The following is a 69,336-nucleotide window of genomic DNA, read 5'->3' as shown; positions in this document are numbered from 1 at the left end:
GTGGTCACCAACCAGTAGATCCTGATCTACTAGTAGATCTTGGAACCTTTGACAGGTGATCCTGACAGGTTTGGCCGACAGGTTTGGCCGGGAGGCTGTCAAGTGCCGGCACTTCATCCACCCCTCTCTGCACTGCCACGCTGCCCCTGCCCTCCACCTTGGAGGTTCCCCTCATCCCTGGGAGCCTCCTGCTTGCTGTGCAGGGCACGGGAAGAAGAGGAAGGGAGTGATGATTTTGTCAGGATGCTCCCTCCCTCTACCCTGTACCTCATCTCCACAGAGTAGAGGGGGGCAGGGATGGAGGGAGTTTGCTGGCTGCTTTTGGGAGTGATGTAGGGTCAGGGTGAGCCTGCCTCAGCCCCACTGCACCACCACCCAGAAACCACCTGTGGTAAGCGGTGCCCAGCTGGAGCCAGCATTCCAAACCCCAATCCCAGTCCTGAACCCCCTCCTACACTCCAACCCCAAGTCCCCCTGCACCCAGCCTGATAAAAGTGAAGTGGGAGGACGGTGTGAACAGGAGCGGGGCAAGGGCATTTGAGTGTGCGGTAGATCCAGGATTGCACTTAAATAAGTGATCACACGCTTAAAAAGTCTGGAGACCCCTGGCTTACAGGGAGCACTGGAAGGCACCCCACGGCAGCCCTCTCCAGCCCTGAAGAGCTGTAGGAGAGGGGCACAGAGGTGGAGGCTGAGCAGCATATCCCCCCCCCCCCCACATCCCTTTTTATAGGTGTTCACTTTGGGGGGGGGGGTTAATCTCTTTGGTATATATGGTTGTGACATTTTCTTCCACTATTTGATCTGAGGAAGTGGGTCTGGCCCACGAAAGCTCATCCCCCAATAAACCATCTTGTTGGTCTTTAAAGTGCTGCATAGTCCTGTGTTTTGTTACCCCAGGCCCTGCCCGAAGCCCTGTCATCCCCCCTCACCTCGATGTGCTGCTTGACGGCCTGCATGCGCTCCAGCTGCATCTCCTCCTTGATGCCGATCTGCTGCCAGATGTCCAGCAGCTCCCCCAGCGCGTGGTTCACGCTGCTCACCAGGGAGGCGGCCAGGGCCTCGCTGAGGGGAAACACCCGGTCAGGGCCAGGCGGGCCAGCGCCCCCACAGCAGCGCCCCCCCCCCCCCCAGGCCACCTCCGGCCCCGCACACGCCGCCCTTCTGCCCCCCCTTCTGCGCCTCCCAGGCGCCCCCCCCAGCCCCACACGCACCCCCTCCCCTGCCCAGACCCTCCCCACTTTCCCGACCGGACGGACCGGTCGCCATTCATGGCCGCGGCAGCCGGGCCGGCGGAAGACGCCGGGCCCCGCCCTCACCTGTGGCGCGGCATGCTGAGTGGCGGTTGAGCGGGCGGCTAACGAACTTCTAACGGCCACCCCCCGGTCAGATTCAAACCGGCCGCGCCGCGCGCTAAGGAGCCCGCTGATTGGGCGAGCGTCCTCTTCGCCGGCTCCGCCCCCCTCCCCCCGGGGCGCGGCGCGTGACGTCGGGAGCGGAGTGCCTGAGGCCGGCGGCTTTGGCCACGCCCACCGCCAAGCGCGCGGAGGCGCCGACGTGACGTCAGGCAGGAAGGCGGGGCGCTCGGGGCAGGGCCCAATGGGAAGAGAGCTCCTTTGTTTTCCTTCGCCCAGGGAGCCACGCGGAGTTGGGTAGCAGGTCATGTGACCAGGGGAGGGGGGGGGCGCGACAGGTTGGCAAACCCTGCGAACCGCAGCGCAGGGCAGGGCTGGTTGCATAGTGGGTGTCTATAGCAGGGGACATGGGGACTCTGCAGAGTACAAGGGACATCTGTAGGGGGCATGGGGACTACAGTGGGTGTCTATAGGGGATATACGGTCTGCCTGTGTCTACACTGGCCACTTATTCTGGAAAATCAGCCGCTTTTCTGCAATAACTTGCCAGCTGTCTGCACTGGCCCCTTGAATTTCCGGAAAAGCACTGACGATCTAATGTAAAATCATCAGTGCTTTTCCGGAAAAACTATGCTGCTCCCGTTCGGGCAAAAGTCCTTTTCCGGAAAACTGTTCCGGAAAAGGGCCAGTGTAGACAGCAGAGATTTCTTTTCCGCAAAAAAGCCCCAATTGTGAAAATGACGATTGGGTTTTTTTTGTGGAAAAGTGCATCTAGATTGGCACAGATGTTTTTCTGCAAAAAGTGCTTTTCCGGAAAAGCATCCTGCCAATCTAGACGCACTTTTTCCGAAAATACTTTTAACGGAAAACTTATCCGTTATAAGCATTTCCGGAAAATCATGCCAGTGTAGACGTAGCCTCTGTGAGAAGGGGTTCTGTAGGGTGTCTAAGAAACATTGGGGATATATGTAAGCTATAGGATCTCAGGGAGTAGGAGTATAGTGTCTGTGGGGTATGTAATGGTTGTGGGGTGTGTGGGAGTATGCTTATGGTGACTCGAGCGGGTTTGTAGGGGTTATAGGGATTCTGTGGGATACAGCGGGTGTATTTAAGGATACAGAGTTTGGGGGCATGTAAAAAGGTGGGTGCCTGGGAGCAGAGATTGTGCATAGGGCCTTTAGTGGGAGTGTAGCGATTATAGGATAGACGATCTCAATGGGGAATGTATAGGGAGTCTGCAGGGAGAATGTGGGGCGTTTTGGGAGGGTAGGGAAAGGAGTTGTATGTGGAGATATGTACAATGATATAAATAGCTGGAGTTCCCTCCAGAGCCATTTGACTGCCAATCTGCACCTCTAAGATGCATTTATATACAGCACCTGTACCACAATGCCATATGCTTATTGGGTAGTCAAGTCGACTACTTACTCCCCCCCCCCTTGCTGCCTCTGTGTCAACTATATTTAAAATGAAGAGCTACAGCAGGGGTAGTGAGCTTATTAAATTTAAAATGCAGAGCTGCAACAGGGTTAGCTCCTGGGGCCAGTGTGAGCCCAGACTGCTTAGTCCTGGCTCACATTGGCCCAGGGAAGTTAACCCTGCTGTGACTCTATAGTTTAAATGTAGCAGGAGCCAAGCTGCAGTGCCCAACTCCCGATACATTTAAACTTCAGAACCACGGGGAGATGGGGGAGGGTAGTGAGCACACCCTATTATCAGCTCCTCAGTTAAGGTTGTGCTGGAATTTTCATTGAAATAAAAACTTAAACCTAATTTTTAAAAAATGAAAATAAAGTTTACCTGGCTACAATTAGGGTTAGTATATAGTTTGGGAGTGAAAATGATTTACAATTAAGTCTATTATTTACCTTATTAATAATTCTTCTGATACAGTCAAGCATGGTGCCTAGATTTCAGTTTTGCCCTGTAAAGACAGACTGTATTGAATAGACCTCAACATGGAATTTGGCCCAGTGAGTGCCCAACTGTGTATTATTTTACTACCTTCTTGGCTTCTGTGGATGGAAGCATGGGGGACCTGTTAAAGTAGTGCTTGTGCATGTAAGAAACGTGTACATGTTGTTTAGAGGAAGTAGTGGTATTCATACCTTCTTCATAGCATAGCAATAGCTTGTTAGCAGCTGTGAAATGCTTGGCAAATCCAATTCTAACTTTTTTGCACAATCCTCAAGAGAACTGCTTTAAATTGAAATATGCAAATTAAAATATGCAGATTGCGTAACTGCAAACCACATGTTCTACTCAATTATAAAACCTGACATCCAAGAAAAAAAAGTGTTCATTTTGTCACAAAAATTAAAATGCTTTTAGAGAGGAAGGTCCTTTGTATAAATTCATATAACCCAGGAGAACAAAGCAATCCACATTTGGTAAGTGGTATGACAAGAATAGCTACAGTCCTCCTAAAGGTTTTTTTTTTAATTAAATAATCATTTTGGTGGGGAAGAGAAGTTGCATGATCGTATAGAGTATTTTATAACATTAGATTAAGTGCTATATAACAATGAGATTATTTAAAAATAATGTAATACAAAAATAAATATGGGCTACGCCTACACTGGCACCCTTTTCCGGAAATGCTTAAAATGGAACAGTTTTCCGTGATAAGTATTTCCGGAAAAAGAGCATCTACATTGGAAGGAAAAGCCCTTTTTCTGGAAAAGCGTCCGTGGCCAATGTAGACGCGCTTTTCCAGAAAAAAGCCCCGATCATCATTTTCGCGATTGGGGCTTTTTTCCGGAAAAGACTACTGTGCTGTCTACACTGGCCCTTTTCCAGACCAGTTTTCCGGAAAAAGGACTTTTGCCTGAGCAGGAGCAGCATAGTATTTCTGGAAAAGCAGCTGATTTCTTACAGTAGATTGTCAGTGCTTTTCCGGAAATTCAAGGGGCCAGTGTAGACAGCTGGCAAGTTATTCCGGAAAAGCGGTTTCTTTTCCGGAATAAGTGGCCAGTGTAGACACAGCCTTGGTGAGAATTGCGGATGTATAAGCGGGACACAGTCAATGCCACTCCTGGATGTTTGGAGAGTAGGGTCCTGTAGCATCGGGGTGTTTACTCTCAAAGTCAAGTACAAGCAGTCCCGGCAGCCTCTCTTTTCCCTCTTCTCTCGAGCAGTTCTTAGGGCTTCTAGTTCTAGCCGTCTCACTTCCAAAGCTCTCTCATGAGCGACTTTTCAAGCTCTTCTCTGTGTATTTCAAGTCGTATTAGTTTTAGGGTTTTCTCATGGGCAGCTATCTCAAGCCTCTTTAGCTCCATTTGGCTCTTATGTTCTGCCTCACTGTTTGCTGCTTGGATTCTGTACAGCTCCATTTCCTTCTGAACCTCACTCTCACTCATTTTCCTGCCTCTGTTTCCCTGACCCGAAATCAGCAAACAGAAAATAACAAACTAGTAACCAGACTATTTGTTGTTTTTTAAATGTTTCCTGTAAAACAGTGTTTCTCAACCTGTACCTAAGGGCTGTATCTAGACTGGCCAGTTATTCCGGAAAATCAGCCGCTTTTCTGGAATAACTTGCCAGCTGTCTACACTGGCCGCTTGAATTTCTGGAAAAGCACTGATGAGCTAATGTAAAATCATCAGTGCTTTTCTGGGAAAACTATGCTGCTCCCATTCGGGCAAAAGTCTTTTTCCGGAAAACTGTTCCAGAAAAGGGCCAGTGCAGACAGCAGAGATTTCTTTTCCGCAAAAAAGCCCTGATCGTGAAAATTACGATCAGGGCTTTTTTGCGGAAAAGCGCGTCTAGATTGGCACGGATGCTTTTCTGCAAAAAGTGCTTTTCCGGAAAAGCATCCTGCCAATCTAGACACGCTTTTCCGGAAATACTTTTAACGGAAAAACTTTTCCGTTAAAAGCATTTCCAGAAAATCATACCAGTGTAGACGTAGCATAGGGGTATGTGACAGAAGTCTGGAGGGGGGGCGGTACTTCAACACAAGTGCCTGTAAAATTGAATGTTCAAGCCCGAACATTAACGGCTGCTCTGCGCAGCACCTGGAGGGAGAAGTGCATGGCTGCAGAAGCGGCAGCTCTGGTGAGACCCAGGCATTGTGTTGGGGGGATGCTGGGGGTGCCTGACTCTGCAGCAGTGGCGTAGCAAGGGCGGTCGGGGGGGCAGTTGCCCTCGGGCGCCACGCTAGGGGGGTGCCAGGCTGGGGTGGGAGTGTACAGCCCCACATGGCGAGCTCAGCATTAGCGGGCCACTTGCTCCTTCAGGCCGGGCAGTAGGAGTGGGCACTTCAAAGGCCTGCCGGAAGCCTAGTGCCCCTGGCTTGGAAGCTGCTGCTGCCCCTATTGCGCAGTTCGGTGCCCGGACTGGACAGGACCGGGACTGAAAGCCGGTGGAGCAGATACCGGAACATGCTCTCCACCTTGGTCCCAATGGGTGGAGGGCAGAGAGGAGGCTGGCTGGCTGCTGCCCCACGAGGTGCCAATGGCACCCCCAGCGGGCTCCCCATGCTCCTCTGTCACCCGTGTGCTTTGGGACAGGCCCCAGCTGCCAGCCCCAGCCCACTACACCCAGATGCTGCCCTTGTTGCTCTTGGAGCGGGGCTGAGCGGCTCCGTGGAACAGCAGGCGCAGGCCCGGGCCAGGGACCCCAGCTCTGGCCGGCATGGGAGGAACAGCCCACAAAGCACTGCCCGCCCCCTGAGACTAGTTTCTCCAGGACCCGGAGCCCCCGCCAGTCTGCTGAGCTCCTCTATGTGCCCAACTGCTGCGCTCCTTCCCGCAGGTGGCTCTGGGGGTGCTTATAATTTTTTTTTTTAAAACAAAGGAGTACTTTATAAAACAAGGTTGAGAAACACTGCTTTAAAAAACACACCTAAAATCACTACTAGCATCCAGAGCAACCCGCTGTGTACATTTACTCTGCTTGCTGCTCCACTGTGACAGGGTGCTGGCACAGACCCTTTTGGGGATGCTTCCCAGGTTGCTGACAAGGCCACTGCCAGTCACCTTCTTGCTCTCTGGGGCTCCTCACCACCCTATTCTGCTGGGTCAGCTTCCTGGTCTCCCCCATCCAAGACATAGAGTTGAGATCACTGCCCCTCCTTCCTCCGAGTAGCAATGCAGCTAATGAAATACTTCGGCTGCGTCTAGACTGGCAAGTTTTTCTGCAAAAGCAGCTGCTTTTGCGGAAAAACTTGCCAGCTGTCTACACTATCTACACTTGCCAGCTGTCTACACTGGCCACTTGAATTTCCGCCAGAACACTGACGATCTCATGTAAGATTGTCAGTGTTCTTGAGGAAATACTATGCTGCTCCCATTCGGGCAAAAGCCCTCTTGCGCAAATGCTTTTGCGCAAGAGGGCCAGTGTAGTGTGGAAGAAATTGCCTTATTCCCTTTTCCTGCCTCCACACTAGACAACACGGTATTGTTTTGCGCAAAAAAGCCCCGATGGTGAAAATGGCGATCGGGGCTTTCTTGTGCAAAAGCACGTCTAGATTGACACGGACACTCTTCCACAAAAAGTGCCAATCTAGACGCTCTTTTCTGCAAATGCTTTTAACGGAAAAACTTTTCCGTTAAAAGCATTTGTGGAAAATCATGCCAGTCTAGACGTAGCCTTCAGGTCCAAGGAAAATGCAGTTTTGGGTCCAGCTTCCTGGGATTAGGGTTGCGCAAGAACCTGCCAGTGTAGACATAGCCAAGGAGTCCTCGAGGCGTCCCTCCATGTGGTCCCCAAGATTGTCCCCCTAATTCAATCTTTCCTTCCCTATTTATCCATTAGTATTACAATAACATGTCACTCAAAAACTTGTCAGGCAAGCACTTTTTAAAGGTTAGGCAAGAGCTTTTCTTCTGATCATCACTTTAACCAGATGCGTTTTTTTCTTTTTCAGTCTCCATGCCTAGGGGCCCTGATAGATATATGTCTTAGGGCATTTAGACAAACTTCCTGTTTTCCTAAATGTCTAGCTCAGCGATTTCACTAGAGAGTTGGGCCTCAGGAAGGAGGTGGGATCAAATTGCCCTCTCTGTGGCACTCAAACCCTCTTTTTTCCCCCTCCCTGACTGTGGACATGCGGAAGCTGCAGTCTAGGTCTAATTTGGGCCTGTTAGGTTGGTTGCTAGAATTTAAGCAGTAAGCAATAGTGGTTCAGGCGCATTACTGGATTTGCTGAAATCTCCCTGCACAGTGACCTCACGGAGGGTATGTCTACACTACAGAGTTAGTTCGAACTAACAGAGGTTAGTTCGAACTAACTTTGATAGGCGCTACACTAGCGCTCCGCTAGTTCAAACTTAATTCGAACTAGCGGAGCGCTTAGTTCGAACTAGGTAAACCTCATTTTACGAGGATTAAGCCTAGTTCGAACTAGCTAGTTCGAATTAAGGGCTGTGTAGACCCTTAATTCGAACTAGTGGAGGCTAGCCCTCCCCAGGTTTCCCTGGTGGCCACGCTGGCCAACACCAGGGAAACTCTATGCCCCCCTCCCGGCCCCGGACCCCTTAAAGGGGCACGGGCTGGCTACGGTGCCCGTGCCAGGTGCAAGCCTGCCAGCACCCAGCCAGCAGACCCTGCACCTGGCACGGATCGAGCCAGCCACCCGATGCCCCCCAGCCCTCCCCCTCTTCCCGGGACCAGGCTGGCGGCTCCCGGGAGCTTGCCCGGGACCGGAAGAGGCGGGCACCTGCCTGGGCTAGTGCAGACATCGTGGACCTTGTCCACGATCTCCGCAGTAGGCACAGGAAAGTGGCCGGCTTGGGCAGGAGAGCTGCCAGCTTGGCCACCCAGGAGCAGGTGTGCATGAAAATCAAGGGGGTCCACTGAGACCCCCGACCCTGAGCCCTGAGCTTACAATGGCCGTCGTGGGTCAGACCAAAGGTCCATCTAGCCCAGTAGCCTGTCTGCCGACAGCGGCCAACCCTAGGGACCCTGGAGGGGATGGACCGAAGACAGTGACCAAGCCATTTGTCTCGTGCCATCCCTCTCCAGCCTTCCACAAACCTTGGGCAGGGACACCACTCCTACCCCCTGGCTAATACCACTCCATGGACCCAACCTCCATGACTTGATCTCACTTCCCTTTAAACTCTGTTCTAGTTCTAGCCGTTACAGCCTCCTGCAGCAAGGAGTTCCACAGGTTGACTCTTTGCTTTGTGAAGAACAACTTTCTGTTACTAGTTTGAAGCCTGCTACCCATTCCTTTCCTTTAGTGTCCTCTAGTCCTTCTTTATGGGAACTAATGAAGAACTTTTCTGTATGCACCCTTTCCACCCCACTCCTGCTTTTAGAGACCTCTAGCCTGTCCCCCCTCCGTCTCCTCTTTTCTAAGCTGAGAAGTCCCAGTCTCTTTAGCCTCTCTTCATATGGGACCTGTTCCCAACCCCTGATCATTGTAGTTGCCCTCCCCTCTCCCACCCTTTTCCCAGTCTCCCCCAGTTTTGTTCAATAAAGACAGATTCCATTTTTGACCACAATTGTCCTTTATTTTGTACATCGAGAAAAGGGGCTAGGGAAGGGTAAGTGGAAGGAGGTGAGGGAGGAATGGGGTACGAGCCCCCGATGGGGAGGACTGGGCTGGCTCTGCGGGCTTCTGGGGGTGGAAGCTCTCCTGCAGCCCCCCAATTGCCCCCTCTCCCCAGATGGCAGCCTGCGGCAAGTGCAGCCGGGCTGATGGCCGAGTGGTGTGATGTGCCCAGTGTGGGTACTCCGGGCACTCCAAGCCAGGACTGGTTTTCAAGCGGGGCACCCCTGAGAACTGTTTGTCTGGAGTGGGGGTCAGGTCCCTTTAAGCGCAGCCCTCGGCTAGCCTGAGACAGCATCTCCACGCTCTAAGTCCTCCTCTGATGCCCTGCCGGCACTGCTTCTGGCCATCCTTAAGCCCTGTTCAGGGTCCACTTAATGTGGACATTTTAGTTCAAATTAGCAAAAAGCTAATTCGAACTAGTTTTTAGTTCTAGACGCGTTAGTTCGAATTAGCTTAGTTCGAATTAACTAATTCGAACTAACTTAGTAGTGTAGACTCTGTAGTGTAGACATACCCAGAGAGACCATGGCAACAGCTAGGTAGGAGAGGCTGCAGGGCAGGGTCAAACTCAGAGCAACCCCCTCCTCTCCCACAATGCACACACCCTGTGGCACTGCAGCAGGGAGTCTCCTTCTTGAGCTGTGACCTCGAGGCCCGAGAAAGAATTGAGGATCACGCACGTCGGCACGAGGAGGAGCTTCTTCTAGATGAGTGACGTTCCCGTGGAGAAGGTAAGAATCTCCTAGAGGTCTGGTACCGATGCAGCCTGATCCACCCAATGCTGGCCAAATTCAAGGCATGGTAAATAGGAGCTGAAGGTGGATGATTTCTTTTTCTCCTCCTAGGTCTTTGCCTCTTAGAATCACAGGGGATATTGGAGTTTGTCTTTTTGGTTTCCCGTTTCCCAGCTTCCCTCCTTCCACTGATGGGAGGGAGGCTGCTCCCGAGCCCTCACGGTGGGAAGTCCTGACAAAGAGAAGGGACAGGCAGATGCCCTGAGAGTGATTCCCACTGGTGACCTGATCCATCCCTGGGCCATCTGGGGGAACCCACAGATTCCTGCCCTGAGGAGACTCAGGATTTGGTGGTTCTCTTTAAGGCCCAGCAATAGAGCCAGAACCAATCGTCTGCTTGGGGTGTTGTTCTGCTTCTTCCCGGTGGTTGTCTTGGAGCAGTTCCTGAGTCTCTCTAGTGTTTCAGTGCTCCTAGAATGTTGGGGCTGGTGGTGCGGTGACTGTCACTCCCAACCCCCGGGTGTCAAGCAGAGGAAATCACCACGGTTACCACAACCCCCACATGGCCGCCGAGTTACAGGCTTCTCTGCTGTAGTTCTCATCACATATAGATTGAGGGGAAGTCCTGGCCAGGGCCATGCTAGACATTCTACGCATTAAGCCCCAGCACATTAAATACTTCATCTGGTTCTTGTGCTGTTAATGCCATCTGGCCCAACAAGGTATCTGTGGCTCATTTGTTCCCCTGGAGCTGTTAACAGCCTTATTGCACTCGCGTTCTGGGTCCACAGCAGCCTGTCACTTGCTCCCTGGTACCTGCTGCCGCACAAATGCCCCTTAATCAGTGGACTTCTTTTGCAGACAATTCCTCCCTTGCCTATGGCATCCAGGCAGACAGACTCCCTTTGGAAAAATTCTCCCTTGTGAGGGGTCTCAGCCATTTCCCCACATCAATCTATAGTTGATGTGTACAGCAGAGAAACCCTAAGGCAGGGGTGAGGGACCTGAGGCTTGGGAGTCAGATGTGGCCCTTGGCTTGCCTGGATCCGGCCCCTGAGGCTCAGGGCTGCACTTCCAACCCTAGTATTGGGGCTGGAGCACACAAAATCTACTAGCCTGGCCCCCCTAGGCTCTGCTGTGTGAGGGGAATATGGGGAGCGTCTTTCTGCTTCTCAGTTGTCAGTGAGAGTTTGTTAGTTTGTCTGTTTTGCCTCTCGCTTATGTGTGGTCCCCAACTAACTTTTCTGTGGGGCCTTCTTCTGCGACCTCTGACGCAAAAAAGGTTCCCCACCCATGGTCTAAGGGATGGTACCGTCTCTACACTCCCATCCTATAATAATAAAATGGGGGTAAGGGCGGATGCCCCTTCATCCCCCCCACTCAACTACAAGAACTAAGAGGTATAATCCAGCAAATAACCCTCCATACTGAGCGTTTGCCCCATATAAAAAGGGAAAAGGCTGCTTTTGTAGTGGCACTAGAACCTGTCACATACACCAATGAGCGCAGGAGAAAAGGAACATCTGGTCCCTGGGGTGGGATTACTAGATCTGTCAGTGTTTCTCAACCTTTTTTTTATAAAGTACTCCTTTAAAATATATGTATATATATGTACCGCCAGTACCTACAGTTTTCAGACACACCATTTTTTTTTCTACATTTCCAACACATTTGTTTAAACCACTTAATCGTAGCTGGGCGGGCAATGACATTTTTGGGTTTAAAAAGAAAAAAAATAATGAAATGCTGTAAAACTTAAAACAAAAATTCAGTTTTCTCCAAATTTCAGTTGTGTTAACATACCCCCCAGACTTCCTTTGAGTATACCTAAGGGTACACATACGATGGGTTGAGAAACACTGGGCTAGCTAACCTGCTCTTAAATATCTCCAGAGATCGGGATTTCACAACGTCCCTAGGCAATTTATTCTAGTATTTAACCACCCTGACAGCTAGGAAGTTTTTTCCTAATGTTCAGCCTAAACCTCCTTTACTGCAGTTTAACTCCATTACTTCTTCTCCTATCCTAAGAGGCCAAGGAGAAATATTTGTCTCCCCCTCCATGTGACATTCTTTTAGATACTTAAAAACCACTATCATGGCCCCTCTCAGTCTTCTCCTTTCCAGACTAAACAAGCCCATTTACTTTAGTCTTCCCTCACAGCTGGGCTGCATCTAGACTGGCATGATTTTGTGGACATACTTTTAACGGAAAAGCTTTTTCTATTAAAATTATTCCCGCAAAAGAGCATCTAGATTGGCACAGATGCTTTTGCGCAAAAGCATCCGTGCCCAGTCTAGACGTGCTTTTGTGCAAGAAAGCTCCGATGGCCATTTTAGCCATCGTGCTTTCTTGCGCAAAAAATTAAAGCGCCTGTCTACACTGGCCCTGAGCAGGAGCATCAAGGTATTTGCACAAGAAGCACTGAATTCTTACATTAGAACGTCAGTGCTCTTGCGCAAATTCAAGTGGCCAGTGTAGACAGCTGGCAAGTTTTTGTGCAGCAGCAGCTGCTTTTGCGCAAAATCTTGCCAGTCTAGACGCACCCCTCATGTTTTCTAGACCTGTAATCATTCTTGTTACTCTTCCCTGGACTATCTCCAGATTTTCCACTTATTTCTTAAAATTTGCACATGTATGTAATTCTCACCTTCCTCCCTTCCTTTCTTCCTTTCATTCTTGTAAACAACCCCTGAGGGTATGTCTACACTACCCCGCTAGTTCGAACTAGCGGGGTAATGTATGCATACCGCACTTGCTAATGAAGCCCGGGATTTGAATTTCCCGGGCTTCATTAGCATAAGCGGGGAGCCGCCATTTTTAAATCCCCGCTGCTTCGAACCCCGTGTAGCGCGGCTACACGGGTCTCGAACTAGGTAGTTCGGACTAGGGTCCTATTCCGAACTACCGTTACTCCTCGTGAAACGAGGAGTACCGGTAGTTCGGAATAGGACCCTAGTCCGAACTACCTAGTTCGAGCCCCGTGTAGCCGCGCTACACGGGGTTCGAAGCAGCGGGGATTTAAAAATGGCGGCTCCCCGCTTATGCTAATGAAGCCCGGGAAATTCAAATCCCGGGCTTCATTAGCAAGTGCGGTATGCATACATTACCCTCCTAGTTCGAACTAGGAGGGTAGTGTAGACATACCCTGAGATACTAACGTATTGCTAACAGGCTGCTAATTGGGTAAGATCTGAGTCGTAGATCAACCTGGAGGTATGGCTGGTCTTTCAAGATCAGAAGAATGCTTTAGTTGGGTCCCATTGGTCTGAACTAAGTACTCGGCAGTAAGTTCAATGTTTCGGGGGCGAGACAAGGAGTGAAAGGACTAAGGACTGGACGAAGGAGTCTGCACGTCTGAGCTGCTGCTTGCCAGTGAGGGAGGGGAAGGAATGTGATCTTTCTCGCTGGCTTGGTATGTCTTAGAAGAGAATCACCTCAGCTCTTGAGGGCATGGCTGCCCAGGGGCCGAGCTCAGGGGCCATGTGGGTGACCTGCCCTAGGGCTGCGATGGCATCAGGTACCACCCACCAGTCTGCTCAGTCACTCAGTGCATCCCAGGGAGCCGAGCGATTGTGCCCGTGAGTGGCACTCTCTGCTAGCCAATCACCTTAGGTCAGCAAGAGAGCGGCCAATGGCTCAGCTCAAAAGAGGGGCCTGAAGACCACGTGAGGCAAGCCCGCTCCCTCGGAAATGTGTCGCAGGCACTTTCTCATTGGGGCAAGTCTGTCAGCCTGGAGCCTGTCTCCACCGCTTCTGTGCCTACCAGGGAAAGGAAGGCTGAGGCTCTGCAGCTTTCTGCCCCATGGTGGCTGGCTTTCAGGGAGAGCAGGTAGGAAGAGGGAGGGGGCCACTGGAGGCTTTAGCGGTCTGAGTGGCTCCACCTGTGAAAGGAAAAGGCCAACCCACCCGTGTGTGGAGAATGTGGGCATCAATCCCATGGCCTCTTGCATGCATAGCAAGTGCTCTGCCACCTGAGCTAATTCCCCTACCCTTGGGGAAGCTTTGTGACCCACCCACCTAGTTTCAGAGGCCACAATGTCCCCGCAGGTGCGCCAGGCTGCTTTCTGAAAGGCTCACACGTGACCCCACTGCTTGTGGGCCGGCTAGCTCAGCTGGTTAGAGCGTGGTGCTAATAACACCAAGGTCGTGGGTTCAAGCCCCATGCTGGCCACTTGCCAAGGGCAGGGTGGTGGACTGTCTTCCTTTAGCTGCCTGCTATGAACAGGGAGGCAAAAACTTGAGGGCTAGGCCCAAAGCAGGCCAGTAGAGCTGCTAACCGGAGACTCCAGCATGCACAAAGCCTGCTGGGAGGAGGCTCTGACCACTGCTCTTCTCTCTCAGCTCCCTCCTTCACCCAGGGCCCGAAAGGGACTCGGCCTGGCCTGCTTCCCCCAATGGTACGGAAGACTCTTCTCTTGCCTCCATTATCCCCACTGGGGTGACCTCATGGCCCAAATTGCTGCTGCTGCAGCATCTCCCCCAAGGCACCCTACCGGGGGCAGGCTCTCTGGCCCAAGCCGCAGACGGAGGCTCAAGAGTCAGCAGCTCAGGCTAAGAGAGAGTTGGCTTAAGAGTGGGCCTGGGCCAGGTCAGGCTGGGCCTTCCCTGGACACCAGCCACCCAGTGCACAGAGCCAGCCCCTCTCCCGTCCCAGACACCTCACAGGGGAAGGAGCAGCAGGACAACGCTCCCCAAGGACATCAGCCCTCCCCCACAGCTTCATTTGCTTTCTCCTTCTGGCCTCAGAGGATCCCTCTCTGGGAAGCAGCTTAGACAGAGGCACGGCTCTCTAGTAGGCCAGCACACTCACACAGAAGCACAGGCTATTGTGGCACCCGAGAAAGCCCATTCAGCCCTGCCTAAGTTTGACATCAGAAGGCTCGACGTGCAGGAGAGGCCCCCCTCGTATGGAAACCCTCTGCTTTCGGCTAAGCCGCCACATTCTCGGTCACCCGCACGGCGTCATGGGACCCTTCCAGTGGAATGGCTCCTGGAGGAAGACGTCATTCTCAATGGGCACCATTGATGCTCAAGGGACTTTCCTGTGAACTTTCCTTCTGGAGTCTAGAGAATGGCTTCTGCGGGGAAGACGGGAAATCCTGCCTGAAGGTGTGACTTGCGCACGGGACTCCCAACTCCCTCTGGTCACCTGGAATTTTCCACTCTCACTGCTGACAGATTGTTGTTTGCAAGATCCGGGATTGCTTCCTGCATGACAGCAGCCCTAAAAGGCCCCTGGAAACAGCTCCACTTGGCTGCTTTCCTGGTCAAACCTCTTGACTATGAATGTAGATTAAGAAGAGCACTCCAACCAAAAGATGAAGGATTTTCCAATCATTTGGAAGCACCGAGAGACTAAATAAGCCAACAGTTTTTTCCATCACTGCTACTATTCAGAGCCCAAAACTTTGCAATTATTGTATGTTCCCACAGGCTTTAAAAGTACAGGCAGAAGGGAAACAGCTTGTGGCAGCACACCTGCTGTGCCACGCAGCTACAGATCTGGCCTCAGCTGGGGCCAACGGAAGCAGTCGCCTGTAATGTGGTGTGGCTCTGGCCCAGGATAGTATGTGGCCCTTAGTTCCAGGCCTGGGGAATGGATGAAGCTAGTCCCAAGGCCCCATGATGGCTTCCCAGCTGCTCCTGGGGTAGAGCAACTGCCTGCTATATGGTTCCACCCCAGAAAAGCTGAGCAGTGACTGCGCGGCTCTGCTGAGAAAGGCAGGCCTCAAATTCTTGGGCTATGTCTAGACTGGCATGATTTTCCAGAAATGCTTTTAACGGAAAAGTTTTCTGTTAAAAGCATTTTCGGAAAAGCGTGTCTAGATCGGCAGGATGCTTTTCTGCAAAAGCACTTTTTGCGGAAAAGCGTCCATGGCCAATCTAGATGCGCTTTTCCGCAAAAAAGCCCCGATAGCCATTTTCGCGATCGGGGCTTTTTTGCGGAAAACAAATCTCTGCTGTCTACACTGGCCCTTTTGCACAAAAGTTTTTCAGAAAAATACTTTTGCCCAAACGGGAGCAGCATAGTATTTCCGCAAAAGCACTGACAATCTTACGTGAGATCGTCAGTGCTTTTGCAGAAATTCAAGCGGCCAGTGTAGACAGCTGGCAAGTTTTTCCGGAAAAGCAGATGATTTTGCAGAAAAACTTGCCAGTCTAGACACAGCCTTGGTGTGCATCCACGCAGGGATACACCTTAGAGAGAACCCTGGACACAGCAGGCTGCCACCACCTGGGAGATGTTCCAGTTGCCAAGGTCCAGGCAGGTGAGGAGACACCAGAATCTCCCTTTGAGGCAGCCAATGGTGTCCTCCACCATGATGTGGCACCTGCTGAGTATGGCGTTGAACCATTTTTCCATGAGGTCAGGTTTCCTGTGTAGGGCTTCATCAGCCAGGGGTGCAAGATGTAGACTGCGTTACCCACGATGCACATAGCTATGTCTACCTCCTGAAGCCTGATGATGCGGTTGAGGAAGAAAGTGCTGGTGTGCGTTCTCTGGAAGAGGCTGGAGTTCCTGAACATGCGTGCGATGTCCTTCTGCATGCGGAAGTTATGGATTCACTGCTTGTCATCCCCCTGCTCCGTGATGATTTGGTCCCACCAGTCGGAGTTGTTCTCCCTGTGCCAGAAGTGATTGTGTACGATGTCCAGAGGAGACTGTAGTACATGAGAAGCACCTGGTCTGAGGGTGAGGAGATGCCCCAGAATGACCTGCTGCTCCTGTTTTTGCAGTGCCATCAGGGCAGCCGGCATTAACTGCCCCAGGAGGTGCAGCAGGAGCTCTAAGAGCTGGTAACTGTTTTGTAGCAGGTCCAGCTCCATGGCAGAAGTCCTGTGGCATCCACAAGAGCAACCAGAGCAGGCAGTGAGAAGAGTTTGCTGTCCCTCAAGGAGACAGGCAATGGAGAGGAGACTGAGACATGGCTATAGAGGGGAGCCCCTTTAAGCACGAGCCTCAGATAACCTGAGGCAGAAGCTACAGGAAGCGACTGCTGTCCTGATGCCCTGACCAAAAGGCTTCCAGAGAGTTTAAATGCGATTCAGGTTCCAACAAGTGTGGACGTGCTACTTTGATATAATTCTGCCCTATTTCAATGGGGATTTGTAGTGTGGATGTGTTATTTTGAAACAGCTATTTGGAGAGTTATTAATTCTGAAATAGGTGATTTTGAAATAATCTGGTAATGCAGATTAATAATCTGGTAGTGCAGTCCCTTAATGTGGATGTGCTACTTTTACTCAGATCCCCAGGAAGCACTGGGGAGTAATTACATTGACTCTGGGGAGTAGTTATTTCGAAATAGCAGCAGTGACGCATCCACACTACTGCTATTTATTTCAAAATAACCATCATTCTTCATGGAAAGCAGCAGTCATTACTTTGAAAGAACCAGTTTATTTTGAAATAATGGGCTTGATCGGGTTCGTTATTCTGAAATAACAAAGAACATGTCTACACAGCAATTCTGTTATTTTGAAATACTATCAAGCTGGAGGACTTCTTACTTCGACTCCCGTAACCCTCGTGTCATGAGGAGAATGGGAAGTCAATGGAAGAGTGTTCTTCCTTTGTCTTCCTGTTGTGTAGAACACACCAAAGCCAAATTAAGCTATTTTAACTTCAGCTACATTAATTGCATATCTTAAGTTGCATAGCTTAATTTGACTTTTGCCCTGCAGTGTAGACAGATGTGCTCATAGTGTGGACACTCCACTTGTTACTTCGAAATAAGGGCTTGTAGACTAGGACTTAAAGCAATCCAGCCCACGGCACCCATCCAGACAGCCACGTCAAATACAATGAGGATTAATGAAAATCTTGTTCATCATGCATAATGTTCTATTGAGCCCAAAGGGTAAGACATTACTTACCAGGTCAATGAATATCTCAGATCTCCCCCACATACAAGCTTACAGCCAATTCTTATTCACTAAACTAAAATTTATGAAGAAAGATCACATACAGAAAGTGATGCGGTTAAAGTCATGTATAGAAAGGGATGACATCCTTAGGACAACTTCATAGTAGAGATGGTGAGCTGCAAAAAAGTTATGTCCAGAATCAGTTCCCTAGGTTACAGTCCAAGCAGGCAGCCGATAGACAGAGTTTGTTCCAGTTCTTCCATAAGGATTAGCAGCATAATCCAGACTGGAGTCTTCAGTCTTGCAATTCAAGCTTCTTTTGACCAAGCGTAAGCAGAACTGAGATGACAAGTTCACGCCTTGCACTATGTCTATACTGCCTCTTTTTTGCAAAAAGGCACTGCTAATGAAGCGCTCATTAGCAACTTCTCACACTTTGTTTGCATATTCTCTTCCGATGGTTTTTGCAGAAGAGGTTTTTGTGCAAAAAAAAAAAAAAAAAGCCGTGTAGATGGGTCCGTTTTGCGCAAAAAAACCCCTTTTGCACAAGAACCCTTATTCCTCAAAAAATGAGGTTTACAGGTTCTTGTGCAAATGGATTTTTTTTGCGCAAAATGGACCCGTGTACACTGCTTTTTTTGGGCAAAAACCTCTTCTGCAAAAAGCATCAGAAGAGACTATGCAAATGAAGCGAGTGAAGTTGCTAATGAGTGCTTCATTTGCATTGTCCCTTCTGCAAAAAAGAGGCAGTGTAGACGTGCCCCTAGAGAACTCTGATAGATTTCTAGCAGGTGGTGGCAGCCTCTTGCCAGCATGACAATGCACCAGGCATTCCTTTGGCAAAGAACAGGCAATGCACTTGGTGCTTTGACATAAAAATCCCTGTTTCCTATGTACACCCAGGTAAACTACAGAACATAACGGAACATCCATTCCAACTATCAGGGCATTGCAGTCTGGCACAGGCACCTGAAACCGAAGACGATGTAAGTCATACAACTTCCTGCAAAATCTTACATCTTTGATCTTCAGCTTAACTGAATCATCCACAATATAATGCAATTAAGACACAAAAGGGAATTAACAGCCACAGGTTACACTATTAACATCCAACATGCTATATCCAAATATAATTAGCATTTACATTGAATTCTCTAATAAAGGTTTTATTTCATAGCCCTAGTCTATATAACATGGCTGTGTTCAATTTTTATAGGGAATGGCCTTAATTAACATTTGTGTACTTTTCAATTTGGATCACTTAGCCTGCTAGTTGCTTCACCTTTTCTGGCTCAGTGTCACACACAGACATACAGTATGGACAGCACCACAAATTCAAAGGACATAAATAAAAAAAAAAATGATTTTTTTAAAAAAAGATATATATTTTGGATTCCTTTTGTTTGCCTTTTTTTTCTGAGCTGGTACAGAGAATTGCCTCTTGGCTTTCAGTACCCTGAAGTTTATATGTTCATGAATATGCCAACTATTGCCAGAATCATGCCCAAATCAGAAGAGCTGGTGATACTTGCGATATGTATTTCACACCTGGACAAACATGGCCTTTGTATCTCTGGGAATATCTGCACTGCAGAAAGTTATGGAATTGTTTAATATACTTTCTGGATCCAGGCCAAGTGGACTTAGGGGCAGAATATAAGGTGGAATGGAAGTTGAGTGCTCAAAAGGATTAATGTGTGATTGATTACCTGCCTTACGGACAAGTGGGGTATGTATGCATTTGGTGCAAGGAGCTCCTGACCCTCAGGGACTGTGTACAGCCTTTGGAGACCAGAGTTGCTGAACTGGAGGAGCTGAGAGAGGCAGAGAGGTACACAGATGAGACAAAGCAGAATGGTTCTACTCTCTGATCAGACAGCCTTTGTGCTGTTGAGGAGGGTGAAAGTCTCAGGCTATGTCTACACTGCAGGCTTTTTGCGCAAGAATGGTTGTTCTTGTGCAAAAACTTGCAAAGCGTCTACACTGCACGTGCGTTCTTGTGCAAGTAAATTTACAGTACAGTGTCAGAAAACAAGGCTTCTTCTAGAACAGTTATTCTTCTCCCCACGAGGAATAAGCCTTCTTGCACAAAAGCTCTTCCACAAGAAGACAGTGTAGACAGGCAACATGAATTTCTTGCGCAAGAAACCCCTATGGCTAAAATGGCCATCAGAGCTTTCTTGCGCAAGAGAGCGTCCACACTGCCATGGATGCTCTTGCACAAAAGCACATCTCTTCTGCAAAAGCACATGGCAGTGTGGACTCACTCTTGTGAATGACCTTTGCACAAGAACTCTTGTACAAAACATTTTGGCTACGTCTATATTGGCAAGATTTTGCGCAAATACTTTTAACGCAAGAGTTTTTGCGTTAAAGTATTTGCGCAAGAGAGTGTCTACACTGGCATGTGCTTTTGTGCAAGAGATGTGCTTTTGCGCAAAAGCATCCATGCCAGTGTAGACGCTCTCTTGCGCAAGAAAGCTCCGATGGCCATTTTAGCCATCAGGCTTTCTTGAACAAGAAATTCATGTTGCCTGTCTACGCTGGCCTCTTGCGCAAGAACAGTTACGCAAGAGGGCTTATTCCTGAGCAAGAGCATCATAGTTCTTGCGCAAGAAGCACTGATTTCACACATTAGAACATCAGTGTTCTTGCGCAAGAACACCCCGCCATTGTAGACAGGCAGCATGTTTTTGCGCAAAAGCGGGCACTTTTGCGCAAAATCATGCTAATGTAGACACAGCCTTCTTGAGCAAGAAGCCTGCAGTGTAGATGTAGCCTCAGGGAAGGAGATTGGAGCAGAGGGAAATGATCCCATAGTTGGGACCCTCCTTCCGGATGAGATTGTGGTATCCTCTGGCACTTCCTGGGGAGAGAGCTTCAGTTATTAGGAAAAGACAGGTGTTAGTAATAGGGGATTCGATCATTAGAAACATAGACATCTGGGGGTGTGGGGCCAGGGGCCCAGCTCTGAAGGCAGAACTCCACCAGAAGCAGCACAGAAGTAGGGGTAGCAGTACTGTGACTCCCCCTCCTCCCTCATTTCCTTTTTTGGTCAGGACCTCTACAATTATACCACCACGAGATTTCAAATTAAAATAGCTGAAATATTTAGATTAGACACTAGGAAAAACTTCCTAACTCACAAAATAGTTAAACACTGCAATATATTGGTAGGAAGGCTGTGGAATCTCTGGAGATACTTAAGAGCACATTAGATAGGCATCTATTAGGGATGATCTAGATCAACGGTGGGGAACCGTTTTTTGTTCGGGGGTCAATGACCCACAGAAAAATCAGTCAAGGGCCACATGCAAAGGAGGCAAAGAAAAAAAAAACCTTCATTGACATGGCCCCCCAACTGAGAATGAGAAAGATACTTCCTTCACATAACAAAGTGTAGGCAGCCCAGGCTAGTAGATTGTATATGTTCCAAACCCACGGTCAGATGGTGAGCTGAGGTTCCTCACCCCAATCTAGATGGTACTTGGTCCTGCCGCGAGGGCAGGGGATGGGACATGATGACCTCTAGAAGTCCCTTCCAATTCTAGTATTCTATGAGTCTATGAAATAATTAAATTTATGATTTTTTAAATCATGTGTCCACAACAGTAATAAAAACGGACCATGAATTTGATAGGGCACTAACTATAACCGATTCAAGTTTCGGTTTTATGAGAATTTTCTGCTATCTCAGTCAGTTTTAAGGCTGTATCTACTTCTACTATTTGTAGCATAATTATTTCGTTTTGTACCCTGTGACACTAGGATCTTTTCATAGTGGGATGGAAGTTGTTGAGTTTATATGACTTGAAGTTATGAATACTGGCTATGTACTTGTATTTCACATGTTTGATTCTGGGAAATTTTCTGTTAACAGCAGCTACCAGCCCAACAATCTAGTTCTAGGGAGCAGAACTGAACTCCAACGGGGTCAGTGTTCTATGAAAGCAAGAATTAACCTCTCTTAGGTGAAATTCCAACTTCCCTGAAGCACAGAGATTCCCTATGGCATTTTAGTAATAACAGTTGATTTTCTATACCTTCATTTTAGCACTGGAATTTCTGGAATCTTCTTCATGGTTTCGGTGTATGCCAACACACTTAAATGAACTGACTGAACACAAAACGTTCAGATTTCCCAAGAAGTCTTTATCAAGTCCTGTCATAATGTGGGAATCTTATCTCAGCCTCTCGCTCTGCATGGCTCTGTTCTCGGAAGGACATTTCATTCCCTCTTTGAATAATGCTGCATGTCTTCACTCACCACATGGCAAGGTAGACTCTTGAGATTTGAACATAAGAACGGCCGTACTGGGTCAGACCAAAGGTCCATCTAGCCCAGTAGCCTGTCTGCTGACAGTGGCCAGCACCAGGTGCCCCAGAGAGGGTGGACTGAAAACAATGATCAAGCAATTTGTCTCCTGCCATCCCTCTCTAGCCTCTGACAAACAGAGGCCAAGGACACCATTTTATCCCCTGGCTAATAGACTTTTATGGACCTAATCTCCATGAAATTATCTAGTTTCTCTTTAAACTCTACTATGGTCCTAGCCTTCACAGCCTCCTCTGGCAAGGAGTTCCACAGGTTAACTACACGCTGTATGAAGAAGAACTTTCTTTTATTTGTTTTAAACCTGCTACCCATTAACTTCATTTGGTGTCCTCTAGTTCGTCTATTTAGGGAACTAATAAATAACTTTTCTTTATCGGCCCTCTCCACACCACTTATGATTTTATATACCTCTATCATATCCCCCCTCAGTCTCCTCTTTTCTAAACTGAAAAGTCCCAGATGCTTTAACTTCTCCTCATATGGCACCCGTTCCAAACCCCTAATCATTTTAGTTGCCCTTTTCTGAATCCTTTCCAAGGCCAAAGTATCTTTTTTGAGGTGAGGAGACCACATCTGTACACAGTATTCAAGATGTGGGTGTACCATAGTTTTATACAGGGGCAGTAAGATATTCAAGGTCTTATTTTCTATCCCTTTCTTAATAATTCCTAGCATCCTATTTGCCTTTTTGACCACCGCTGCACACTGTGTGGAAGTTTTCAGAGAACTGTCCACGATAACTCCAAGATCTCTTTCCTAATTTGTCATAGCCAAATTAGCCCCCATCATACTGTACGTATAGTTGGGGTTATTTTTCCCAATGTGCATTACTTTACACTTATCCACATTAAATTTCATTTGCCATTTAGTTGCCCAATCACTCAGTTTGGTGAGATCTTCTTGGAGTCCCTCACAGTCTGCTTCTGTCTTGACTATCCTAAACAGTTTGGTATCATCCACAAACTTTACCACCTCACTGCTTACCCCTTTCTCCAGATCATTTATGAATAAAGTTGAACAGGATTGGTCCTAGGACTGACCCTTGGGGGACATCACTAGTTACCCCTCTCCATTCTGAAAATTTACCATTTATTCCTACGCTTTGTTTCCTGTTTTTTAACCAGTTCTCAATCCAAGAAAGGACTTTTCCTCTTATCCCATGCCCATGTAATTTACACAAGAGCCTTTGGTGAGGGACCTTGTCAAAGGCTTTCTGAAAATCCAAGTGTACTATATCTACTGGATCCCCCTTGTCCGCATGTTTGTTAACCCCTTCAAAGAACTCTAATAGATTAATAAGACAGGATTTCCCTTTACAGAAACCATGTTGACTTTTGTCCAACAAATTATGTTCTTCTACATGCTTCACAATTTTATTCTTTACTATTGTTTTGACTAATTTGCCCGGTACTGAAGTTAGACTTACCAGTCTGTAATTGCCCGGACCACCTCTAGAGCCCTTTTTAAATATTGGTGTCACATTGGCTACCTTCCAGTCATTAGGTACGGAAGCCGATTTAAGGGATAGGTTATAAACCACAGATAATAGTTCAGCAATTTCCCATTTGAGTTCTTTTAGAATCCTTGGATGAATGCCATCCGGTCCCAGAGATTTGTTAACATTCAGTTTTTCTATTTGTTCCAAAACCTCCTCTAATGACACTTCAATCCGGGACAGTTCCTCAGATTCATCACCCACAAAGGACGGTGCAGATTTGGGAATCTCCCCAACGTCCTCAGCCGTGAAGACTGAAGCAAAGAAATCATTTAGTTTCTCTGCAATGACTTTATCATCCTTGATTGCTCCTTTTATAGTTCGATCATCTAGGGGACCCACAGTTTTTTAGCAGGCTTCCTGCTTCTAATGTACTTAAAAAACATTTTGTTATTTCTTTTTGAGTTTTTGGTTAGCTGTTCCTCAAAACCTTTTTTTGCTTTTCTTATTACATTTTTACACTTGATTTGACAGTGTTTATGTTCCTTTCTATTTATTTCACTAGGATTGTAGGAATAAAGAAAAATTTTATTCTCTTGGCCCATCCCTAGTCAGCACACTTTTATGGTGTGTGTCCTGGGTGGATGCACTTACATCTCATGAGGGATGAGATGTACTAGAAGGCCTTCCTGCACTTGGGGCACTCTTCTCCAGAGCTTCCCTGAGGTTTGTTAATGACTGAGCTCTCTCTGACATTTTCCCAAATATAGGGCATTTTAAAGGTTTCTTCCCTGTGTGGATTCTCTGGTGAACAACAAGGACTGACCTCCAACAGAGGCTTTTCCTGCCCTTGGCAGTTCATAGTTGTGACATTATGTATATACATAACATTGTTGCAACCACTGTCATATGCTTGCATCAAATCTTGTGCAAAATGGACCAGGTGAGATGCCTACAGAAAACTTATGATTCGCTGATTCTACTTATACCACTCATATCATGTATCATTTCTGTACTTGAAATTATAAAGACTTTGCTGTGTAACTTCAGACCAGTATGTAAGCTATGGCTGCTTGCATAAAAAGGACTGAGTCATGCATGGACAGGTGACTTGCTCATGTGACAAACTCCATTTTGGGAGGTACTTTCACAGTGTGAACAATGGAATTCCCGCCACGTGGGCAAGGATATAAAGATGGCCCTAGAGTTCCTCCATCTTGTCTGTCTTCATTTCAACTCATCATTTCAGGAGCATCTTTGCTACAACTTGAGCCCAAAAGAACTGATGACCCATCCTAACAAAGGATGTATTCCAGAGATGTTTAAGACAGCAGTTTATTCCATCTCTGCTACAAGCCTGCACAGCCTGTAAATTGTTGTCATTAACAATTTTACTTTCAACCTTTTCTTTCTTTATTAATAAAACATTCAATTTTAGATTTTGTATAAGATCTAAGGTGTACATTAATCTGGAAATGTGACTGTTCCTTGAGGATTGAGAGAACCTCTTCAGATTTGGTGAAACTGGTTTTCATAACCTCTCACCTGTGTAAGATGTGATACTGGCTGTGGCACTGGAGAAGCTGATGTGTCTGAGAGGATTGCTTGTGTGTCTTCTTGCTGACCAGTGCATCAAACAGAAGTGCTTTTTATGACTGATTTGGTGTGCTTTATAGTGGAGGACCGCCAGTCTTGGGCTGTAAAGCAACCTCTTCTGACAGATGATCAATGAGCTATCCACTCAGATCAAAACTTTGCCTGCAGTCAGAGCATTTATAATGGTTTGGTCTTGTGAGAACTATCTGATGTTCAATAGGGTGTGAGTATTTGCTGAAACTTTTCTCTCAGTCAGAGCAGTTGAAGGGTTTCTCTCCTGTGTGGATTCTCCGTCTAACAAAGTCTGACCGCTCACTGAAAATTTTCTCAGTCAGAGCAATTATACACAGTGTTCCATCCATTTTTTTCCACATGTATGCAGAATGAATTTTGTTAGGGGTACCAATATGTAGGGAATGTGCAACACATCATCTCCATACTGGTGCACAGAACAAAGTTCATGTGGTAGGAGTAGGGCTGGGACTCAGGGGTTTGGATTGTGGGAAGGGGGCTCAGGGCTATGGCAAAGAGCTATGGAGCTGGGGTGTGAAGGCTGGCTCTGGGATGGGGCTGATGGGCTCAGGGCTGAGATAGAAGTTTGAGGTGTGGAAGGGTAAGGGCTTCAGCTGGGGGAAGGGTGGGATTTCTGAGGTGGGTGAAGGATGGAGGGGTTTGAAAGGCAGGCCAGTGAAAGGCTACATTGAGAAGAGAAGAGTCCCACCAGCTCTCTCCCTCAGCTCAGGTGCTGCTGTGAGGAGTGAGGAAATAGAGACACCTCTCTCTGACATGGCAGTTATAGGGCTGAGGGCTGTAGATAGCCAACTGTTTGCCTGCCATGGCAAGTCTGGGCTGGGGCTGAGAACAATGGGTAGAGACATCTCTCCCCACCATAGCCCTAAGTGCTTGCACGGCACTTAATAGGCTGCTGCACAGCCACATAGCCTCACAACTTAAAGGGAACTTAGGTTATTGGGTTTCTGTCTGGTGTGGATTGTACGATGATTATTAAGATTTCTGCACCGACTGAAGCTTTCCCCACATTCAGAGCAGACAAAGGGTTTCTCCCTTGTGTGGATTCTCCTATGTCTAACAAGGTGTGAGCTACTACTGAAGTTTTTCCCACAGTCAGAGCAGTAAAAGGGTTTCTCCCCTGTATGGATTTTGCAGTGCCTAATGAGGTGTGTGCTGGTACGGAAGCTTTTCCCACAGTCAGAGCAGTTGAAGGGTTTCTCTCCTGTGTGGGTTCTCTGATGTCTAATGAGATTTGAGTGCACAGTAAAGCTTTTCCCACAATCAGAGCAGTAAAAAGGTTTCTCCCCTGTGTGAATGCGCCTATGTCTAACAAGGTGTGACCTCTCACTGAAGTTTTTCCCACAATCAGAGCAGCTGAAAGGTTTCTCTCCAGTGTGGATTCTCTCATGACTAATAAGATTTGAATGCATAGTGAACTTTTTCCCACAGTCTGAGCAATGGAAAGGTTTATCTCCTGTATTGGTTCGCTGATGTCTAATAAGACTTGAGTGTCCACTGAATTTTTTCCCACAGTCAGAGCAGCTGAAGGGTTTTTCTCCTGTGTGGATCCTCCTGTGTGTAATAAGGTGTGAGATCCTACTGAAGCTTTTCTCACAGTCAGAGCAGTTGAATGGTTTCTCTCCTGTGTGAATTCTCCTATGTCTAACAAGGTCTGAGCTCTCACTGAAGCTTTTCCCACAGTCAAAGCAGTTGAAAGGTTTCTCTCCTGTATGGGTTCTCTGATGTCTAATAAGATTTGAGTGAGCACTGAAGCTTTTCCCACAGTCCTCACAGTAAAAGGGTTTCTCCCCTGTGTGGATTCTCTGATGTGTAATGAGGTGTGAGATCCTACTGAAGCTTTTCTCACAGTCAGAGCAGTTGAAGCGTTTCTCTCTTCTGTGGATTCTATGATGTTCAATTAGGTCTGAGCTCTGAATGAAGCTTTTCCCATAGTCAGAGCAGTTATTGGGTGTCTCTCCTCTATGTATTATCTGACTGCTACTAAGGCATGAACGTCGACTGAAGCATTTCCCAGAGTCAGAGCATTTGAAGGACTTCTCTCCTGTGTGGGTGCTTTGATGTTCAATAAGAGATGCACACTCACTGTAAGTAGGGGGTGCTTGTTGATGGGGTATTTTCTGTTGAACAGTTTCTGTGGGTTTTTTCACACCTCTGCTTCTGTGACTGGATTTACCCTGTCCCTCCACTGGATGGTTTCCCTGCTGCCTTTCTGGGCTACTCTGACTCTCACAAGTCTCTCCCTGTTCACATATCTGGGAATCACGCCCTTCAGATCTCTTAAATAACATTCCATGTGGAGCCATTCGCTCTGGTCTTTCCTGCTGAAATCTCTTCTCATTGTTCTCACACAGTGATCCATCACCTGTTGGGATAGAGAGAAAATTCAGAAAACATTCTCTGTGCTGAGCTGAAAGGAAAACTCTGGAAGTGGAATAGAAAAGGGAACACACCCAAATAACGGCTGGAAAGGTTGAATAATCATGAACCGAATTCATTCTCCCTCCTCATAGCCCTTTCCCAAAGGAGAGAACCCAACCTTGCCCCCCCCCATCTTCTGACTGGAGTTGAAGACAGGCTGAAGGGTCAGTGAGACTTGATGAAAATGCACCTGCTGTAAGGAGACAGAAATTGGTTTCTGAGTCAGTGTAGCTGATTGCTTACCTGTGTGGGTGTCGCTGATGATCTCCCCTTCTTCACAGACTTGGAGATCTGGGATCCACCGCTTCTCCCCTCGCTCCACCCAGGAGATCACATAAGCTTTGGAGACTGGAAATCCTGCTTGGGGAACAATTACCCAAGTGTTTATCTTGTTCATTAAGGTCCATGCCATTACTACTTCCAGAGCCAGGGTCTGATTTGTCCACCCAGAAAGGCTCCTTCCCTACCTTGCAGAGGCTGAGCTCTGGATGGTACAAGATCCCACATCACGCTTACCTTCAGTAAAGGTGCATTCTCCCTGCCCGAGGCCCACTGGATTCCCTAGGGGAGCTGAGTGCTCTGCTGCATTCTCTAGGGTACAATTAAGTCTCCCTCATGTCCTGTTCCATCCCCCCCATCCGAGGACATGACAGGAACACAATGCTCAGAAGTTGAGCTCTAGTGAGGGCTTGCAGATCTGACACCGAGGGCCACAGGCAGGGCTTAAACTGCAGCTAACACATGGCAGGTCACTAAAACTTCTTAGAATCTTATAATTACAGGTTTGGAAAAGGCCTCAGGAGGTCATTGAGTCCAACAACTCCCTGCCCAAGGCAGGACCAACCCCAACTAAAACATCCCAGCCAGGGCTTTGTCAAGCCGGGACTTAAAAACCTCTAGGGATGGAGATTCCACCACCTCCCTAGGTAACCCTTTCCAGTGCTTCCCCACCCACCTAGGGAAATAGTTTTTCCTAATTTCCAACCTAGACTTCCCCCACTGTAACTTGAGACCATTGCTCCTCGTTCTGTCATCTGCCGCCACTGAGAACAGCCTCTCTCCATCCTCTTTGGAACTTCCCTTCAGGTATTTAAATGCTAAAATCCCCCCTCACTCTTCCGTAGACTAAACAAGCCCAAATCCCTCAGCCTCTCCTCATAAGTCATGTGCTCCAGCCCCCTCATCATTTTGGTTGCCATCTGCTGGACCCACTCCAATGTGTCCACATCCTTTCTGTAATGGGGAGCCCAGAATTGGATGCAGTACTCCAGATGTGGCCTCACCAGTGCTGACTAAAGGAGAATAATCATGGCTCTAGATTTGCTGGCAATGCTCCTCCTAATAGCTAATATGCTATTAGTCTTCTTGGCTACAAGGGCACCGTGGACTCATATCCAGCTTCTCATACACTGTAACCACCAGGTCTGTTTCTCCCGACCTGCTGCTTAGCCAGTCGGTCCCCAGCCTGTAACAGTGCATGGGATTCCTCTGTCCCAAGTGCAGGATTCTGCACTTGTCCTTGTTGAACTTCATCAGATTTATTTTGGCCTAATTGTCCAATTTCTCTAGGTCACCTCTTGACCCTATTCTTATCCTCCAACGTATCTACCTGTCAGTGGTTCTCAAACTTTTTGGCCAGTGGCCCACCTTGTTTAATGCAAAACCTTTCCTTGGACCACCAGCTAATGGAAACTCATCATTAATTACATAATTACACCCAAGCCATTTTGCGAGTGCTGCAGCTAGGAAGAACAGTTTAATTTAATCAGTAAGAAAGGAAATGTTAATTTAAATTATTAAACAGATTAAATACATTCACTTTCTCATTTTAGTTTAATTAAACTTCATTTTAAATTAAATAAAATATTAATTTATGTCCAACACAAAAGTTTCCCATGTTTTCTTTATTTATGGCAGAGATGAGGAACTTTTTTTGGGTTGGGGGCCACTGACCCACAGAAAAAAAAAATCAGTTGGGCACCACACAAGTGAGAAGCAAAAGAAACCCCCTCCAAAAATCCCCAACCCTCACTGATATGGCCCCCAATTGAGTTATTTCATGCCTCTGGTGTCCCAGCCCCAACAGGGGAGGGAGAGAACAGGAAGGACTGAGGTTCAGGGCTTCCCAAAGGTGAGATTTACTCTTCTGGAGTTCCAGGGTTAGTGGGTTTTCTGAACCCCACTAGGCTCTGGGGTTGGCACAAAAATGAGAGGTTCCGTGTGCGGCACAGGGCTGACGAGATGGATGGGGGTTCAGGATCTGGGCAGGAGGTGGGGAGGGTGCAAGGTCTGGATGGAAGGAAGAGTGCAGGAGCAGGCTGGGAGTAGCATGTCTGGCCAGGGGGAGGGGGCAAAACAAGGAAAGGTACAGGAGCAAGGGAGGATGCAGGAGCGGGCTAGGGGTAGGGTGTCTGGCCAGAGGGGAGAGTGCAGGAGCAAGGGCGGGTGAAGAGTATGGCCAGTAGGGAGGGTGCAGGAACAGGTTGGGGGTAGGGTGTCTGGTCAGGAGGTAGGAACAAGGGAGGGGGCAGGAGCAAGCTGGGGATGTAGTGTCTTGGTAGAAGGGTGAGTGAAGGGGTATTGGGGTGCAGTATCTGGGGATGGGGGGGTGCTTACCTGGCTTTGCGCCCCCACCACTCCCAAGCACAGCTTCCCACTGCTCCTATTGGTCACAATTCCAGCCAACAGGAGCAGCGAGGAAATCAGAATCACAGAATACTAGGACTGGAAGGAACCTCAAGAGGTCATCGAGTCCAGTCCCCTGCCCTCACGGCAGGACCAAATACTGTCTAGACCATCCCTGATAGACATTTATCTAACCTACTCTTAAATATCTCCACAGATGGAGATTCCACAACCTCCCTGGGAAATTTATTCCAGTGTTTGACTACTCTGATGGTTAGGAACTTTTTCCTAATGTCCAACCTAAACCTCCCTGGCTGCAGTTTAAGCCCATTGTTTCTTGTTCTATCCTCAGAGGTAAAGATGAACACATTTTCTCCCGTCTCCTTATGACACCCTTTTAGATACCTGAAAACTGCTATCATGTCCCCCCTCAATCTTCTCTTTCCTAAACTAAACAAACCCAATTATTTCAGCCTTTCTTCATATGCCATGTTTTCTAGACCTTTAATCATTCTTGTTGCTCTTTTCTGGACCCTCTCCAATTTCTCCACATCCTTCTTGAAATGTGCTGCCCAGAACTGGACACAATACTCCAACTGAGGCCTAACTAGCGCAGAGTAGAGCGGAAGAATGACTTCTCGTGTCTTGCTCACAACACACCTGCTAATGCATCCTAGAATCATGTTTGCTTTTTTTGCAACAGCATCACACCACTGACTCATATTTAGCTTGTGGTCCACTATAACCCTTAGAACCCTTTCTGCCGTACTCCTTCCTAGACAGTCACTTCCCATGCTGCATGTGTGAAACTGACTGTTCCTTCCTAAGTGGAGCACTCTGCATTTGTTCTTATTAAACTTCATCCTGTTCACCGCAGACCATTTCTTCAATTTGTCCAGATCATTTTGAATTATGACCCTATCCTCCAGATTAGTCACAACCCCTCCCATCTTGGTATCATATGCAAACTTAATAAGCGTACTTTCTATGCTAATATCTAAATCGTTGATGAAGATATTGAAGAGAGCCGGTCCCAAAACAGACCCCTGCGGAACCTCACTTGTTATGCCTTTCCAGCAGGATTGTGAACCATTAATAACTACTCTCTGAGCACAGTTATCCAGCCAGTTATGCACCCACCTTATAGTAGCCCCACCTAAGTTGTATTTGCCTAGTTTATTGATAAGAAGATCATGCGAGACTGTATCAAACGCCTTACTAAAGTCTAGGTATACCACATCCACCGCTTCTCCCTTATCCACAAGATGTTATCCTATCAAAGAACGCTATCAGATTGGTTTGACATGATTTGTTCTTTACACATCCATGCTGGCTGTTCCCTATCACCTTGCCGCTTTCCAAGTGTTCATGTCATGCATCTGACGAAGTGGGTCTTTGCCCACGAAAGCTTATGCTCCTACACTTCAGTTAGTCTATAAGGTGCCACAGGACTCCTTGCTGCTTTTGCAGATTCAGACTAACACGGCTACCCCTCTGATAAGTGTTTACAGATGATTTCCTTAATTACCTGTTCCATTATCTTCCCTCACACAGAAGTTAAACTAACTGGTCTGTAGTTTTCTAGGTTGTTCTTATTTCCTGTTTTATAAATAGGCACTGTATTTGCCCTTTTCCAGTCTTCTGGAATCTCTCCTGTCTACCATGATTTTCCAAAGATGATAGCTAGAGGCTCAGATACCTCCTCTATCAGCTCCTTGAGTATTCTAGGATGCATTTCATCAGGCCCTGGTGACTTGCAAGCATCTAACTTTTCTAGGTGATTTAGTTGGGATTGGTCCTGCCTAGAGCAGGGGGCTGGACTTGATGACCTTCTGAGGTCTCTTCCAGCTCTATGGTTCTATGATCCCTTCTTGGATCATCATATAGTGCTGGGAAGATCTCCCTGTGATGTTACAAGATTACAATATGACCACGTGGGTCATTGTGCTGCCACTGTTACACAGTTGCAACAAACCATATACAAAGTGTGTCGTGTGCGGTGTCAATGGGAAAGTTCTGATGTGGGTGTTGGAGGCAAAAGAGGAACAAGGAAAGAGTTCAAATGGATGTTGTTCTCTTTCTAACCTGTTACTTGTTATTTGGTTCCCTAAACCATTGAAGTGTTATCTGTTAACCCCCTATCTCTTCCCAGAGTGAGTGCAAAAGAATGTCTGAGGTGGACACAAGAGGCAGGAAAACTCTAAGATAAACAGTAGGAGTAAACAACAATGTACACGGCCCCAGCTGGAAGAGGCCCAGAGACTCAGAAGCTGCACGTGGCTAATCCTTAAAGGAGAGAGGGACGCAGACACAGGTTGTTGGTTGACCATCAAGAGGAGCCTCCCAGAACGCCCTCTACTCGAATCGCCTGGCCAGCCGACCAGCTCAGGAGTCAACTTGGGAAGATCAGATAACATGAACTGCTTTCTGCTTGCCTTATCATCCTGCCTGGGACTGTATGTGTGGTTGAGTATATGAGTGAGATTCTCTTCCCTTCCCAGTTTTAACTGAATAAGCAAATCCTGTACACTCCTATGTGGTAGTCCCCTCTCCTTAGCATTTAAAGCAGTTGCAATCCACAATCCCTTGCAACAGTGGTGACTATGATTATCCTGTTTGTATATGTACATCATTTTTGCACCTGAATTTATGAATGTGGACCTGTATTTCAAATATGGTTGCTGCTACGGATGTACCCACAAGATAGCTTCCATCCTGTACAGCCAGCATACTGTGGGCATGTCTACACTAGGAAATTATTTCAAAATAACTATTTCAAAATGACTTTCAAAATTAGCATTATTCCCCGAGGAAAGCAAGAGTACAGATTTTGAAATAAGCGGTCTGTTCTTTCGAAATAATGGTAGTGTGGACACTCGGCTTATAAATTCAACCTAAGAGGGTTTATTTTGAAATAACACCCTAGTGTAGACCAAGGCTGTTAATGCAACATTCAGACTGATGGTCCATCAACAAAGACCATTGGCAATGGAAATCTGAGCCCCACTCGATGGACTTTCCCGTGGACTTTTCAGCCAGATGGTGGGTAATGCCTGCAATGACTCATCAGACCAGACAGGGACATGTGACCAGCTCATGTGACACTGAACTCTATTTCGCTCACAGTGCTGGGGGCTTTGCTTGGGACAATGAGCTCCCCGCCACCTGTGCTCCCTGTAAGCTGCGTGCACATGTGGCCATGCAGGACAGATTCACATCCTGCTCAGCAGAGTTCACAGATCCCATAGCATGTGCTCAGGGTGCCCCTCCCCTACCTTGCACCATTCTGCAGTTGCTCCTGGGAATGAAGCCCCTGGGCTCGTCTACATTGGCCCCTTTTCCGGAAGGGGCATGTTAATTTCACGAGTCGTAATAGGGAAATCCGCGGGGGATTTAAATATCCCCCGCGGCACTTAAATAAAAATGTCCGCCGCTTTTTTCCGGCTTTTAGAAAAGCCGGAAAAGAGCGTCTACACTGGCCCCGATCCTCCGGAAAAAAAGCCCTTTTCCGGAGGATCTTATTCCTACTTCAAAGTAGGAATAAGATCCTCCGGAAAAGGGCTTTTTTTCCGGAGGATCGGGGCCAGTGTAGACGCTCTTTTCCGGCTTTTCTAAAGGCCGGAAAAAAGCGGCGGACATTTTTATTTAAATCCCCCGCGGATTTCCCTATTACGACTCGTGAAATTAACATGCCCCTTCCGGAAAAGGGGCCAATGTAGACGTAGCCCCTATCTGTGGTCAGTTCTGGCTGCCATGAACAGGGACTGTTTGGTTGCAGCAGCCCCTGTCCGCGGGGGAGCCCAGCTCCCCACTAGGACCGGTGAGGACAGGGGCTACTTTGCACCAACCTCCCCTATCCGATAGAGGCAGCCTCTCTCTCTGGTGTGGGGGCGGAGGGGAGGGGGAAGAGGAGCAGGCAGCATCCTGGAGACGGTGCTAAGGGGAAGCAACTTTTAAGCCGGCTCTCCCAGCACCAACTCCTAGTCCCCCCCCCCCACCCACTGCTGCCTCTCTCTGATTGAGTTGAGTCACTACTCAACTAACCGATAAGCTTATGCTGGTTGCTTACATCCTTCTTTCTCTCACACATATATACACACTCTGTGACACACACAATTCTTCCCCAGCTCATATATCCAATATGTGCGGAGTGGAGGAGGAGAGACAAGAGAGTTCAGGGCAGCTTGCAGTGTCTTGAAGGGACAGCACGAGGTTTCTCAGAAACTGGTCCAGCAGCGCAACCAGTGCACACGCAACCTCTGTCCCTCTCTTCTAAACACACACCAATATGTCTGACACACAGTCTACCTCTGTGTCACCCACCAACAAACCCACCGTGTCACACACATGGCGTCACCCATTTACACACCTTCTCTGTCTCTCTCTCACACACACAGTCTCTTTCACGCTCACCTTGCAGCACATAAATGTATTATTGTTGTCATTACTACTTGGTAGTTCCTGCAACGCACTTAGATAATCTCTGCCCTTTTATTCTTTCCCAGTGTCTATTTTATTATTTTTTTATTTCTATTGCACTTACATTTAATTCGCTGAGTACTGAGTTCTAAAGAGCCTAGCCAGTCCTGGCTGGAGTAATTATCTGTTGTAACTTTAAAAACAAACAAACAAACAAACACAACCCTAAAAGGGTTCTGGTTTCAACTAGTGGTGTACAAGAGCAGTGGGAGCAAGACGGCCTTTCAACTTCTGAATGTTTTGTGTTCAGTCAGTTCATTTAAGTGTGTTGGCATACACCAAAACCACGAAGAAGATTTCAGAAATTCCAGTGCTAAAATATTTACAAAGCTATAGAAAATCAACTGTTATTACTAAAATGCCATAGGGAACCTCTGTGCTTCAGGGAAGTTAGACTTTCAAACTATGGAAATGGTCTGAGGTAATTAGGATGAAGATCAATAAGGACAAATTCAAAATATTGTACTTAGGAAGGAACAATCCGTGTCACACATACAGAATGGGAAGTGATTGTCGAGGAAGGAGTCCTGCTGAAAGGGATCTAGGGGTCAGAGTGGACCACAAGCTACATATGAGTCAACAGTGTGACGCTGTTGCAAAAAAAGCAAACATGATTCTGGGATTCATTAACAAGAGTGTTGTGAGCAAGACAAGAAGTTATTCTTCCACTCTGTGCTGCGCTAGTTAGACCTCAGTTGGAGTACTGTGTCCAGTTCTGGGCACCACATTCCAAGAAAGATGTTGAGAAACTGGAGCAGGTTCAGAGAAGAGCAACCAAAATGATTAAAGGTCTAGAAAACATGAGCTATAAGGGAAGACTGAAAGAACTGGGCTTGTTTCGTTTGGAAAGAAGGCAGAGAGGGGACATGATAGTTTTCAAGTATCTAAAAGGGTTACAAGGAGGAGAGAGAAAAATTGCTCTCCTCTCTGATGACAGGACAAGAAGCAATGGGCCTAAATTGCTGCAAGAGAGGGTTAGGTTGGACATTAGGAAAAACTTTCTAACTGTCACGGTGGCTAAACACTGGAATAAATTGCCTGGGGAGGTTGTAGAATCTTCATCACTGGAGACATTTAAGAGCAGATTAGAAAGACATCTATCAGGGATAATCTAGAAAGTGCATGATCCTGCCGTGAGGGCAGAGGACTGGACTGGATGACTTCTTGAGGTCCCTTCCAGTTCTAGTATTCTATGATTCTATGATGAAGGGGGGAAATGACAGAGGTCGATAAAATCATGATTAGTGTGGAGAAAGTGAGTGAAGAAAAGTTATTTACTTGTTCCCATAATATAAGAATTAGGGGTCACCAAATGAAATTAATAGGTAGCAGGTTCAAAACCAAAAAGAAATACTACTTCACGCAATGCACAGTTAACCTGTGGAACTCCTTGCCAGAGGATATTGTGAAGACCGGGTCTTTAACAGGTTTTGAAATAGAGAAAGATAACTTCTTGGAAGATAGGTCCATCAATGGCTGAGGAGGAATGCCTTAGTTGATCAGAAGCTGGGAATGGGTGACCCAGAAAGGATCACTTGATGATTCCCTGTTCTGTTCATTCCTTCTAGGACAGTGGTCACCAACCAATAGATCAAGATCTACTAGTAGATCTTGGAGCCTCTGACAGATAGCCTGTTGGCCAAGCCAGTAAGGATTATCAAGTGACAGCGCTTCAGCTGCCTCTCCCCGCAGTGCTGTTAGTCTCCTGCCCTTTGCCTTGAAGCTGGCCCTCCCTCTGGGGAGGCTCCTGCTTTCTGTACAGGGCAGAGGAGAGAGAGGAGGGTGCTGCTGTCAAGTTGCCCCCTCCCACCGTGTAACCTGTTGTCACTCCTTCCCCACTCTGGCATGATAAATGCAGAAGTGGGGGCCAGCAAGTGTACCCCAAAGCCTTCTCTACCAGGCTTTGGTATAAAACTTCCCCCAAAATCTTAAAAACCTAGATCTTGGGAATAAAACTTCCGCTGCCACCACCCAAATGTTGATAAAAAAATCAGGGGAAAGATCATTTGGGAAATCTCACCCCTAAAATAAAAATCAGGGCACACAATTAACCACTGCCAGGTTAATAAAAAGAAAAGAAAGAACTTTTATTATTACAACAATATTCCTGTTGCAAGCATAATGACTAGATAGGGAGGTAAGAAAATATACTCGTGGAGAAACTCCATGGGCCTAGAACTTAGTTACAAAGAAAAGCCAAAACATCTTTTAAGCAGTGCCAGATCTCAGATCCCATACCCAACCCTTAAAACAATAAAGCCTAATGAAACTACTTAAACTTTACCCTACTTACAAAAATGAAGAATGGTGTCTTGGAGAGAGAGAGAGACATGCTTGTCCCTCTCTGTAGCTGCAAAGAACACACCCAGAGAGACAAAAGGAGAAAGGAAAAAACCCAAATTCCTTTGTCCCAGTTTGAAAGTCCCACCTACATTCCTACTGGTCACTCCACCTGGCTAGGTGTAGTTAACCCCTCCACTGAGCAGAGAGGGGGTACAACAGGACTTGGGATGGAGTTTGCTAGCTACTTTAGGGAGTGGTGCCTGCCTTAGCCCCACTGCACCAACACCCAGGAGCCACCTGAGATAAGCAGGGCCAAGCTGGAGCCCACATCCCAAACTCCTACCCTAGTCATGAACCCCCTCATACACCCCAAGCCCCAGCCCTGAGCACCCTTGTATCCAAACGCCATCCCAGAGGCTGCACCGAGAACCCCTTCCTACATTCCAACTGCCTGCCCCAAGAGCAGCTCAGAGCCCTTCTCACACTCCAGGTCCCTTAATCCAAGACCAGAGCCTGCACCCCGAACCCTCTACCCCAGTGAGTGAGGATGGGCAAGAAAGGGAGGATGGAGCGAGCAGGGGCGGGGCCTTGGAGAAGGGGTGGGAAGGAGGCGGGGCTAGGGTATTTATATTTGAGGTAGATCTTGGAGTGCACTTAAATTCAAAAAGTGACCTTGTGCTTAAAAAGATTGGAGACCCCTGCTCTAGGGGCATCTGGCATTGGCCACTGTCAGCAGACAGGACACTGGGCTAGAGGGACCTTTGATCTGACTCCGTCCGGCCGTTCTTATGTTCTTAAGCTACAAGACCAGTTTTCAAACCCATCAGCAATAGGAGTGGGCCATGGCCTGGCTGCCTCGTTGCCTAATGAAGTCATGGAGGTTGAAAGATTTGTGGCTCCCAATCCCGACGGTCTCTGCCTCCGCTGGGAGAAATGGGAAGCGCTTTGGGTCCAGACGAACCCTGAGGCCCTGTTGCTTTTGTCAAGCGATGTACGGAACCACTTGAGGGGATGCTGCTGTGTTTCCTGCTGCTTGTGCACTTTGGAGAAGAGGAAGAGAAGATGTCACCTGTCTCCTAGAAGACAAGTTAAAGTTTTCTCCCCGTCTTTCCTCTCCGGACTGACCAATCTGCGAGTGGCCCTGTGGGATAAAGGCCTGAGGGTCAGCATGGGTGCCCGACACCAGCTGGAGCTTCCTTTCAGTCTGGCCCCAAATTCCCCAACCACAACTCCCCTTGTGGAGGTGGTTTATCTAGAGCAGCAGTTCCCTACCGCTGGTCCGCAGATTAGTGCCAGGCTACGGCAGTTGCTGAAGCTGACTGTTTGTGGTGGCTCTGGGGGCCGTGGCAGGGGAACACCAACTGGGAGGAAGGGGAGGGGAGTGCTTCTTCTCCACGAATCAGATCGCGTAGTGAGGCTTGGGGCTTTCTCTCTCCCTCAAACCCCCAGCAGGAAGCCGGCACTTGTGTGCCAACAGAATCCAGCCAATGGACGCAGTGGAGGCGATGCCAGGGACCGGTGCAGGGCACAAAGGCAAGTAAGTACCTCCCACCCCCTCCAACCCAGACCCCGCACCACCACCCTACTGAGACCCTGCACCACCAGCCTGCTCCTGCATCCTCCCCCGACCAGACACCCTACCCCATCCCACTCCTGCCCCCTCTCTCCTGGACAAACACCCTACGCCCAGCCTGCTCCAGAACCCACTTTTGCTCCTGCATCCTCCATCCTAGCCACACACAGCACCTTCCCTTGCTCCTGCACTCTCCCACCTGGCCAGACACTCTATTCTCAGCTTGCTCCTGCACCCTTCCTCCTACCCAGACTTCACCCCCTCCAGCACTCCATCTCCCGCCAAGACTCTGCACCCCAATTCCTGTCACTGGCAGCCCTGTGCCACACACTGAATCCTTCACTTTTGTCCAACCCCACAGCATGGGGGGGGGGGTCCACAAAATCCGCTAACCCTGGAACCCCATAAGAGTAAATCTGACCTATGGGAAACCCTGAACCGCAGTGCTCCCTGTCCTTCCTCCTCCCCTGTTGGGGCTGGAGCACCAGAGGAGTGAGGTGTCTCAGTTGGGGGCCACATCAGTGAGGGCTGCGGGTTGGTTTTTTTTTTTTGGAGCTTGTTTTTTTGCTTCTCAGTGCCCCCTCTACTCCCACCCAAAAAAGGTTCCCCACCCCTGCCATAAATAAAGAAAACATGGGAACCTTTTGTGTTGGACATAAATTAATATTTTACTTTATTTAAAATGACGTTTACATAAGAACATAAGAACGGCCGTACTGGGTCAGACCAAAGGTCCATCTAGCCCAGTATCCTGTCTGCCGACAGCGGCCAGCATCAGGTGCCCCAGAGCAGGTGGACCGAAGACAATGATTGAGCGATTTGTCTCCTGCCATCTCTCTCCAGCCTCTGGAAAAACAGAGGCCAAGGACACCATTTTATCCCCTGGCTAATAGCCTTTTATGGACCTAACCTCCATGAAATTATCTAGCTTCTCTTTAAACTCTATTATAGTCCTAGCCTTCACAGCCTCCTCTGGCAAGGAGTTCCACAGGTTGACTACACGCTGTGTGAAGAACAACTTTCTTTTATTCGTTTTAAACCTGCTACCTGTTTGATAAACTAGCATGAGAAAGTTAAAATGTTTAGTCTGTTTAATAATTTCAATGAGTATTTCCTTTCTTTCTGGTTACATTAAACCGTTTGTCCAAGCTGCAGCACTAGCAAAATGGCTCAGGTATATCTATGTAATTAACAGCGAGTTTCCATTAGCAGCTGGTGGTCCACATAAAGGTTTACATTGAGCCAGGTGGGTCATGGACCGAAAAGATTGAGAACCACTGGCATAAGGGGTTGGGTGATACTGGGCAGGGAGGCAGTGTGCTAGACACACTGGCAGTGCAGGGCTGGAGCTGGGGGTGCAGGCAGGAGGGAAGTGCAGGGGTTGGGCTGAAGATGGTTGTGCAGAGGTTGGGGTGAAGGTGATAAAATGTTGGGGTAAGAGGAACAGTGTAGGAGTCAGAGTGCAGGAAAGGCAGGAGTTAATGGCAAAGGAGGCACAAGATGGTGGCCCAGGAGGTAGAGAGCCCATTGCAGCCAAGGGAAATGGGGGGGGCACCATGTCTGAATTGGGGGGGGGGGCGGGGATGCCAACATACAAGTTTGCCTAGGCCGCCATTTTGCCTAACGCTGGCCCTGGCCAGTGTACATATTTTGGAGGACTGGCAACGTGTTATTTGCATATTCGTCATTTGCATAATGAATATGCAAATAAAATATTATTGGTCCACTAAAAGTTTGTGAATGGGTTTCCTGGTCCGCAGAGTAAAAAAAGGCTGGGAGCCACTGATCTACAGCACTTCCGTTATGACCACCCTGCCGCGTTGAAAGTGCTCCCGCTCTAAGCTTGTATGTGTAGTAGACAAAACCAAAGTGAGTCACCAGTATGAAAAAGGATTCTTCCAAGAGAATCCTCTTAACTGTCATTCATGCTTAAATTCGACGACACTTTACACTCAAATTTGAATAAAGATGCTAATTATCTTACCCATTACAAAGATAGCTTCCCCAATTAACACCTCTAATATCATTAGTTCACAGACATTTATCTCCCCTCCTTCATCCCCCTTCTGTTCTGAAATTTGATTTGTTCTTTTCATGTGTGTTCATTTTTTTAATTGTATCCTTTGGTATATATGGTTGTGACAATTTTCTTCCAATATTTGATCTGAGGAAGTGGGTCTGGCCCACGAAAGCTCATCACCTAATAAACCATCTTGTTAGTCTTTAAAGTGCTACACGGTCCTGTTTTTTGTTTCAGTATGAAAGCAACTTCTTCAGGCAACCCCAGCCACAAGAACACCACAGAGCTATTTCTTTTCACCTGGCACTGCTGTGTGTCACCCAGAAGTTCACAGCAGCAGAAAAGGCCATGGGTTTATTCAGCGTGTTGTTCACTCTGTGGACCTGCCAGCCGCTGAGAGCCAGATGCCACGCTTGTTAAAACCTCACTGTAGTCTCATCTGCACGCTCTAAAAATGCTCGATAACCTCCGCAGAGCGCGAGGCAGAGCACGGATTATTAACCCACCTCCACAAAGGCAGCCTAAACGCTTGATGATAAAAAACTCCAAGTCAGATCCTACGTTAAGTTCTGCTCATGTAGAATCCCTCAGCCCTTTGTATCTCTCCACTCTGGATCTGTCTCCCTCCCATCAAAGTTCATCTTAGCCCAGGCTTTCTAATCTCTCCTGGCAGACGTCCGCCAGCTACCCACTGAAACACACCTTGGCCTGACGCAAGCGCTTCCTCTATCCCTGCTGATACGAGACGACAAGCCTGTTGGCCTAGAGCAACAGAGAATTCATTGCTCGGGGCTTGCTCTATAATTCTAATAGTGGAGAAAAAATCACTCTTTTCCCATCACAAAATTACAAGGTCTGAAATATGCCGGGAGCAATATCAGCAAGGAGATATTTACGGTAATTAACGCCAGCTCCTCACCTCATTCTCATAGTTGCCTCAATGACAAGGCAAGGGAAGATGTGCTTGGACTGACCTCGCTCTGATACACAAGCTAACCACTTAAGCCCATTCCTGAGCAGTGAGGAGGGTAGAAAACACACACTCCTGAGAGATGGCAGAGGAACACACTGACCCCTGTGCAAACCAGGAGGGATGAGGGGATAATGGACACGGATGTTTTGTTCCAATAAGCAAGTATAAGGATAAGGGGGCAGCAAGACACGGAGCTCAATGTGCACCTTGTTCGTGTCAATGTATGAAAGGGGAAGTCACAGGAAGGGCATGTAGGTGCTGGCTGAAGGGCAGAGTTCAAGTTGCTGGCTGAGCTGGTACAATCGTCGGGGTGGGACACGTCTCACTGTACCTGGGCCCGGGGAGCTGGGACACAAGCACCCTGCTCCTTCAACAATAAACCTGGCCAAGCGCCTTAGCCCCCGAACGGAGCCTGGGTCTTTCTTTAGCAACAACCCTGAGCTGTGCTGCATGGGCAAGCCACATGCTTTGCCAGTGCCGCTGGCATCAGAGCTCCAGACAGGGCCGCCCTGAGCAGCCATAAGGATGCTCTGTGGCACTAGCAGCAATTTGTATGGTGCTGCAGCTGCTATGGGAAGCAAAGATTATCAATCACAGCAGCACCTGGGAACTCCAGTGTAAATCAGGACTCCACTGTGCTATTGGGGTGCTCATATGGAGCTAAGCATCACCCCTCTTTAGTGTAGGTATCCTTCCCCCGCCCTGAGAAACAGGGACACACTATAATAGCTATTGCAGAGATAGGCAACCACACACAGAGGCAGTGTCTAGATTGGCCAGTTTTTCCGGAAAATCAGCCGCTTTTCCGGAAAAACTTGCCAGTTGTCTACACTGGCCATTTGAATTTCCGCAAAAGCACTGACTTCCTACTGTAAGAAATCAGTGCTTCTTGCAGAAATATTATGCTGCTCCCATTCAGGCAAAAGTCCTTTTGCACAAAAGGGCCAGTGTAGACAACTCAGATTTGTTTTCCGCAAAAAAGCCCCGATCGCGAAAATGGCCAATCTACACGCTCTTTTCCGCAAATGCTTTTAATGGAAAACTTTTCCGTTAAAAGCATTTCCGGAAAATCATGCCAGTCTAGACACAGCCAGAGGGTCTAAGTGACTTGACCAAGTTCACACAGGAATCTGTGACAGGTGCAGAGAACTGAACAAGTCTCCTGAGCTTGAAACCAGACATTCAAATAGAAAGAAAAAGTCCCGACCCAAAGAGATTTCACTCTAAAAAGACAAGACAGATGACGTGATTATCGCCATTGCACACTGAGGCAAGTGAGCCCCCGAGAGAATAAAGTCAGACTTTTCAAAGAACCCAGGTCCTGTGACTCAAAAGCAGGAAGAGCTCTGTGCACATTTATCTACTACAGAGCTACCCTCCACAGAGCGCTCACAGAGCCTGAACTGCCTCAGCCACCCTCCCTCAGCCCCAACCCCTCTCCCTGGCAGGAAGCAGCATGTCACAGAGATCAGCCACAGCCAGGAAGGGACTCTGGGAACTGCACCCTCCTTCCAGGGGCTCAGCCCACTGGCACAAGGGAATCCTGCAGGCACTAACAGCAGCCGGACCCAGCCCCACAACTTTGGTATCTGCTGGTCCTGCCTGGACCCTTCAACTGTCACCTTTGGCCAAGGCACAACAAGGGCAAGATGGTGGGGAAGCACATTGAGACCTTGGCTGTAGGAAGAGCTGCACCTTTATATCATGTCCCTCAACCTGTTTCCCCTGAGAAAGGGCATGGAGGGGACAGTCTCTCACATAGAAGCCAGGATCATTGGGGCTCATACTCCAGACATTGGGGGGGGGGGGTCAGGGGACAATGAGGGACCCTGAACCTAACCCAACCCAGCTGCTCCAGAGCCACCCAGCTTCTGATACCTGAGAGGACAGGAATTCTTACCCAGCCAGCTCACAGCCTCATAATTCTCCTGCATCACATCCCTGTAGAGGGCTCTCTGGCCCAGGTCCAACAGAGCCCATTCCTCCTCAGAGAAATACACAGCCACCTCCTCGAAGGTTACCGGCTCCGCCACAGCCATTTTCTTTCCTTGGCTCTGCAGGCCATGAGCTATGATAGAGCAAGACATGGGTGTTCTGCAGCCTGTCGGGGGAGAAAGGCAATTGGAGACATGTCAGAAGGGGCTTTAATCCTTTCCACACCCCCATTCTCCCAGACTCTGTCCCTGGTGACATGCATGCTAGCCTCTGCCATTTTGGGCAAATACTCCATAAAGAGCACACACAAGTTTGTGCATTTGGAATCTTTCATGTCTGTCAATACCTGGCTTGAGTTTCAACACAACTGCACCTGCAACAACGGGATTCGGTTCTGAGCACCCAGTGTTTCTGACAAACCAGCGGCTTATTTACCTGTCTGACTGTGGATGCAGGTGTCTAAATGTAGGCTCCTGCAGTTAAAGCCCTCCCCCCCCCCCGAATCCTCCTGCATTTATTTGTAGCACAGACGTAAGCCCTCTCATAGGGCTAAACAGACAGATTTTATAAACCCTCTCCACAGCAGAGATGAAGAGAAGACAAAAGGCCCACTTGCAGCAAGGGCGGGAATCTTTTCTGGGTTAGGGGGCCCACTGACCCACAGAAAAATCAGTCGGGGGCCACACGCAAGTGAGAAGCAAAAATAAACAAAATAAAATCGTACCCTCCCCCACACCTTCCCTCTGTTCCCTCCTAGTTCCCCTCAGCCCCATGACTCCTCCCCCGCAGCCTGAGTCTTAATCCTCCTTCCCCCACGTAACCCATGCACCCCAGCGCTCTATAATTCTCACCCTCCCCACTGCGCTCCCCGGCCGCACACAGCGAACTGGAGCGATTCCAACAGCTGGCCTGAAAGTTCGCTCCTTAAGGCAGGCTGCGCAGGCGCCCTTCCCCCCTGCGCGCGGAGCACGCGCAGTAGCCGCGACTGAGGCGGCTGCCCTCACTCTGTGCGCAGGCGCGGGGACAGGGGGAGGCTGGAACGCGGCTGCGCGCGGACAGCTGCTACTCGGAGAGGGCGGGCGGCGCGTGCTGCAAGGGGGCCGGTCGTGAGCGCAAGCTGTGCGCGCGCGCGGGAGTAGAACGCTGGGTGCAGCTGGCCCCGCACGTGTGGCTCCGCGTTGCTGCCCTGGGCTCGGTCCGGCCCCGGCGCCCCACGGCGGCGGCAGTAACGTGTGAGCGGGCAGCCTCGCCCCGGGATGCGGGTGGGAGAGACGGAGCCTCCAGCCCCGCCCCGCTCCCTAGGGGCTGCCCCTGCTCGACCTGGGCGTGCAGCTCCCGGCAGCTAAGGGGTTAACTGCACACCCCCCCCCTCCATAGGCTCTGCCCCTTGCTCCGAGAGGGGGTGGGGCTGCTCCTCAGATCCGGGGCGGGCGGCCGCTCACACGCTGCTGCCGCGGCGGGAGCCGGGGCTACGCTGCGGCCTGCAGGTGAGGGGTGAGCCCCGGGCGAGGGGCAGGGAAGTGACTCCAGCCCTGGTTCCAGGGGACCCTGCCGATGTGTGCACTGAGGGTCACAGGGAGGGGGAGGGGGGGAGGAGTTGTATTGAAGGGGGTGGGGCAGTGCAGGGGATCAGGCTGGAGCGGAGGGAAGATGGGGGGGGGGGAGATACAAGTTTCCTTTGCAGACGCTGCACTTCCCTTTGCTCTCTGCTTCTCTGCCTCCCCCCATGGCAGCAGGATCCTCTTTGCACCTTATCATTCTGTGTGACCGTTTGCAGGTGCTGCGGTAAGGCTGGCAGGTACTGCAGTAATCTGTAGCTGCTTTGACTTTAGACCTGGGCCATTTGCTCCCTTCCAGGTCTCCAGTAGATTCCTTGCTTTTAATGCCAGTGCATATTTCTGCTGTCTGCTCAGACCCCCCATTCGGTATTCTCCTCCTCCCCTCCCACAGCTCTGAGCTGTGTGTCTCGGGCTCATTGCTTTTCCATGGATCAGTCTTCTCCAGTCTCTGTTCAAATCTCTCAGTTACTGATAAAACCTCTTTGGGAGTGCCAGAAAACAAGTCGGCAGAGGGAGACCTCTTCCCTCCGTGATGCTGTATACTTGTTGGCTTAGGATTTTTAAGATAAATAGCTGCTTCAACATCTACATATCAAAGTGAATCAAAATCTTTTGTTTACTCTTTGGTTCAGAGCCATATAGTTGCCATAGGAAGCACAAGTCTCCATCATAACCCAGAAAGGCACCAGTTTCTGTTCCCCTTCCACACACAATCAACTAGCCACAAGGGTTTTGATGTGCAGCTATTTGGCTGCATTCTCACCCTTTTATCTTTTCTGTGTTACTTCCCCAACTCTCCTCCCACCCCCCCCAAAACTTCCTCTTGTACCCACACTCTCTCCTGCCTCCAAACTCCCTTTTCTCCTCTCCACCTCCTGCATCCCATGCTCTGCCCCAACCCAGAGCCTGCATGCCAAGCCCTCTCCCCCACCCAAATTCTTTCCCAGAGCCTGCCCCTCCTCCTGCATCCTAATCCCCTGCTCTAGAGCCTGCACCTCAGACTCCTCCCCTACCCACATTCCCTCCCGGGGCCATAGGCAGGCTCTGGGCATTCTGGGAATCTGCAATGTTCCTGCCACCCCTGCCTGCAACTACTTCACCTCCCCAGCCCTCTCTCTGCAGCCCAGGGATATCAGTCTCCTCAGGCTGTGGCAGCTCAGGCAGGGCCACTGAAGCTGGGCTTGTCATGCCCTCATGCACAGGCCAGGCGGACCCCATCAGCAGTCCATTTAGGTCTTAACCAGCAAACATTTAACCCTGGAAAGCAAAGAGAGGTAAGGGAAAGTGGGGCTGGAGCAAGAACAGCCTGGCTGGGGAGGGGTGAGCCAGAGGGCAGGGGAAGGGAGGAGGATGGTGAGAGAGATGCTGGTAGCTCCCCCAGCCCATGGGAAAGAGGAGGGGGAAGAAATGCCCCACCCAGCAGCCAGTGGAAAATCTGCTTCCCTAGAACCGGTCCCACAAGCATTGGGGTGGCAGGCCAGGGAGCTCCCCCTAAGGGCTCTGAATTTACAAGGCAAATATCCCCTCTCTGCCTGCTCCCTAGTCAGTTTCTAATTTCTTTCCAATCGGTCTCATAAATCGGGAGCTCACTCCTGTCCTATGTTCATTGTTTGGGGCTAACAGCACTGGGCTGAACCGGCTCCTGTGCAGGATTTGGTGTCTCACGAGAGTCACTGCAAGCAGCAGCAGCAGGCAGGGAGCCCAATCGGGATTTGGTTTCAATTCAGCTCCTGTTCACGGACGTTCGGTTTCATTTCCGGTTCAAGCCTCCAGAGAGAAATAAAAATAAAAGTTCAGTTACTGTTGAAATCCTACCTCAGACTTAGTGGGGGCAAACTGAGAGAAAGGCAGCTTCAAATGACAATGGCAACCGTTTGGATTCCTGACGACTGATTTATTTTTTAGCTTTACAGGAATTAAAAAATGTTAGTTTGTAACTTTAAAAACGAGTAGTCCTAGGGCACCTTGAAGACTGACCAATACGTTAGGTCATGAGCGTTCCATTCTGAGTTTTACCCCCAAAAGCTCGTGATTTTATATATTTTTGTTAGTCTCTCGGGTGCCCCAAAGCGGCTTGTTTTTACAGGCATTGTCCTTGTGTTTCTTTTTGTTGTCAACTTGATTATTTGTCTGAATTGTCTGAACTACCTAAAATCATGTTTTTTAAACATCTTGGCTATGTCTGCACTGGCACAGTCTTGCGCCAGAGATATGCAAATGAAGATAAGCGGGGAATATTACTGAGCCTCATTTGCATAGAACTTCTGGCACAAGAGCCTCTTCCGCAAAATGGTGGCTCATTAGATATGCAAATGAGGCTTAGCGATATTCCACGCTTAGCCTCATTTGCATATCTGGCGCAAGACTGCACCAGTGTAGACATAGCTTTGCTTTGCCCTGTTGGACCCCTGCCATAGAAGGGAGACATGAGGCCTGGGCATTGTTTTGCAATGCTGGTGTTGGTGGAATAGCCAGCACAATTTGGGCTAGTTGATGCAATTTGAGCATGACAGTTTTCTGATGTTCCCTGTAGTTTAGTCTGTTTTCTTTCTTATTGGCTGTGTCTAGACTGGCCAGTTTTTCCGGAAAATCAGCCGCTTTTCTGGAAAAACTTGCCAGCTGTCTACACTGGCCGCTTGAATTTCTGCAAAAGCACTGACTTCCTACTGTAAGAAATCAGTGCTTCTTGCGGAAATACTATTCTGCTCCCGTTCAGGCAAAAGTCCCCTTTGCACAAAGCTTTTGCACAAAAAGGCCAGTGTAGACAGCTCAGATTTGTTTTCCGCGAAAATGGCGATGGGGGCTTTTTTGCGGAAAAGCATGTCTAGATGGCACAGACGCTTTTCAGCAAAAAGTGCTTTTGTGGAAAAGTGTCCGTGCCAATCTAGACGCTCTGTTCCGAAAATGCTTTTAACAGAAAACTTTTCCGTTAAAAGCATTTCCGGAAAATCATGCCAGTCTAGACGCAGCCAGGAAGACCTGGATCATCAGCGAATGAATCAAAAATTGGCCCAGTCCTTTTGGGGGCCTTTCCTTGTTTCCTTTGTAGAGATTTCTCCAGTGTTCAGAAGAAGTTCCCATTCACCTTTCAGGAGCAGACCTGTCTGACGCTGGATTCACGGCCTCGTTATTTCTAACTTAACCCTTCCCATCTGCATTCGTGGCTTGGTTCAGTGACATTTTGCCTAGCTCCATGCTCAGCTTCCCTCCCTCCCAGCTCTGTCTTGCCTCTCTCAGTTCACTGACGACTCAGGTTCAGCCTGTGAAAAAGTTGATGGCTGCCGTTCTTGAAAAACCACCCGCCCATCGTGTGTGTACACGTTGTCTCTTACAATGATGATCAGGACACTAATTTTTTTAAACGTTGAGCTTAAAAAAAGGCTAAATCTGTATCATAGCTGGATCCTCTCCCAGCCCCCCACATACCCAGTTCCGTTCAGGGTCAGTTGGTAAAACAACAGGATTGTTCATGTTTGGTTCTGGCTCTAGTAGGAAATGCTGAGTCTCTGGCTTCTCGCCAGGTGCAGAGGGCCAATGAGCTCAGCACGGGCCAGGCTGGCCCAGAGGGCTCTGGTCATTGCTAAGGCAAAGGGGGCTGATGTCAGTCTCTCTGTGCAGAACACTGGAACCCATAGAGCCAGCTGGGCGCCTGGGGCTGAGGCTGCTGCCTCCATTGTGGTCTGGAGGCCTGGGTTGAGCAGCTGCTGCCTAGTGGGGTCTCTGCTGGGCCAGGTCATCTCTGCCTAGCCACGAGGGGCGGGGGGTGGGACTTTTTGCTGTGTCTGGGATCAGGACACTAGGTCAGTCCCAGGCCCTGCTGCCGCCAGAGCCTCCTGAGCCAGAGAGTGCTGGGGATGGAAGAAAACTTTCAGAAAGTGCTAGTGGCGTGGCAGAAATGGCTCCTGCTTGCCCCGTCTCTGCTCCCAGGGGTCTGCCAGTCCCAGAGCTGCTGCCTCCAGGCTCACCCCTGCTGGGAGCAGGGACAGTTGCTAACGGAGGGGAAACACCGCCAGGAACGACAGGGCAGTAACCAGCTCTCCCCAGCAGAAGGGGGAATGGTGAGACTGAAAGAGGCAGCTGGAGCAATCGGTGGGGAGCGAGGTTCCCAGCTCCATTCCCAACAGCCCCTTAACCCAGGCAGATCCTTGGACAAGGTGAGGCGCAGAGAAAGGAAAAGTCATTTTCTGCCTCTGGGGACAGTGTTGGGGAACCCTCCACTCTCCTCCCCTCCCCTCCCCCCAGCAGTGCCTTCGATTCTGCTTTCTCACATTTGGCGCAGAGATTTTGTCACTGGGAGGGTTTGGCCGTGTCTTGTGGGTTGGGTTCCATGGGAGGGGGCAGGTCTGTGCGATGATAACCTCACTGAGGGTTTCCCAGCAGGGCGGAGTTCAGGGGGTGTGTCTGCAGGGAAGGAAACTGGGGAGTGACTAGGATTGCCAGACACTTTCACAAAAAATCCTGAACATGACAGGGAAAAAAATTGCTTGAGCAAAAAAAAAAAAAAAAAACTCTCCCCCTGCCAGATGCAGTGGGGGGAAAATGTCCCCTCTGGCGTTCCATCCGAGAAAAACAGAAAATACTGGACATTGTCTGGGTTTTATTTTACCCGACAGGAGCCACAAGTACTGGACTGTCCGGGCGAAAACCAGACATCTGGCAACCCTAAGGGTGACATGGTCTAGGGCTAGTTCAGAAACCTCCCCAATTGCCCTTCTCACCCTGACAGGCTGCAGGGTAACGACTCTGTTTTGTTCCAGATTGTCACCAGGGGCGGGACAGGGAAATGGCTGTGCTGGAGCCAGCTCAGGTAGGGTTGTTCGGGGCAGGGGGGCGGGGAGGGGAGCTGTTGGGGAGAGTTTCTGTAGGTGTGGGAGGGGCAGGAAATACACAGGGTAGGGCAGGGTATGTGAAACCTCCTGGGACATGATCAGCTTGGGGGCTGATTTATAAAGAGGCTCCTTGGGGAAGGGGGTTGAATATTTCCCTATTTCTGAAAGAGGAAACCAACTCCCTGGTCAGGGAAAACAGACCAGAGCGCTGAGCCTGAACCCCCTAGGCAGTGAAGTACAAAGGGATTCCTGTCCCTATTCCCTGCCCAGAGCTCTGCTTCTCACGGCAGCCTGTGGCTGGCAGGTATGTGGTGAATGAGACGTCCCTGCTGCTCCATCTGCTGGGAGGCACAAGGAGCTCTCCCCCTTCTCTCTCTTCCCTGGAGCCTCCAGGCTACTCTGAGCAGGGTGGGGTGGGATTCTGCTTCTCAGGCCTCCTCCGTTGTGACTAGTGGGGCTGTGGCTGGGGCGGCAGGCGCTGAATGGGAGGTCCCTGTTGTTGCAGATGCCGGTGACCTTCGAGGAGGTGGCTGTGTATTTCACCGCAGGGCAGGGGGCTCTGCTGGACCCCGCTCAGAGAGCCCTCTACAGGGACGTCATGCAGGAGAACTATGAGACTGTGGCCTCACTGGGTAAGGATTGCTGGGCCTTCAGCTAACAAAGCCATGAGGCCGGCATTTCTGCATCAGGTCAGGTTCTTCCTTGATCACTGAGATGAGAAGGGAGTGGGTTGTGTAGTCCACAGCTCCAGTGTGTGGGAGCCTTTCGCCTCTTCCAGTGGACAGGAGAGTTACTGACCTCACCGAAATGCTAATGCATCCCCATTCCTCCAGCTGTCACCGGGGCGGGCGCAGTGTATGATGTGATCTGCATTCATTTTCGCTCGCACACAGGGTCACTGGTCACCTCCTTTCCTGGGACTGGCTCTGGGGAATCAGACATTGGCAGGGGTTTAACCCCAGAGCTGTGTGCGCTTCAGCACGTCCCCCAGATCCTGAGAACTAGTGAGGGTGTGAAATCTCCCCCCCTTCCCCCCAACATTCCTCTCTCCCTTGTTCCCATCCCACGACCCCAGAAAAGTCACAGGGGTGAGTTTAAACTCCCGTCGTGTCCTTTATGAGAAGTAGAGCCCCAGTCCTCAGTGCCCGCAGCTCAGGCCTGATTTCACCCCCCCAGCAGGACTTCCTGTTCCCAAACCTGCCCTGATCGCCCGGCTGGAAGGAGGGGAAGAACCATGGGTCCTGGATCTCCAGGCCTCCGAGGAAAGGAAGATCCCAAGAGGTTCTGGTGAAGCAGGTGAGGGGTCAGTGACGTGGACACAAAGTATCTGGAACTGGAGGTTTTCCCTCCACATGTGCTGTGAGCCCCTCAGCTCTGCCTCCTCACCCAGGTCAGGCTGTGGTCAGCAGGTGTCGTGTCATCATGACAGAGATTGCTCACGCCTTCCCAGCCACCCTGTTTGCTGTCAGGAGTTTTCTCCTCAACTTCACTTCCCTGGGAGTGTCTGGGTGGGATGTGAAGGCAGAATCCAATTTTTCAGTCTCTCCAACAGTTATGGGTTGTGTTTTCCCTCTTCGCTGTTCCCCTTCTGTCCTTTGTATCAGCCCAGACGGTGACTCCTGCCTGGCTTCTCTCTGTTTTCCAGCAGGTGATCCACTGATGAGTGCGGACAAGGATGGGAATTCACAGCTCAAAGGTTCTCAGGAAATGGAACCGCAGGGGACCTTTTTGAGAAGAGCTGAAGGGAATTTCCGCCAGTCCTTGAAACAGAGAAAAACTCGAAGTAATTGGCACAGGTCAGAGAGGAAACTGGGTAACAGCCCACGGAAGAAAGCAGATGAATCCACTGAGTGTGGGGGAGGAGGCAAGGATCCCAAGGAAACCATAGACCAGCAGGCAAATCCCAAGGAAAAGAAACACTATAATTGTTTGGAATGTGGGAAAAAATTCAGTCGACGCTCAAGCCTTGTTATCCATGGGAGAATCCACGTGGGAGAGCGACCCTACAAATGCCTTGAGTGTGGGAAAAGCTTCAGTCAGCTCTCAGGCCTTATTTGCCACAAGAAAATCCACACAGGAGAGAGGCCATATACATGCTTTCATTGTGGGAAAAGTTTCAGAGCCCCCTCAGCTCTTATTGTCCATCAAAGAATCCACACGGGAGAGAAACCTTATAAATGCTTGGACTGTGGGAAAAGTTTCAGTCAGAGATCTGGCCTTACTAACCATGGGAGAGTCCACACAGGAGAGCCACCATGTAAATGCCCTGAGTGTGGGAAAAGTTTCAGTGCTCCATCCGCCCTTATTGTCCATCAGAGAATCCACACGGGAGAGAAACCTTATAAATGCTTGGAGTGTGGGAAAAGCTTCAGTCAGCTCTCAGGCCTTATTTGCCACAGAAGAATCCATACAGGAGAGAGGCCATATACATGCTTTCATTGTGGGAAAAGTTTCAGAGCTCCCTCAGCCCTTACTGTCCATCAGAGAATCCACACAGAAGAGAAACCTTATAAGTGCTTGGACTGTGGGAACAGTTTTGGTCAGCCCTCAAGCCTCATAAGCCACGTGAGAATCCATACGGGAGAGAAACCCTTTAAATGCTTGCAGTGTGGGAAAAGTTTCAGGCAGCGCTCAAGCCTTATTAAGCATGGGAAAATCCACACAGGAGAGCCACCGTCTGCATGCCTTGAGTGTGGGAAAAATTTCAGAACACCATCAGCCCTTATTATACATCAGAAAACCCACACAGGGGAGAAACCTTATAAATGTTTGGACTGTGGGAAAAGTTTCAGTGGAAGTGCAAGCCTTGTTAGGCATTGGAGAATCCATACTGGAGAGAAACCATTTAAATGTTTGGACTGTGGGAAAAGTTTCAGTCAGCGCTCTGGCCTTATTAGCCATGAGCAAATCCACACAGGAGAGGGACCATATAAATGCCTTGAGTGTGGGAAAAATTTCTGTGCACCGTCAACCCTTATTATACATCAGAGAACCCACACGGGGGAGAAACCTTATAAATGTTTGGACTGTGGGAAGAGTTTTGGTCGACCCTCAGGCCTTATTAGCCATGGGAGAACCCATACGGGTGAGAAACCCTTTAAATGCTTGGAATGTGGGAAAAGTTTCAGTCAAAGCTCGAGCCTTATTAGCCATGGAAGAACCCATACAGGAGAGAAACCCTTTAAATGCTTGGACTGTGGGAAAAGTTTCAGTCAATGTGCAAGCCTTATTAAGCATGGGAGAATCCACACAGGAGAGAAACCCTTTAAATGCCTTGACTGTGGGAAAAGTTTCAATCAACGCTCAAGCCTTGCGAAGCATGGGAGAATCCACATGAGAGGGAAATCCCGTAAGTGCTTGGATGAAAGTAAAAGCATCAGTTCCAGCTCATAACTTCATGAACATCAGAGAATCCACACGGGACAGAATCGACAAATGCTTTTTCTATGGAATAAGCTTCGTTTGAAGAGCAAGCCTTGCTAGATCTCAGACACTCCACAATAATGATAGAAATGTAGCCGTGTTAGTCTGGGGTAGCTGAAGCAAAATGCAGGACAATGTAGCACTTTAAAGACTAACAAGATGGTTTATTAGATGATGAGCTTTCGTGGGCCAGACCCACTTCCTCAGATCAAATAGTGGATTCCATTATTTGATCTGAGGAAGTGGGTCTGGCCCACGAAAGCTCATCATCTAATAAACCATCTTGTTAGTCTTTAAAGTGCTACATTGTCCTGCATTTTAGTCCACAATAAGAGAGAGCTCATAAGTAATTGGATTGTGGGAAAAGCTTCAATAACTGCAGCTCCAGTCTGAGCTTGCACATTATTCCCTACTGGATAATTCGCAGGAAAAAAGAGCTTGAATGTGGGGGAACCTTCCTCTAATGCTCACAGCATCAGCAAATCCACATAGGGATTCCAGTGTCAGTAAATATTGTATGAATATTTGGAAGGATCATGACTGTTTCTAGTTCACTCATCGATTTGTTTAGCATCTTAAAGCTGAGCTATATGTGGCTAATATGCATGCAAGAGGATTCATTTTGTGAACTGCAAAAGTCTGTAGCATGCTATGTAGTGTTTTGGCAGATGCTCCATTTTTTGAGGGCAGCTTTAGTGGAGATTCTGAAGGTTTATTCATCTATGGGGATTGTTACATTGGAACTGTGATGCATATTTTTTTATGCTTTTACTTAATTGTCATGTCTTTGATTTATTTCTGTAGCTGTTTTCAGCATGCCCCATTTTGGTGAGTTTACTAGCTTGAGTTGTTAGAAAGGATGGTAACATGTATTCCAAGGGGAGTGTTAATTTTCCTTTTATTTGATTTAATCTCTCTCTAAATTTTAGAAATGAAATGTCTGTCTGTCTGTCCGCCTGCCGTCTGTGCAAGAACTCCTCCTACACAGTGACAGCTAGGGCCACCAAATGTGGTGGGCAACTTCCTCTTAGCTTAACTTGAAGCAAGGTCAGGGTTTGGATGTGCCAGGAACACGGGAAGTGGAGGGAATAGGGCTTCCCCCCTCGACATGGAAAGGGAGAGTAAGAGGGGGGGAGGGATGCAATTCTCACACTCACCACTGGGGCAGTGAGTAGGGGTGGGAGGGGGGACAGATAGCTCAGTGGTTTGAGCATTGGCCTGTTAAACCCAGGCTTGTGAGTTCAATCCTTGTGGAGGCCATTTAGGGATTTGGGGCAAAAATTCATCAGGGATGGTACGTGGTCCTGCTGTGAAGGCAGGGGACTGGACTCGATGACCTTTCAAGGTCCCTTCCAGTTCTAGGAGATAGGCATCTCCATTAATTAAAAAAAAAAATGACCGGCTAGGGATGGGGTTCTACATGTTGTCAGCCGGGCCACCTTCTACGGATAAGGTTCTTCTCCTCTGCAGCTATTGGTCCTGAGCATTACCCTTCCCCCACCCTGCTATAAGGCCTGGGGATGTCCCCCTGCTATGGGAGGCCTGCACACTCCCCCTTCCCCACTGCTCCATGTGAAGGGTTCCCCCCCACACACACACCCCATGAGGCTCCTACAGGGCCTAGTGATTTCCCCCTCCCTGCACTGCTGCTTCACCTGGAGCATGGGGATTTCCCTCACCCCTCCTCATGGGACCTGGGGATCCCCCCCCCCTCCTGATTCACCTGAGGCCTGGGAATTAGCAGGGCACCTCACAGGGCATGGGGATACCCTCCCCCCAGCTCTTACTCCCCTGTGCCACTGCTCTTGGAGCTTGGGGCTTTCCTCCACCACAACCTCCCGCTTCTCCCGAGGCCTGGAAATTTCCTCCCCTCAGTCCCACATGGCTCCTCATGGGGTGTGACGGTGCAGTCCGGGTTCCCCCGTAGCAGCCAGAACAGTCTCCACCAGCCTGCAGAATAGAAAGGGGTTTATTGATTTTCCAGAACACAGCACAGTATAGACGTGATGTGGCAATAGGAGGGGGGCTAGGATGCCACAGACCCTTTAAGGCGGGGTGCCTGAGCCCCTAGTCTCCAAGCCCCCTCCCTAGGCTGTCTCCCTCATGTTTCCAGACCCAGACTAACTCTTCCTCCCCCCACGTACGTCCTTTGTTCCAACCTCCTTCCCTCCCCCCAGTCAGAACCGATCAGGGCAGTATCTGGCCCCCCTGCTGGGTCATGCTCACAGACAGGGCCAGTAGGGGACAGCCCAAGCCTGGCGGCCAGCAAGATGCCCCACTACATCACATGGGGCCGGGCCATGCCCACCTTTTTGAAAATTACCATCATTTCCATAACACATTTGCATTTTCCTTTTATTTACCAATGAAATAAATGTAATTTCCCATTTGTTGAGTTACACACCCGAGGAAGGCTGGGTAAATCAAGTACTGAATAAACATTGTAAGCATTCCTCCTTGTTAATTCCTTAGTTTAATATTTGGCTTTTTCCATGCCTATGAATGGTTAAAAATATATATCTCTAGGTCAGGGGTGGCCAACCCGCAGCTCGCGAAGCTGCCCCTGCGCCCCTAGAAACGGTTCCTGTGCTTTTTTTTTTTTTTTTTTTTGCTCAACAAAAATTGCTAAAAAAAAACAAAACCTGGTGTGTGGCTCTTCGCATTTTTCTGCTCTCTTCGTTTAATGGGTTGGCCACCCCTGCTCTAGGTCTTTTTGGTTACACTGGTGGTGCACATCCGCACATGACCTCAATATTAGTGTCAACCACTCAGTGATTGAAAATGGCAGAGAGACACTGCCCCCGCCCAGGGGTTGTACTTAAAAGTACCACATGGGATCTTTTCAGGGGCATGTTTATTGCTAATACACATATAGCAATCAACCCTTATCCTATGCATGCGATATATCACACACACACACACACACAAGCACACTCCGTTGTCTTGTTACCAGTAGTTGCTCCCCTTAACTGCACTGGCCAGGTGAGTTCGGTCGGGGAGGGGTGAAGCCAGGCTTCTGCCAATCCAGATTGGTGCTCTCATGTTGACAAGACCCGGGGTCCTCCTGCAAGATTCCTTTAGATTTATAGTAACTCCCCTCTCATGCAAATCTGTCATCATATACATATACAAAATGGCTACGTCTACACTGGCATGATTTTCCGGAAATGCTTTTAACGGAAAAGTTTTCCGTTAAAAGCATTTTTGGAAAAGCGCATCTAGATTGGCAGGATGCTTTTCCACAAACGCACTTTTTGCGGAAAAGCGTCTGTGGCCAATCTAGACACGGTTTTCCGCAAAAAAGCCCCGATCGCCATTTTCGCCATCGGGGCTTTTTTGCGGAAAACAGTACTGTGCTGTCTACACTGGCCCTTTTGCGCAAAAGTCTTTCAGAAAAAGACTTTTGCCCGAACGGGAGCAGCATAGTATTTCCGCAAGAACACTGACGATCTTACATGAGATCGTATGTGTTCTTGTGGAAATTCAAGCGGCCAGTGTAGACAGCTGGTAAGTTTTTCCACAAAATCAGATGATTTTGCGGAAAAACTTGCCAGTCTAGACACAGCCAATCTGTGTTATCATATAGTTAGTTGTCTGTGGTGCTGTCTAATGGGTGTTGTCTCCATGCTGACACACACATCTCCACAGAGGGGGCTTCCAAAAGCAGGCATTTGCTGCTGACTCCCAAGGCATCCATATGTCCAATTGTCTTCCAGTGAGCCCCCTTCACAGGTCTCATTGTTCTTGGATCTGGCTTCCATCCCCTCTCCAACCCTTGCAACTGTCCTGAGGTGCTTGTCTGTCTTATCCATTCACACCTCATTCACTCAACAGGGCAATCGGTTAAGCAAAATGGGAGGGATCTATTCTGGTGCAGACTCTCTCTTTACCTTACTTATTTTCAGGGGCTATTCTACAAGATATAAAGTTTCTATGTAAAAGGACTTAATGCAAAGCTATATAAGAGGACTTGATACGAAGTTAAAACTTCAATGCGAAAATGATTAATACAGAGATGTATGATTAATACAGAGATGTATCTACAGAGTGATGGCCAGGACCCAAGCTTTCCCCACTCCCTCAGGAGGCTGGGTGTCTGTCTCAGTCTAGGGTGGGGAGCGGGGAGACTGGCTTCCATGGTCGGGCTTCTGCAGCTCCTGGACTGGAGCCAGTGATGGGCGTCACCCTGCCCTGTCAGAGCTCTTGTTTGGACAAGTGCATTATGGGAAGTTCCCGCTCTGTCTGTTACGGGACACTAGAGCTGGCAACAGAATAGTCAGAAAGGGACAGTTAAAGAAAATGCTCCTGGGTGGCCACTTTTTGGAGCGTTCTGCCAAGGTCCCGGGTTCCAACAGATGGAGCAGCTGTAACTGGGGGGGATGGGGAGAGGGAAGGAGGAGTCCACAAGGTCTCTGTGCTCTGTCACCTGGGTTCCTCTGAGACCAGGTGCCCATGGTCTCTTTCTCCACCTGCTCTGATCCAGAGACAGTGCCGGGCTCCAGAGACAGTGACTGGCAGGCTAGTGACCCTTCCCTCAGATGGCAGGGCAGCTAACTCCTATCTCTGCATCAGCCAGCCCCAACAAGCCCAGCTCTCTCCTTTTCTCTGCCTGCCAGGGATAATAGGGCAAAGCCAGCTGGGTCCAAAGGCTCCTTAACCCCTTGGCTGCGTCTAGACTGGCATGATTTTGCGGAAATACTTTTAACGAAAAAGTTGTTCCGTTAAAAGTATTTCCACAAAAGAGCGTCTAGATTGGCACAGATGCTTTTGTGTAAAAAGTGCTTTTGCGCAAAAGCATCCATGGCCAGTCTAGACGCGATTTTGCGCAAGACAGCTCCGGTGGCCATTTTCACCATCGGGGCTTTCTTACGCAAGAAATTCCTTCCCTGTCTACACTGGCCCTCTTGTGCCAGAGGGCTTATCCCTGAGCGGAAGCGTCAAAGTATTTGCACAAGAAGCGCTGATTTCTGACAGTCGAACATCAGTGCTCTTGCACAAATTCAAGTGGCCAGTGTAGACAGGCGGCAACTTTTTGCGCAAAAGTAGCCGCTTTGGCGCAAAATCTTGCCCGTCTAGACGCACCCTTCGCGTGCTGCTGGCGGGTTTCTCTGCTTTCTCTGGGTTGCTCCTCCAGCTGGAGCAGGTTCTGCAGGGGCAGTGGGATGGGATTCCCATGGCCCAGCACAGCTATCCCCCCTGCTGGCCTTGTCAGGGGTTCTACACCCCATCTCAAGCACCCTACAGGATAGGCCCCAGGCAAAGGAAAGGCTGGGGTGGAGCTGGGGCCTTCCTGTAGCTGTGACATCCTCCTCCTGCCAGAGAATGAGGGCCTGTTGGGGACTGGGAGGCCTCTAGGAATCGGGGCGACTCATGACAACAGGAACCAGCAGCATTTCCACCCAGTACCGGGATGACAAGAAGGGAGCGAAGGCCAGGCAAGAACCATGGTCCCCTTGAAGGGCTCACCACTGAACACGGGAAAGAAGAGCTTGACCCAAGCCTGTCTCCTGCCCTGCTCTGCCTCTGCCTCCCCAAGGAGAAAACACCGAGGCCACAGCCCCTCAGAGCCAGCTGCCTGCACTTACAGCCGGGGAGCTGGGGTCAGAGGTGACAGTCAGGGAGAACGCGCTGCTGAAGGGGACCAGGGCTGTGCTGCACCTTATGGCTCTGGCTTGCTCTGGCCCTGATTCCGAAGCCGACATGCTGAGTGGGAGGGAGGCAGGCTAGGGTCACCGGACAGGTGCACATGTCGTGCAAATGAGCCCTTCCTTCGGGGCTGGGACACTGTGCTCAGGGGAATATCTGATTCAGGAGCCACAGAGCTTTCAAAGGGGATTGGTGCCCCCAGGACAAGTTGTAGTGGGCGAGGTCTAGGTTGGATGTTAGGAAAAACTATTTCCCTAGGATGGTGGGGAAGCGCTGGAATGGGTTCCCTAGGGAGTGTGGAATAAAGTAAAAGGTTCGGGAATGGGGCTAGTCCCAGGGAGGTGCAGAAACAGGCAAACTATTACTAAATATCTTTTAAACTTTTATTAAAGGATTTCTACATATACATTATTATTTTATCAGTTTTGTACATACGTAGGCATCAAATAATTATTAGAATGACTAATAAGCAAAATGCAATACAGTAAAGAAAATTCCCTGAGGTTTTTCTAAATCCCAATAGTTTTTAACAAGGGACCAGGGATTATTAACAGTTACATTTACATCAGTCTTACTTATAAGACTAATTTATCTAAAACTAATAACACTACTACTTAACAATACCTCTACACAATTTCAGATAATGATATTTACATTTACAGACACACAAACTACAACAATAACAACAACATATTGCCTACGTCTAGACTGGCATGATTTTCCGGAAATGCTTTTAACGGAAAAGTTTTCCGTTAAAAGCATTTTCGGAAAAGAGCGTCTAGATTGGCACGGACGCTTTTCCGCAAAAGCACTTTTTGCGGAAAAGCGTCTGTGGCCAATCTAGACGCGCTTTTCCGCAAAAAAGCCCCGATCACCATTTTCGCAATCGGGGCTTTTTTTGCGGAAAACAAATCTCGGCTGTCTACACTGGCCCTTTTGTGCAAAAGTTTTGCGCAAAAGGGACTTTTGCCGGAACAGGAGCAGCATAGTATTTCCACAAAAAGCACTGATTTCAGACAGTAGGAAGTCAGTGCTTTTGCGGAAATTCAAGCAGCCAGTGTAGACAGCTGGCAAGTTTTTCCGGAAAAGCAGCTGATTTTCTGGAAAAACTGGCCAGTCTAGACCCAGCCATTTGGTATATGCTATGTTTGGTATACATCACACTCTACAGGAACTCGTTTGGTTCGGTGAGCGGGAGGTGGCCCTCAGGTGATTAGTCCTCGGACCTGCCTCGTATTCTGCCTTCCAATGTTTATTCAGGATTCCTCAGTTTGATACAGGAGGGGTAGCTGTTTTATAGAGAAAGCTTTTGTGTGCTTTTTGTGATAGGCTAGCAGACCCTGTCTGTTAAGTAACAGAAGTAAAGGGAAATGCAGGACTATGTAGCACTTTAAAGACTAACAAGATGGTTTATTAGATGATGAGCTTTCGTGGGCCAGAAGTAAAGGGGTGAGATGGTTTCCTGTTTTTCCCTTTCTGCCTTATCAGGCATGGCACAGCCAGCACAAACTTTACATGAACTTCTCATGTCTGGTTTTTGTTCCTGCTTCCTAAATATTACAGCACGGGGCTTTTTCATCGGGGGGAGGGTGACTTTTAGCTAGGAGGCGATACACGCGAGACCTGGCCAGCAAAGAGCCTGCTTTCATAGGGAGGTGGTGGAATCTCCATCCCTGGAGATTTTTAAGTCCTGGCTTGACAAAGCCCTGGCTGGGATGGTTTAGTTGGGGTGGGTCCCGGCTCAAAGACTCTTGAGGTCTCTGCCAGCCCTGGGATTCTATGTATCCCCTGGCTCACAGCTTGTCACTGTCTCTGTAGACAATATTCAGTATTGGGGCTGGTCCCATCCTCCCTGAACCCCTGATCCATTCACAGCTCAGCAGGGAGGGGACAGACCCTGTGCCCCTCCCCACTCTAACATCCTTGGTAAGGGACAGGAAGTGGCTGTGTTGAAGGCTGGTTGCATTGGGGGCTGGCTACATTGGGGGCTGGCTGCAGCTGGGGCTGAGGCTGCGTTGTGGGGTGACTGCCAACAGTGTTGGGGCCTAAAACATGTGGGCTGCGTCTAGACTGGCATGTTTTTCCGCAAATGCTTTTAACGGAAAAGTTTTTCCGTTAAAAGCATTTGCGGAAAAGAGCATCTAGATTGGCACGGATGCTTTTGCGCAAAAGCACTTTTTGCGGAAAAGTGTCCGTGCCAATCTAGACGCAGTTTTGCGCAAGAAATCCCTGATCGCCATTTTCGCCATCGGGGATTTTTTGCGCAAAACAGTTTTTACCTGTCTACACTGGCTTTCTTGCGCAAAAGCCTTTGTGCAAGAGGGCTTATCCCTGAGCAGGAGCATCATAGTATTTGCGCAAGAACACTGACAATCTTACATGAGATCGTCAGTGTTCTTGCGCAAATTCAAGCGGCCAGTGTAGACAGCTGGGCTACGTCTAGACTGGCATGATTTTCTGCAAATGCTTTTAACGGAAAAGTTTTTCCGTTAAAAGCATTTGCGGAAAAGAGCATCTAGATTGGCACGGATGCTTTTGCGCAAAAGCACTTTTTGCGGAAAAGTGTCCATGCCAGTCTAGACACAGTTTTGCGCAAGAAAGCCCCGATCGCCGTCGGGGATTTTTTGCGCAAAACAGTTTTCAGCTGTCTACACTGGCCCTTTTGCGCAAAAGCATTTCCGGAAAAGGGCTTTTACCCGAACAGGAACATCAAAGCATTTGCGCAAGAAGCACTGACAATCTTACATGAGATCGTCAGTGCTTTTGTGGAAAATCAAGCGGCCAGTGTAGACAACTGGCAAGTTTTTCCGCAAAAGCAGAGGTCCCCTCTGGCTGCAGGGCCACCCGCCCGGCCTTTCCCCTTAGGAACCTCCTCAGCAGCTCCATCCTGCAACCAAGCGGGAGGAGCCGTGAGTGTGGGCAGCGCAGCCGCCGGCCCATCGGCTCTCAGCCCCCCAGCTAGGCCGACTCCCCTTCCCACATACCCAGTAGGGCGCCTGTCCTGGGCTCTGCACACGCAGCAGGAGCTGACTGGACAGGCTGCCCCAAAGCTCCCCGGCACCCCCATAGCGGGAGCAACCCCCTCTTTGCCCCCATGGCAGGGACTCCAGAGGCAGAGCGAGCTGGGCCAGGGAAGAGGGGACGGGCTCAGGACAGAACAGGAGGCACCGGCATGAAACAGACCAGTGGGACTTTTACTCCTGCCCCCCCAAGGTGAAAGAGGGACCCAGCCCTCGGCCCCAGCTGGCACCAGCCCCTGCCCGGGGCACGTGGAGCCATGGGTCAGTCTCTAGGAGGGAGGTTGCCCTGTTCCCATTGGGGGCTTGGCATCCACCCGTGAAACTAGCCAATGGGGGCGCTTACCAGGTCTCCATGCTCTGCAGTCCCGGGCGCTGTTGGAGCGGCTCTCGGTAGCCGGACTCCTCCGTCTCCGGGTGCCGCTGTCTGGGTCTGGCAGGTGTGGCCCAGAGGCCTCCGAGAGGCTCGGCGGCTGGTTTTGCCCAAGGGTGGGAAGTTCCTTGGGAACCTCCCGGACACGCTGCTCTGCCGCCGCCGCGCTGCCCCGACGACCTAAACCAGGCCCTTTGCCGCGTCCTGCCTTCTGATTGGCCGGGGGCAGCGCCTGCGTGTTCCAGCTGCACCCAGCATTCCGGGCAGGGCCGAGCGACACCTGGAGCAAGGGGGCCCGGTCTCAGCGCGTTCCCGCGGGGGACAGAGCGGCTCCGCGCTCCCTTCCGCTGGCCCCGCTTGGGGGTCAGGATTGCTGGGGAAGCCGGTGGGGGATCGGCTAGCGAGTGCGGCCGGGGGAGCAGCAAGAGCGTCCATCTTGTCTTCTCCTGCCTGGTGTTTTCTTTGCTGCTGCCCGGGACTCCTCCCCCTGCTGCTGACTGGCCCCTCGGCGCCCTGGCAGGCCTGTCGCGGCAGCTGGGGCTCGGTGGCAAAGGGACGTGGGGACTAGCACCTCCTGCGGTGCCTCCTCCGGCCCCAGGCACTTGGGAATCCGGGAGTGGAAACAGAGCCCCCTTCCTCTCCCTGCTCCCCAGGGTCCCACTCCCTCGCCAGGCCAGCGTAGAGCCTGGCCAGGGACCCCGGCAGCTGTGGGGAGTCGCGGTGGAGCCTCCCCTACTTGAGGTGCGGGGACCTGAGAGCAGCCCCTGGTCCATGCTCCTGACCTCAGAGCTCTGGGCCCTCTGGGGCAGGAGGAGAGTCCTCGACTGCAGCTTCTCACAGCGCCCTAGGGGAGTATTCCTGACCCAGCGTGGGCTGGGCACCCCCATCCCGGCCTCAGGGTCAGGCACAGGAGCAGTGAGAGGAGCTGCAGAGTTGTGGACTCTCTACCGGCCCTGGACAAGAGCTCTGGGAGGTGGGGACGTGTGCAGGGGCCTGCTTTCCTCCACTCCCATCCCAAGCAGGAAGACGGGTGAGCTCCCCACCTCTGGCTCAGGGATATTAAGTGCCTGGGAGGGGCTGGAACATCAGGGGGTTGGGAGCCCACCGCTTTGGAGAGGGGCCCAAGGGGCCCGGTGCTCTCCGTGGGGATGCCTGAGCCTGGCTGGAGCCGTCCCACCCTGAGCCCAAGCTGAGCTGTGAGGACAGGGCCTGTGACTGCAGCACCTCAGCAACTGGGGGAACAGAGACTGGGGGGCGGGGACAGAGATGGGGAGGTCCCTGTAGCCAGGGTACCTGGGGAAATCCTCACTCCCTGTATCCACAGAGCAGCCCCCGTGGAAATGCAGCCTCCACCCGTGTGGGCAAGAGGGTCTGTGCTGTGCCGCTCAAGGGGAGACACGTCGGAACCCCCAGCCCAGCCCTCCCACGCACCATGGCAGGTCCAGCTCCTCTTCCTCGACCCCAGTGATCAATCCTTTCACTGCCCGAGTGAGGGGGGGGGGGCATTCTCTCCGCTCCTTGGCCAGGCTTTTTCCCTGTGTCTTTATTCTCCCAGCCTGTGTGGAGCCCTTTGGAGGCCCCTCTCTCTGGGGAAGCAGGATCTGGAGGAATGTTTCCATTGCAGCCTCCCGGCATTGGAGCGAAACCCTGGGGCTACATCTACACCGGCAGCTTCTTGCGCAAGAACTATTTGCTGAAAAGTTCTTGTGCAAAAACTCTTCCACAAGAGAGCGTCTACACCGGCATGTGCTTTTGCGCAAGAGCATCCATGCCAGTGTAGACGCTCTCTTGTGCAAGAGAGCTCTGATGGCCATTTTAACCATAGAGGCTTCTTGTGCAAGAAATTCATGTTGCCTGTCTACACTGGCCTCTTCTTGAACAGCTCTTGTGCAAGAGGGCTTATTCATCTTGGGGTGAGGAATAACTCTTCTGGAAGAAGCCCTGGTTTCCAGTGCTGTTCTGTACATTTACTTCTGGAAGAACGCTCGTGGGTTGTGTCTAGACTGGCAAGTTTTTCCGCAAAATCAGCTGCTTTTGCGGAAAAACTTGCCAGCTGTCTATACTGGCCGCTTGAATTTCCGCAAAAGCACTGAGGATCTCATGTAAGATTGTGAGGGTATGTCTACACTACAGCACTAATTCGAACTAACTTAGTTCGAATTAGTTAATTTGAACTAAGCTAATTCGAACTAACGCATCCAGACTAAAAAACTAGTTTGAATTAGCGTCACTCCCAGACACAGAGAATTTTCACCTGTGGGGGAAATTATCCTGTCTAGAGAAGAAGTTAATTTGGAAGCCTCTAAAATAGTGTAGTCATGAGCCATGCACTGTGCCTGACAACATGATGAAAGGTGGCAGAGACCTGGTGTTGTAGGGATGGATAACATATTAATGTATTAAGAATGAAAGAGAGAGAGAGCAAGCACTTGGGGGCTCCCTCATGTCTCCTCCCCATCCTGATCTGCTTGGCTTCAGCGCAGGAAAGAAGAAGTAGTGCAAGCTGAGTGTGTTTGACATCAGGTGGAAGCAGGGGAATGGAGGGATAGGGTACGTCTACACTACAACGTTAATTCGAACTAACTTAGTTCGAATTAGTTAATTCGAACTAAGCTAATTCGAACTAACGGATCCAGACTAAAAAACTAGTTCGAATTAGCGTTTTGCTAATTTGAACTCGCATGTCCACATTAAGTGGACCCTGGACCAGGCTTAAGGATGGCCGGAAGCAGTGTCGGCAGGGCATCAGAGGAGGACTTAGAGCGTGGAGCTGCTGTCTCAGGCTAGCCGAGGGCTGTGCTTAAAGGGTCCCGACCCCCACCCCGGACAGACAGTTCTCAGGGGTGCCCCGCTTGCAAAGCAGTCCTGGCTTGGATTGCCCGGAGTACCCACACTGGGCACATCATAGCACTCGGCCATCAGACCGGCTGCACTTGCCGTAGGCTGCCATCTGGGGAGAGGGGGCAATTGGGGGGCTGCAGGAGAGCTTCCACCCCCAGAAGCCCACAGAGCCAGCCCAGTCCTCCCCATCGGGGGCGTGTACCCCATTCCTCCCTCACCTCCTTCCACTTACCCTTCCCTAGCCCCTCTTCTTGATGTACAAAATAAAGGATAATTGTGTTCAAAAATGGAATCTGTCTTTATTGAACAAAACTGGGAGAGACTGGGAAAAGGAGGTGGGAGAGGGGAAGAGAGAGGGTGGGATAGGGGAGGGCAACTAAAATGATCAGGGGTTGGGAACAGGTCCCATATGAAGAAAGGCTAAAGAGACGGGGGCTTTTCAGCTTAGAAAAGAGGAGACGGAGGGGGGACAGGATAGAGGTCTCTAAAAGCAGGAGTTGGGTGGAGAGGGTGCATACAGAAAAGTTCTTCATTAGTTCCCATAATAGAAGGACTAGAGGACACCAAAGGAAAGGAATGGGTAGCAGGCTTCAAACTAGTAACAGAAAGTTGTTCTTCACAAAGCAAAGAGTCAACCTGTGGAACTCCTTGCTGCAGGAGGCTGTGAAGGCTAGAACTAGAACAGAGTTTAAAGGGAAGTGAGATCAAGTCATGGAGGTTGGGTCCATGGAGTGGTATTAGCCAGGGGGTAGGAGTGGTGTCCCTGCCCAAGGTTTGTGGAAGGCTGGAGAGGGATGGCACGAGACAAATGGCTTGGTCACTGTCTTCGGTCCATGCCCTCCAGGGTCCCTAGGGTTGGCCGCTGTCGGCAGACAGGCTACTGGGCTAGATGGACCTTTGGTCTGACCCAGGACGGCCATTGTAAGCTCAGGGCTCATGGTCGGGGGTCTCAGTGGACCACCTTGATTTTCATGCACATCTGCTCCTGGGTGGCCAGGCTGGCAGCTCTCCTGCCCTAGCCGGCCACTTTCCTGTGCCTAGTGCGGAGGTCGTGGACGAGGTCCACGATGTCTGCACTAGCCCAGGAAGGTGCCCGCTTCTTGCGGTCCCAGGCAAGCTCCCGGGAGCCGCCAGCCTGGTCCCAGGAAGAGGGGGAGGGCTGGGGGGCATCGGGTGGGTGGCTCGATCCGTGCCAGGTGCAGGGTCTGCTGGCTGGGTGCTGGCAGGCTTGCACCTGGCACGGGCACCGTAGCCAGCCCGTGCCCCTTTAAGGGGTCCGGGTCCGGGAGGGGGGCATACGAGTTTCCCTGGTGTTGGCCAGAGTGGCCACCAGGGAAACCTGGGGAGGGCTAGCCTCCCACTAGTTCGAATTAAGGGGCTACACACCCCTTAATTCGAACTAGTTAGTTTGAACTAGGCTTAATCCTCGTAAAACGAGGTTTTCCTAGTTCGAACTCAGTGCTCCGTTAGTTCGAATTAAATTCGAACTAGCGGAGCGCTAGTGTAGCGCCTATTAAAGTTAGTTCGAACTAACATCCGTTAGTTCGAACTAACTTTGTAGTGTAGACATACCCATAGTGGGGCCAAGTAGCAAGAGCACTTGGCTTCTTTTTCTGCAGATCCAGAGGGACGGGGACTGGGTTGAGCTGTATAAATCAGATGCCGCTCCATGCCTCAGTTTCCCCCTTCATACAATGCCGATGACACCGAGAATGTTTGTAAAGTGCCTTGTTGTTAGCCCATGGGGCAGAGGGGGAAACTCGGTCTCAGAAGCAGACTGGGGGGAGGTAGAACCCCACCTAGGCAGCGCTGGTTCCACTACGTCACGCTGCCAGACCGGTCTGAGTGGGTCCCTCTCTTGGCTGCTCCTCCCCCGAGGAGGAGTGGGTTCCTCTCCATCGGCTGCAGGAACCAGCATTTCAAGGTCTTTGCCAATGGGCAGCCGTTCTGCAGTTCAGCTCTGCCACGGCTTCCAGCAGATCGATACACTGGAGATCGACGGTGCCGTGGTCCTGTCCTGTGCCCAGTTCTGAGCCCGACCGGTGCCGCTGCCCAGACGGAGATGAGGGGCACACACATGACACCCCCCTACGGCCGCCCTCGCAAACCCAATAAACCTCTCCCTTTCGCAGAACGACTCTGCTCCTGCGTGGTTCTGGGGCCACCTGCGTGTGTCCTGGACCCCCTTTCTGCTCACCGCAGATGGAGACTCCCCTGCAGTAGAGCTGAGTGCGACGCCTGCACTGGGATGGCGTATTGGGATAATGGACTGACAGCTCTTCTCTGCCACCGACCCCCCCTTCTCCTGCCTCTGCAACATCAAATTAACCCTCCTGGTCTGCCCCTGTCCTCCCTCCGGTACCAGGAGACCCCACGCATGATGGGAGGGGCTGCAAACTGGGGAGCAGGCTACTGCAGGGCTGAGGGCAGCAAACCAGCCCCCAGAGCCCTGCACGGCCTGGCCACGGGTGCGGAGAAGCGGGAACTGACGTGAGGAGCATTTAGAGGTCGGGGGGGGGGCAGTTGTGGGGAGGGGGGACAACGGAGCCACGAGCAGGGCAGGGGGTGAGGTCCTGGGAGAAATCAGGCTCCATGCTCAGCTGTGAGTTGGAATCCCCACAGACAGAAGCACCCCAGGGCAGTGGTGGATTCTCCGCGTGTCGATGGGTCTAGTGCAGGCCAGAGGCCTCGCTGGGACGCGCTAGAGCAAAATCCAGGGCCGGGGCCGGACAGGAGCCCGTGAGAGGCAGCAGGGTGAGTAGGAGGCTCTAACTCTTGCTCCTGGGCCAGGAAGTCCAGTGCTGGGTGACATCACGGCCACGTCTGCACGGCAGGCATTTTGCACAAGAACAAGTGTTCCTGAGCAACAGCTTGTGGCGCGTCTACACTGCACATGAACACTTGTGCAAGTAAATTTGCAGTAAAGCATCAGAGAGCAGGGCTTCTTGCACAGGAGTTATTCCTCTCCCCACAATGACTAAGCCCCCTTTGTGCAAGAGCTGTTGTGCACGAAGGCAGCGTGGACGGGCACCAGGGGCTTCTTCAGCAAGACACTTTTCTGGCTAAAATGGCCAGCAGAGCTTTCTTGTGCAAGAGAGCATTCACACTGCCATGGACGCTCTTGTGCAAAAGCACATGGCAGGGTGGAGGCGCTCTTGCACGAGACCTTTTGCACAAGAACTCCGGCGTGAAACAGTTCTCGTGCAAGAAGCCTGCAGTGTAGGGCAGGGAGCAGCCTATGGGGCTACTGGAGCCGCTGGCTGCAGGATGCCCAGTGATGGAGGGGGAGGGACCCCTAGGAAAGGCTCAGACTTCCCAGGGGGGTGGCCAGAGGCAGGACATTTGCCTGGCAGGGGTGAGGTGGGGGGGGGGGCAGTGACCTCACAGGGGCTTTGGGCAGCCCTCAGCAGATCAGGCAAAGGGCAGGTGGGGAGGTGGTGACCTCACAGAGGGACCCACATCTCAGGCTGATAAAAGGGGGGGCGGGCCCAGGGGACTTTGGAGACCCCCGGTTGCTTTAGCTCTGGTGCGTCTCCTCCTCACGGTTCCTTTGTGCTCCGTGAGTTCCACATCAAGACACCTTTGTGCAGAAGGTAAGAGCCCCCAGGGGTTGGATCCCGCCCGGGGCCGGCTGGGTTCCAGGCAGGCCCAGCCCTTCGTCAAGGGCCAGAAGGTGATTCCTCCCCTGGGCTGCGTCCTTAGCGCCACTGGGGCTTTCTCCTGGTTGGTTTCCCTTTTCCTCCATCCCGCCCACATCCCGCTGAAGGACGGGGGGGGGGTTTGCAGGAGCCGTGGGGCGGGGGATGCAGCCCCCATTGTGGGGACTGGAGAGGTGGGGCTGGAGTAGGTCTATGCCGGTGTCGTTGGGGAGAACGCTCCACCCCCCCACACCTTAGACTCTCCCCTGATTGGCCGAGCAGGGGCTGTTGAGCTCGGGGGGGAGAGAAGATGGGCAGGAGACTCAGGTCCTTGCAGTGCCTCTGCAAACCGAGCCGATAAGCAAGGGGCTATTTGGGGGCTGGGAGCAGTCGCTTTGGGGAGCTGGAACCCCTGGATTTCACTCTTCAGGCTGCGCCCCAAGCTCCCCTTTGCTCCCCTCATTTGCAGCATGGCCAGACGCGTTCGGCTGTGGTTCAAGAAAGCCCTGAAGATGGCCCCAGGGCCAGTGGGGAGCAGCTCCTCCGTCCCCGCGGGCGGGGAAGCTGAATCCCACCAGCTCGGGGCGACACGCCCACCGGCCAGGCCCCCCCGGACCTGGCACCAGGAGCGGCTGGGCAGGCGGGACCCAGCCCAGCGGGGGAGCCGGGTAGGGCGGCTCTGGGGCCTCCTCCTCTGTGGAGAGAAACACCTGCCCCGGGAGCCCAGCCCCCATTACCACCAGGGGGCATCGCCCTGCCCGGCCCCCGGGGACCTGCCAGTCTCCGGGAGCCCCCAGCCCGTCGCTCCCCGCACCAGCCCCTGCAGCTGTGGGTCCAGGTC

General features: G+C 50.1%; 4 protein-coding genes and 1 non-coding gene across 13 annotated transcripts in view; 3 read left to right on the top strand and 2 right to left on the bottom strand.

Annotated features, from left to right (window-relative positions):
• LOC102449261 (protein regulator of cytokinesis 1-like) overlaps positions 1-1,480 on the bottom strand; it is a 20,513-nt gene extending 19,033 nt beyond the window's left edge. For 3 of the 4 annotated variants that reach the window (XM_075913985.1, XM_075913988.1, XM_075913987.1), the window contains exons 1-2: positions 1,320-1,480; positions 933-1,065 (exon numbers count right to left, since the gene is read on the bottom strand). In XM_075913985.1, the coding sequence (XP_075770100.1) occupies positions 933-1,065; positions 1,320-1,333 (147 nt within the window). In that variant the 5' untranslated portion in view covers positions 1,334-1,480. Of the gene's footprint in view, positions 1-932; positions 1,066-1,259 lie in introns of all 4 variants that reach the window. The other variant, XM_075913986.1, reaches the window with a different exon arrangement.
• A 12,211-nt stretch (positions 1,481-13,691) lies between these two features.
• Positions 13,692-13,765, top strand: TRNAI-AAU (transfer RNA isoleucine (anticodon AAU)). Its single transcript has one exon. It is a non-coding gene; the product is annotated as a tRNA-Ile (tRNA).
• Positions 13,766-19,999: 6,234 nt separating this feature from the next.
• Positions 20,000-44,139, bottom strand: LOC106731412 (uncharacterized). Of its 2 annotated transcripts, none has more exons than XM_075913977.1 (4): positions 44,021-44,139; positions 43,135-43,335; positions 27,525-27,641; positions 20,000-27,225 (listed from the first exon to the last, which is right to left on the bottom strand). In XM_075913977.1, the coding sequence occupies exons 2-4, from the start codon at positions 43,319-43,321 to the stop codon at positions 25,781-25,783; spliced, it is 1,749 nt and encodes a 582-aa protein (XP_075770092.1). In that variant the 5' UTR covers positions 43,322-43,335; positions 44,021-44,139; the 3' UTR covers positions 20,000-25,780. The 2 variants fall into 2 exon arrangements, with proteins under 2 accessions (XP_075770092.1, XP_075770093.1); XM_075913978.1 differs by having other exon boundaries at positions 27,525-27,638.
• A 121-nt stretch (positions 44,140-44,260) lies between these two features.
• On the top strand, positions 44,261-53,180 carry LOC102447895 (uncharacterized). 5 transcript variants are annotated; one of them, XM_075913940.1, is made up of 5 exons: positions 44,261-44,656; positions 49,486-49,535; positions 50,063-50,189; positions 50,737-50,853; positions 51,203-53,180. In XM_075913940.1, exons 2-5 carry the CDS (start codon positions 49,512-49,514, stop codon positions 52,948-52,950), a joined length of 2,016 nt encoding a protein of 671 aa, XP_075770055.1. In that variant the 5' UTR covers positions 44,261-44,656; positions 49,486-49,511; the 3' UTR covers positions 52,951-53,180. The 5 variants fall into 5 exon arrangements, with proteins under 5 accessions (XP_075770055.1, XP_075770054.1, XP_075770052.1 ...); XM_075913939.1 differs by having other exon boundaries at positions 50,734-50,853; positions 51,206-53,179; XM_075913937.1 differs by having other exon boundaries at positions 50,734-50,853; positions 51,203-53,179.
• Positions 53,181-68,965: 15,785 nt separating this feature from the next.
• The window catches only part of LOC142823086 (uncharacterized), a 2,738-nt gene continuing 2,367 nt past the window's right edge, over positions 68,966-69,336 (top strand). Inside the window, exon 1 of the mRNA XM_075913377.1 lies at positions 68,966-69,336. This exon is cut by the window's right edge and continues 65 nt beyond it. Within this exon, the coding sequence (XP_075769492.1) occupies positions 68,966-69,336 (371 nt within the window).

Source organism: Pelodiscus sinensis, chromosome 32 (genome assembly GCF_049634645.1).
Source record: "Pelodiscus sinensis isolate JC-2024 chromosome 32, ASM4963464v1, whole genome shotgun sequence".
Taxonomy (NCBI): domain Eukaryota; kingdom Metazoa; phylum Chordata; order Testudines; family Trionychidae; genus Pelodiscus; species Pelodiscus sinensis.
This window is presented reverse-complemented; position numbering and strand designations above follow the sequence as displayed.

Coding starts and splice junctions, on each gene's coding strand:
- LOC106731412 (XM_075913977.1), bottom strand. CDS start 43,321: ATGTCTTGCTCTATCATAGCTCATGGCCTGCAGAGCCAAGGAAAGAAA. Junction 27,642..43,134: donor TGAGGCTGTGAGCTGGCTGG/GTAAGAATTCCT, acceptor TTGTTCCCCAAG/CAGGATTTCCAGTCTCCAAA. Junction 27,226..27,524: donor CATCAGCGACACCCACACAG/GTAAGCAATCAG, acceptor CTATCCCAACAG/GTGATGGATCACTGTGTGAG.
- LOC102447895 (XM_075913937.1), top strand. CDS start 49,512: ATGGCTGTGCTGGAGCCAGCTCAG. Junction 49,536..50,062: donor CTGTGCTGGAGCCAGCTCAG/GTAGGGTTGTTC, acceptor CTGTTGTTGCAG/ATGCCGGTGACCTTCGAGGA. Junction 50,854..51,202: donor AAGAGGTTCTGGTGAAGCAG/GTGAGGGGTCAG, acceptor TCTGTTTTCCAG/CAGGTGATCCACTGATGAGT.